At 35.9% G+C, this 72,089-nt stretch overlaps 3 protein-coding genes across 4 annotated transcripts in view; all 3 read left to right on the forward strand.

The window, feature by feature from the left end:
- Window positions 1-31,985: 31,985 nt before the first annotated feature.
- On the forward strand, window positions 31,986-52,030 carry LOC110091967 (glucose-1-phosphate adenylyltransferase small subunit, chloroplastic/amyloplastic). Its single transcript, XM_020816291.2, has 10 exons — window positions 31,986-32,333; window positions 41,589-41,885; window positions 46,634-46,903; window positions 47,326-47,505; window positions 47,877-47,980; window positions 48,145-48,256; window positions 50,251-50,349; window positions 50,440-50,559; window positions 51,302-51,419; window positions 51,725-52,030. The coding sequence occupies exons 1-9, from the start codon at window positions 32,067-32,069 to the stop codon at window positions 51,416-51,418; spliced, it is 1,566 nt and encodes a 521-aa protein (XP_020671950.1). The 5' UTR covers window positions 31,986-32,066; the 3' UTR covers window position 51,419; window positions 51,725-52,030.
- A 2,587-nt stretch (window positions 52,031-54,617) lies between these two features.
- On the forward strand, window positions 54,618-56,500 carry LOC110091960. The gene is made up of 2 exons (XM_020816274.2): window positions 54,618-55,892; window positions 56,351-56,500. Exons 1-2 carry the CDS (start codon window positions 54,618-54,620, stop codon window positions 56,498-56,500), a joined length of 1,425 nt encoding a protein of 474 aa, XP_020671933.2.
- Window positions 56,501-71,117: 14,617 nt separating this feature from the next.
- Window positions 71,118-72,089, forward strand: part of LOC110091966 (serine/threonine-protein kinase TIO) — a 60,446-nt gene continuing 59,474 nt past the window's right edge. Inside the window, exon 1 of one of the 2 annotated variants that reach the window (XM_020816282.2) lies at window positions 71,118-71,251. The gene's annotated coding sequence lies outside the window, so the exon portion shown is untranslated. Of the gene's footprint in view, window positions 71,337-72,089 lie in introns of both variants that reach the window. The other variant, XM_020816287.2, reaches the window with a different exon arrangement.

Consider the following 72,089-nt stretch of genomic DNA (forward strand, 5'->3'; position numbering starts at 1 on the left):
AAATCAAAAGAAATATTGTCGAATAGTAGAGGTCTAGTTATAGAGTAACCCTCAGGTGTATTTAGATTTCAAAATGTATCCATCTATGTTAATCAAAAAGTATTCTAAACTTATGATTTTGAAACAAAGCTCTGGTACCACTTGTTGAAACTCGTTCAATATGAATTAGGTTGTTAAACCTAACTTAATGTCGCACGGCTAACCAAGTGGGGCGTGAATTGGTAATTAAAAAAAAAATTATCCCTCTTTTTGAATTTAGGAAAGTAAAATTTACTTAAGTGAGATTTTCTAGAAAATGTTTTTCAACCACAATATTAAACATTATAAATAAAAGTAAAAATGCAGCAGAATATAAAGACACAAGATTTATAGTAGTTCGGTCAAAACCAGAGCTACATCCACTCCCCGGAGGCACCCACCAAGTATTGAACTAATACCATGGGTGACTCTCCTTTTGCAGTCACAGTAAGGCGGAGAAGCCTTTACACAAACTCTTTCCACCACTAACTGGTGTGGCAGATAACCGTCGTCCTTTCACACTCCCCCGATGTCGGCAGAGAACCATCATCCTTCTACATTATACCCAGTGTTGACATAGCATCGTCCATCCTTTCACACTCCCCCGATGTCGGCAGATAACCGTTGGTATTGGCAGAGAACCGTCCCTCCTTTCATACTCCCCTAGTATAGGAAGAGAACCCTTCGTCTGTTCACACTTTCTAAGTGTCGGCAGAGAATCGGATCTCCTTGAAGATCTTATTCATAAGAAATCTATAAAGAAGAAAGAAAAGAGTGAAGTAATCACAAACCAAAAGTAGAAACTCTTACCCTTGAGTACCAAGTGAAACCTTCACGCTCCAATGGTAAGAAATCTCCTTCAAATGCTCTCTTACACTCTCTCCTTGACTCTCTTCTCAATAGGTATGAAGATCAGTAAGAAAAAGGATTAAGTGTCAGTTTAGAAAGGCCTATATATAGAATAGATAAAAAAATCCGTCCAAAAATGGCAAAATTCAAGTTATCATGCACAGGATTGTCCAGTACGATCGTAGATCATCCCAGAAGATTTTACTTAAAATCCTTGGAAACGATTCCAATGTATATGTGTACAAAATGACTTCGTACACACTAATCATCCCGTACGAACTAAGTTCATCCGGTACAAACGGTTATTACAAGATTGGTTCCCAAAAACTACAGAACGTCACCAGAAACTGCCATAGTTAGTTCACTTCATCTTGGGACGAATTCTGTTCGTCTAGATAATATTTTTCCAGAGAGCAACTCGTCCTGGAAGGAATACACTTCATCCTGAAAGAGATTTCTCCCGAGAGCAATTCATCCTGGGACGAATAAACTTCGTCCTAGACGTTCAGGACTTAGAAAAAAATTTTCTTAAGTTCCTATTCGTTCCATTGTTCTTAAGATGAGATAACTGACCTAATCGTCCCGTACGAACTATGTTCATCCCGTATGATCAGTACAAATTTGTAAGATCTCTTTAAGTGTGTGTGTGTTTTTAAACACTCAATTACAATCACTCCCTCTCAATTCAAAGAACAATTAAGGCTTCAATTTACAAAGAATTTTCATGCAGAATTTGATTTGAAGTCTTCGTAGTCGGGAGTTTGATTATTCCTGAAATGTTAGTACACACAAGAGCAAAAATAATTATTTCAAATAATTTTAGGAGATAACTACACTTAAAATAATAATATTTGGAATCATCAAAACTATACAAGTTACAAGAATGTAAAATATACAAATAACAACTCTCTTAACAATATATATATTGTTAAAAGTATTTATATAACTTTCAAATTATTTAAAATCTTGTCATTGTATTTATCATATGATTTTGAGTCTATTTTGTGGTTTATTCTTCCTTATAGTAGAGAGTGAGTTTTTCTTCTCTAATATCTAGAAGATCTACTCACAATTAAAAGTATTTAAGAGTTTTTGAGAAAGGGATCTAACTTGAAAAAAAAAAAAATTTGCCAATGACGCCAAAAACAAAAGATGCGCAATGATCGCCAAAAATTGAAATATACGCAAAGTGTATCAAAAATCAAAAGATGCACAAAGTGTGCCATTCAAATTGACAAGAGGCATAAAATGTGCCCACGAAAGACAAGCTTACTTCTCTTTCAAAACTTTTAAAACTTAGAAGAAATTCATGTGTTACTTGATATTTTCAAAGGCTTGATTTCAAATTTCATGATTGTGACAAATTACTTTGGTATATTATTCTATAAGATATTTTTCTTTGGGGCAAAGCTTTTAATAAAACTTTTTTCTTATCCAATTAAATTATTTTGAGTTAGGTCTTTTATTTTCAAAAGATGATTTTACCCTTAAAGAAGTTCGAGCTAGAGTTAACAAGATTGGATATTCTACCAATTTCAGATTTTGACATTGTTAACTCATTGATCTTACAAATCTTTTAAAAATCAGTGTTAACTCATTGGATCTTACAAATATTATAATTACTTGAAGTATTTATAATATTCATACCTTGCTAAAACACACACAAAAAAATTTGTCTCTCCTTTTTCTATTTTTTGTACTCTCTTATTTTTTATGTGTTGTTAAGTTTTTAGGTATTCTCTGATCATCTCCATCTATCCTCTAATTCTCAACTTTTTCTTCACATCGTCCTGGACAATACTCTCATTGGCCTGGACCATTTGATCATTTTTACTCTTTGTACTATACACAAATGACTAATTTAATTTTTTGCTTCTGATTGTCCTGACGATCCGTTATCATCCTAGATGATCTGATCGTCCTCTACTTCAATTATTTTTATCGACCTAACCGATTCTTTTTTCGTCCTAGCCAATGTTATTCTCTCATTGCTCAATTTATGGAAAATTGTCTTAACCGATCCACCTATTCGTCCTGGATGATACACGTGGCATATGATTTAAACATTTTAAATTCAGACGGTATGAACCATTATTGGTTATCATTCTGGACGATCCACCTCATCGTCCAGGACAATCTGCTTTTTCAACGGTCATCCAGCTTGACCCCTCGGGACGATTGCTTGTGTCTAATCCTCCCAAACAAAAATTGATCGGCCTGGACGATAAGACCACTTTTTTGAGAAATCAGCCTGTACGCAATTATTGAACCAAATATTCTTGGACGATCTTACGATTAGCCTAGACTCTCTAGTCGATTGTTTATAAACCGATCCCTTTAGCCATTTTTATCACCACCATCTCCTTCTACTAGCTCCATACTTCTCTTTTATTGCTATTTCGTAATAATGGCCGGAGGAAAGCACGCTCGCCACCCTTCTGGAAGTTCATCGAGGGCCACTATGGACCCTTGATTCATGGAGGCAGAAGATCAAGTCGCCTACTAATGATATAAGATGGCCAAAATCTCTGTCTTCCGGTCCGTCAATGTGAACCATCTATCTTATTCGGTACTTGACTTATTCTCTTACACTTCTTTATGATTCATTCTTACTCTTGTAGTCCCTTTTAATTCTAAACTTCTCCTTGAGTTCTTTGCCAGTCTTCGCGTAAACTCTTCTTTGACTTCACTTGGCTCCTATGTGAAATGACGTCCTGTAGAGATTACATATACCAAGACTATGCTAAGCTTTTAAAACTTTCAACCACAGGGGATTAACTTTGCACCCTAAGTTCTGACCCTTACTATGACTAAGCTACAGCCAATCACTTTCTTAAAAATTCTCATGCTCAATTTCATATTCGCAAGATTAACAGCTTGCTCAAAGATGCTAGAACCGTCCAACATGTTCTTCGCACATCCATAATTGCAAAAGCTGGTGATCGCATTCATATCACCCCACTTCTTTCAATCACCATGTTTTACATTTTGGCCCAACGAGAATTTAATGACACTGAATTTATTTTTCGCTACATCGATCATCTATGCATTATTCATGACCCAGGAAATTGGAGGAAACCAAACTTAGCACTAGGACATATCATTTCTTATGTCTTAGAATCAAAATATAACTTCCAATATCTTGCTCCACCAACCCTTCAACCTACCTTCTACTCCAACATTTCATTTCAAGCTCTTCATAGTACTTGTTTACACCCAGGGGATGGGGAAGCTCAGGCGGAGGAGAAGTCTCCTGCACCTGCTCCTGCACGTATTCCTATATTTACTCCACTCCACCAGCACTCTGAGCTAGATCAGCTAGTGGAGCGATTCGACCAGGGGAGCTTTGCTTTGCGGGATATGTTGTTGCATAGGAGCAGCAACATACTGAGGACATTATTCGCATGTAACACCATCATGACTAGGACATGGCTTAGTTTGGAGAACAGTTCTCCACCATTTCAAATTACTTTCACACTCCACCACCACCACCTCCTTCAGATGATTAGGGGTCATCGTTTTACTTATTTTCTTTTTATGCTATTTTTTAGCTATAATTTATTTCTTTTTTTTTATTTATTTTCTGCTTTGTTCCAGTTATACTTTCCTCCTTTTTGTGATGTCAAAAGGGGGAGTGGTCTACTGTACTATTTGCTTTGTACTTTGATTAAATATATGATCTGTGTCTTTTATTCACACTATCTCTTGAACTATTTAGATTATTCTTTGGTTTGCCATCATCAAAATATGGGATATTGTTGCAAATCTAATTTTATAGATTAAACTTTTGATGATAGCAAATATTCATGATTTTTTACGACTGCCTTTCCAATTAACTTTTTAGGACAACAAGATCGAGTGGAACTTAAGCCAGCTCAAGATTGGGTAGATTAAGTCTGACTCAGTTTATAATTTTTTCTTTCTTTAGTCTATTATAAATAAAGTGGTTCTTGATGCTAAGTAACATTGCACACTCACACATGGGAGAAGATTTATATCTGTTAATTAGAGTTCTCTGTTTTGATCACATTGTCTGGACTGATCCTAAAATTATCCTGGACGATCTTCTAAAATTAGAAACCTTAATTAGGGCATCCTGGTTAAGGTAGCCATCATTATGTCGATTGACCTAGATGATATTAGTATCAGCCAGGATGATAGGCTCAAATAAGAAAGAATTAGCCGCCAGATCTATTTAGGTATTCTTTATTTTTGGACATCATCCAGGACGATATCCTAGCAGCCAGGATAATGAAGCACAATAATGCCTAAATTAATTTTATAATCAAGGAAAGCAATTAAGGGTTGATTGTTCGATCACATCATCCGAGTCGATTGCAGGATCGTCAGGCCGATGGCATGGATAATTGACATCGGCCAACTTCTATTCAGGGCAATGTTCAGGACAATTTTCCTCGGATTTGAACTAATCGTACAGGATGATATCTTATCATCCTAGACGATGTGACCAAAAATTCCCAAATCATCCCAAACCGATCGGGCTGATTGAGTGAAGTTTATGCTAGTCGGCCAGGCCGATATTTATATCGGCCTAGATGATAAAGTCAGTTTGTATAAAATAAGAGCTTTTCCAAATCTTTTCTATTTAAGACTTCTTGTTCTTCCCTAGAGGAAATATTTCGCTGTCGTCTTAACCTGAGAGAGCCTAGAAGAGAGGGAGAGAGAGAGGAACTTGTAAGGGGGTGTTTATGAGAGCGTTTACAAAGGTTTCTCCAAGCAAGGTTCCTAGTTGTCTTCTCCGATCATCGTCCCTTGTCCATGGAGGGTTGAGATATGTCTACTACAGCAATCAATCAAGGTTCTCTACCTTCTTCAGGAGGAAGCAAAAGGAGTTGGGTTCTCTGCCTCACCGATGTCAGTGGAAAGGAGGTTTGTAAAGGTTCTCTACCTCTAGGGAGTGGACGTAGGTCGAGTTAACCGAACCACTATAAATCTCTATGTTTTTTTACTACTATTTTTTCCGCATTAATTTCTTCACCTTTTGTTTCTAGTGAATTGTGGTTTGAGTTTTGTGTTTTGATTGAAAGACATTTTAAAATACCAATTCACCTACCCTCTTGGTTAGCTTTGGGCTAGTTCATAAGGGCCTAATATCCCTAATGAACTTTCAGATGGGTTTCTCTTCAAGGGTTTAATGGTTAATTTAAGCTTTAAATATTTTGGATTTTGGAATTTCTTAAAATTTTTGTTGGTATTTGAGTGGCATTAAACTTTTAGAATTAACTCCTCTAGTTAAGATCTATATATTAATTTACTAATTATTAAATTACTAATTATTTAAAATAAGTTATATGCACTTTGAATATGCTGCGAAAATGTTGCCTTTGCCTACATAAGACTTGGTGTATTTGACTGTAGTTGGATCATTGTTGAATACAAGGGTGCTATAAGAGCTTATAAGTTTCTTGCATACATATATTGGGTGTATACTGCCTTTGACTATAAAATACATGTTGTGTGTACATCTGTATCATGATGTTGATTACATGATATTGTGTTTGTTGAATTCTTATTTTGGCTTATATATGGCATATAGTGTATGTGTTTGGTCTCTTACAGTGGCTCATGGGAGCATGTATTTATTGTATATCGTCGTTGCCTGATTGTAATGGATTAATGTATTTACTGGCTACTAAATGGTAGTTGGTTGTAGGGGTGTCGTAACATGCATAATATATTTACCATCACCTATATTTACATACTATACATACTACTGTGCATATGATGTAAATTTTATCATCATCAGTATATATAAGAATTTATCATATGTTGCACTATACAAGTCTGTAAAAGGTAATGAAGCTTTCAAGCAAGCTGATTCATCAATGTGCTGATGTAGGTTGTCAGATAAGTTGCATTCATCATTAACTGCTCTCTATATATGTTGACTATTATCGTTCATAGGGAACTGTTGTGTTTATTACATATTTTTTGTATCTCATTGAATGCATCAAATCATTATGTTTATGTTACATTAATCTCCTCCGCTTGCAGGGGATCGATGCACTTACGTAGATGTCATCTTGCAGTGATGTTAGGAGGATCACACTACAACTTGCACCTGACATCTCTTTGATGGCTTAATGCATTCATTGTAAGCTACTATTGCTCACAAAGTTAAACATGATTATATTTACTTGTTTGTGAATTTCTTGAAATTTTGTTCAACAAAAGTTTCCCATTTGCTAATTAATTTTCATCAATTGAAAGGGTTAATTACATGTCAATTATTTCTGAAAATTCTTCCAGCGCGAGTCCTCTATTTGATTATTTATGTTCATCTAGATGAGCCATATTCATCATTTAGTGTTTGTTTATTTGTGAAGATGTTGCATTTAATGATTTGATGTTCATTTATTATTCAAATTTTAGTTTTGTTCATTGCTTTCCAAATCAACTTCATGTTCTTTGCATTCAATTCAGTCGAAGTCCCATGTAGTTCACTTAAGTTTACAAATTTAATTCATTGTCACTTTTGTTAAAGTTCAATTTATTATTCACTTAAGTCCCCTCCATTCAATCAAAATCAAATCAAGTTCATTATTCTATCCAAAATTTGCCTTCCTCTTATGAAAGTTTAATAAGGATGTTAAGCCTAAGTGAACTTAATACTCGAAAAATCGAGGGGGGGGGGGGGGAATTGGTGAATTTAAAAACTAATTGGTTAGTTTAAAACAAATATAAAATTTTCAAATTTTCAAATATTTAGGAAAAATAAGTAGCAATTATCACTTTATACATAAGCGAACAAATTTACTAAAACATCTAAGAAATTATGATAATATTCTAATCAGTAGAACAAAGCATTGAGTACTATTTTCACCAAGTAGTTATAATAAAAATAAATACAAAAGAGTAAAAAGGAGGGAATAAAAATCAGAACAAGTACATCAAAGATTTATAGTGGCTCGGTCAAATAATGACCTACATCCACTCCTTATAGTCCTCTCCGAGTATTGCATTATCACTATAGTGTCTTTTCATTTGCCCTCATAGCAAGGCAAAGAAACCCATACACCAATCACTTCCAAAAAACCTGGTGTGGTGGAGACCTAGAAGATTTCTCAACCCTTGTTACAATAGTGGACCTTTAAACATTTTATCCCTCTTACAGAAGGAACAAAACTTCAAACTCCTTCTTCTCCATCCTGGAGAAGGAAGAGAACAAATACCTCCTTTCCCACCCTCCTAGTGATGGTAGAGTACCATGTCCTTGAGTAGGAAAATTTCTCCCCAAGGCCACCCAAGAAACATAAACAGACAATTGGAGAAACAAGGAAATACACTTGTTCGGAGAAACCACGTGAACCACTCACACTACTTCTCCCTTACACACAAACTACTCACCCCTTTAACATCACAAAAGGAGGAAATAATGAAAATAAAAGATGCCAAAATAAAAAAATAATAATAATAAACATCATAAAGAAAAAACATAAAAAAATAATACAAATACCAGTACTAACTTAGAACAAACTAAAATTAAGAAGATTCCTTATCAGGTGGCGGTGGTGGTTGCGGTTGTTGGAATAATTAGTAAATGGAAGCAAACTGGTCTCAAAGATAAACCATTTTATTATCGTGCTATTGTGCTATATAGTTATCAAAGCGAGTCATGTCATTATCATGATGTTATTGCTTCTCTGCTAGGTAACTCTCAAAATGAGCCTCGCACTGGTCAAACCTTTGAACAAACACATCATATTGATACTACTGCTGGATAGGTGAGGGTAGTGGAACTGGTGCTAGACCTCCCTCATCTTCCTATGGCTCGATGTCCACATAGTGAACATTAATGTGGTGAGTACTGTGACGGACGTGGAAGGAGTTGTTGGATTAGAAAATTTGATGGTCACATGCTGGTGTAGGGTATTCAAAGATGTATTTAGATTCAAGGTCGAAAGCAATTATGCGACCTATGCTATTCATGGATAAAAGAGGTTTGATGTTAATTCTATCCCCAGCATTTTGAATTATTGAGTTGCAAAGGATATGCTGGATGATTCTAGCATTTTGCACTAAGGTTTTTATATGGGTGATGTAGTATATAATATTTGATTCCCCAAGGGTAGAATTTGCAAGGGTCCAATCATAATTAGTGTTTGGAGTTACACGATGTACTTTTTTTTCTGGTGTAGAAAGATGGAGGAATTCATAAAATTCTTGATAGCTATTTCAGCAAACCTCGTATTGACGTAAGATTGGAGGGTGGTACCCTAACTGTTATTTCGAAGACTAGCAAAACATTTGAAAAGAAGTTCAACATTAAATGGGTAGGAAAATTTGAGAATGAATTGAATGGTGGTGTGAGTGAAGAGATAGAGTACATGGAAGTTTAACACTTCCTAATTGATGATTTTGTATGGGGTAATTCACATAATTTTGTATAGACTATAAGCCTGCTCATCAATGGCTTCAACAAACCAAGGTTCCACAGGTCATCGAGTGGAACTTCAAACTAGAGCTCGTGATGAGTGAAATGGATTAAGTGAATAAAAGCCTTGATTTTTCTCCCTTTAAATAGAAGTCAGCCATATCATAGAGTACAATATAACACAATTAATTTCATTCAGTCTAATCAGACAAAAAACTTATATTATTGTACAATATGATCAAAATCATACTAGAAAATTAGTTAGAAGATGTGTATACTGAGGCATCTTCCTAGATGATTATTGACTGATCATATCATCCTTTACGAATAATTTTTCATACATTTGTTGACCTCATTTTTGTATGACTTATTAGGATCCATCAAAACCGTAGGGTCAATCCAGATCGTAGACCAATCTAAGCCTTATATTGTCCATCCATCTACAATTATATAATTTATTGTAGGTGATGTGGATAAATTAAATTCAATAAATCAAATCCAAAATGAGACTTAAATCTATATTTCCAAACCAAAATCAAAGGGTAAAAAGCCTTATCTTGAAAGCATTTTCTAGTAATTTTTCAAACATTTTAAACCCTAGTTAAATGAACTTGGATTCATGATCTATTAATTTCATATTTATTAGGCATGTTACTAGGGCCTACCCTTCTAATTTAAACTCTATCTGAGCTCTCTAACCCTAGAAACTCAATTGAAACCCAAAGGCTATAAAACTTTTAAATATTTACAACCTATCCTACTAGACCTGCTACCCAATGGATTTTGATCTTGGAGTCTTCTCCAAACCCTTTGATCACATCTGGACACTTGATTATCATATTTTGAGCATTAAACTACTTTTTGGTGGACCCACTTTGACCCCCAGTTAACCAGATGTCCAAATGACCAAAATGCCCCTAAAGGGAAATTTTATAGTTTTCTTAAAACTCCAACATAGAATTTTTAAATTAAACCTAAAAACTCTCCTAATGCATCCTAATCTTTATTAGGAATGCATAGGATTCAAGTTTAGCCCCTGATTAAGCATGATTGACCAGGTCAACCCACATTTACCATAATATCCCTTAGGGTTGTGAAAAGTCATTTTGTATCAAATGACCCTATCTTTGGATGAAACCACTTCCATTCAACTCAAAATACTCAAAAAACATGTTGGACTCAATTCAAGCCCCTGGGTTAACTTGGTTGACTATGCTAGCCAAGGTTGACCCAAATACCTTTTAAGGGTTCAAATTGGGATCAACTCCAACAGACTCAAAATATCAAACCAAACTCATTAAGTTCAAACCCATGCATAGGTTAACCTAGTTGACAAACTCAACCTAGTTTGACTAAATAAACCTTTAAGGGTTAATGGGTCAATCCCATATATATATAACAAAATCAAACCATTTAAAACCTCAAATTCATTTCAAAACATATCCAAATCATGATTCAAACCTTTCATAATTTTATTTTGATTAAACCCTACCTAGCTTTACTAAGTCACCATGTTAAACTTGTCCAAATTTAGTCAAACCTCTTTCCATACATACATATGCATTCAAATCTTGAATCATTAATCTCAAACCATATTTAAGTTAATCAAATCAGGTCAACAAATCTTCCCTCATGTCACATCATCCCATTGACTAGTTTGACTAGTCAAAAAGTCAAATAGTTAAAACTAAGGAGTGCATTGACATCAACCGTATAAGTTACAATCATCTAGCAAAAAGTGGCTTCAAAAACGTTAAATATCCTTAGTGGATTTAAGTGACTTCTTCTCTACTGCACATAAATGCATTTCTTACAACGTTTTTCAAAGAAAGATTACAATTTGATCTTCATCAGGCCTCAACTCAGTTAATATTATACATGTGTCACTATACGACTAACATAGCAGTGCTTTGGCTCCTTGAATCATGGATATCTAATGTTGACACACTTGCGTATGAATGCATATTACCTTAGCAAAATACCACTAGACATCAACGATCATCGGTCCTTTATTTGATATTTGTCAGTGGTTATTTACTTCACCCATCATTGGATTATCACTCAATTGCTACTTGCAGCGAACCCTCGAACTTTCTCCTTCAGCTCTCCACTTGACCGTTGACTGGTAACGAACTTCAACTCGATCGTCAATCGCCGATGAACTTCTTCTTAAACATTGTCAAAATTCTCCCCATCTACTCATCACTTCGGGTTCTCCTACCATATACTATTACTGTTGGATCTTCTCAGCTCACCCTCGCATACAAGCAGCAATTGATCTTCTTCTATCAAGGGTTGTTTATTAAGAAGATGGCCTCTCATCACAACTTCTTCTACACAAGAGAGGGGTACTGAAGCTTCATAGGGGAATGCCACCTATCTCCAGCAGTAGAATGCCTCCAATGTAAGAAGAAGAATACTAGAGTAGAATAAGGAGGAAAAAATCTCCTTCTACACAAGAGATGCACACTAAAACTTGATAGGAGAATACCACATATCCCCGATAGTGGAATGTCTCAAATGTAAGAAGAAAACCAGAGAAAAAGAAAGTTTGAATGATGCCAAAATTCTAACTTCTACATAAAGAGGGAAACTGATTTTGTGTAGCGAAAGTCACCTACAAAAAATAGTGGCATGCCTCAACTACAAAAAAGTTAGAACGAGGGAGGAGAAAGAAAATAAACGATTCCGAAAATTCCAACTTCTATGCAAGGAGAGGGGCACTGATTTTGAGTAGGAAAAGTCACCTACAAAAAATAGGGGAATGCCTCAACAATAAGAAAGTTAGAGGAAGAAAGAATAAGGAAAAAATGTGCAATTTTTTTCCTTGCCTGAAGGGCCTATATATAGGTTGAAAAGAGGGGGAAATGATTAAAAATTTAAAGGGAAATTTGCCTACGAATTATTCAAGAAGTTTCTAGAAGCTTTTTCAAATTTATTGGGCCCACATCTGAGATTTTCAAAATTTTTTTAAAAAAGGGAATTTATGCGGGGCCCACCAAAAAAATTGAATAAGGCACTGTTCCAAAACATTTTAGCGATACTATAGCACGATACTGTAGCAATCATAAAAATTATTTTTAAAAAAATTTTAGAAGTTTAAACGGCACTGGCTACCTAATGAAACCATGCATCAGTTAAGCCCGCACTAACGTACGGGCATTTGCCAGCGGCGGCTCCCACCGGTGGCCATCCGGCCGCTATGCTTATTTGGCCGCCAAAATGGTTTCGGGTCCGTTTTATCTTCCATATAGTTCAAATCAAACATTTTTTGCATTACTAGACACATTTTTTGATGTTTCAGACTCAATTTTAACACTTTCAAAGCTCAACGGGGACTCTACAATCAAGTTTGAGCAAATTTATATTTTTTAGAACGTAATTTTTTGAGATTCCGCCAAAGTAAATATCGAAAAAAAATATTTTTAGAATTTTGGAGCTTCATCATCCGAAAATAGGGGGGCAACTAATATATCATCAAAGAATTATCTTGATTGGGCATGAATCTTGAGGAAAAAATCAAGTTGGAAACTTTAAAAATTAAATTTGGGATCATCTGAACTCTTATTTTAAAAAGCTTATAGTTGAACTGATCGTCTCGGAATTACGAACCCAACGACACCCATTTCAGCTTAATCTGAGCACATTTGGAAGGTTCAATCAATAATTTGGATTACCAAACATTTTCCAAATATGACATGCTCATAGTCGAATCGAGCAGCTCGATGAAACAAATCAATTGAGCCCAAGATAGCCATATTTTGATATCATTAAAACCTTCAAATGTCTAAAAAATGATCAATAATCAAGGGATTCAATATCGGCCATCCATCCATACCACTCCACCTTTACCCTTAATCCTCCTCCTATTTACGGGTCATGCCATTCTAAAAAAAGTTATAAATAGCCCCTCATTTCTTTTAAGAGGGGACCCAAACAAGGAGAAGAAGAGAAGATTAGAGGGAAGAAACTCCTCGCCAACTGTCGGGATACTGGCCAACTTCCAAGTGCCACTGGAATTCCGCCCGACTTTCAAGTGACGCCAAAATTCTATCTGACTTCCAAGTGATGCCGGAACTCCACCCGATATCCAAGTGACGTCAAAATTCCACCTGACTTCCAAGTGACGGCAAAATATTGCTTGACTTTTCAGTGATGCTGAAACTCTACCAGATCTAGAGTTTTGCCCGAATACCATCTAACGGCGGAGTTCTCCCCGGCCGCAGACTGAGATTTGACTTCTACCCAACGACGGACCTCTACTCATCATCAGATTTCTACCTGACATCGGACTTCTACCCGTTGTTAGATTTTCGCTGGATAAATATTCAATGTTGGATTTCTATCCATAGCTTGATTTCTACCTGATGTCGTCCTTCTGATCTCCATCGTTAGGTCTTCTGACCTCTTTGCCTGTTGACTACGGTCCTTTTGACTTACGTCACAAACTGACTACGGTCCTTTCGACCTCCGTTGTCAGATAATGGTCCTTCCAACATCTGTCTCCCACCGAGTATAATCCTCTCGACCGTCGTTGCCCACCAATTACGATCCTTTCGACTTACGTCCCCCACCGACTACAGTCCTTCCGACCAAATAAACATATCAATAGTGATTCTTCGTATTCCTACAATGTAATGTACTCTATAAGATGTACATTAAGCTAAGGCCGTCCCCCAAAGAAGAGTCTCATTTGTAATAAACTGTAAATACTAGTGGATTCATTCAAACTGGGCTAGGGCCCATGGTTTTTCCCCCTTTTTTCAAGGGTTTTCCACGTAAAAATCTTGGTTTCAAATATAAATGATATATCCTCTTTCTTATTTGATTGCATGCCGAATTTTTGCACAAAGTTAAGACGTTAATTTTATATTTCTCTACCGTCGTGAATACTCTAGGATGCAACAATAAATATTATGGAAAGTTGTTTAAAAAAAGTTTTTTTTTTTCATCTTTTTATTCGATCTTAAAGCTTCTTGTAAGATTTGGAAGTTATTAGCACTTTTTTTTTTAGCTCTTCATGATTGCAAATAGATAAAAAAAATGCTTTTATTTTTGAAACTAGCTTATGTTCAGTTATGAAAGAAAGGGTCCACAAATTTTCATCAACTTTTTGGTTGAATAAATTTAAAAATTTATCACATATTATTTTATTGGTATTTATTATACTGATTATATATAAATATTTTTATTTCAACCATAAATATTCATGGTGGTAGAGAAATATCAATTTTAACATATTAGCTTTCTACGAAGATCCAGCATATAATCAGATAAAAGAGAATGTATAGCATTCATAAGATACATCAAGACTTTTATGTGGAAAGCCCTTGAATGGGAAAAAATCATGAGACCTAGCCCAATTTTGTTAAGATAGTTGCTATTTGCATGTTTTACATTTTTGCAACTTTTATAGTTTTGATGTTTCCAAATATTATTGTTCAAATGTATAGTTATCTCCTAACAATTTTAGAAGATTTGTATTTGCTCTTGTGTGTACTAACATTTCAGGAAAATCGAACTCCAAACTACGAAGACTTCAAATCAAATTCAGCATGAGATACTTTATGAATTTGAAGCTTGTACTTTTCTTTGAAATAAACTTGAAAGGGAGTGATTGTAATTGAGTGAATAAAAACATACACATAGACATAAGGAGATCATATAATATTTATACTGATCGTACGGGATGATATCAGTTTGTACGGGACGATCAGACAGTTATCTCCTATTAAGATCACATGGAACGAATAGGAACTGGCTAGAAAAATTTTCTAAGTCCTATTCATCTAGGACGAAATTAAAAATCATCCAGAACGGTTTGTTCTCTGTAAGATTTTCGTCCAGACGAAATTAAATTATCGTACATGACGAGTTGCTCTATATAAAATTTTCATCTAGACAAAATTAAATATTGTCCAGGATGATCTGGTCTCTGTAAGATTTTCATCCAGACGAAATTAAATTATCGTACATGATGAGTTGCTCTCTGTAAAATTTTCATCCAGACGAAATTAAATATCGTCTAGGACGATCTGGTCTCTGTAAGAATTTTATCCAGACGAACCAATATTCGTCCAGACGATATAACCTACTTAGAACAGTTTTCTACAGTTTTTGGAACCGACCTTGTAATAATCATTCGTCCGGACGAACTTGGTTCGTACGGGACGATGAGCTTGTACGAAAATATTTCATACACATATACAAAGAGGTTCGTTTCAAGGCTTTTAAGTAATATCGTGCAGGACGATCCACGATCGTACGGGATGATCCACTACGTACAGAATTGAAAACTTGCAGTTTTTGGGCGGTTTTTCTTGTCTTTTGTAGATATTGTCCAAATTAGTCTGCCACCCAATCTTTTTGTCATTTGATCTTCGTGCCTATTGAGAAAAGAGTCAAGGAGAGAGTGTAAGAGTGCATTCAAAGCCGGAAACTTAACAGTTTTCTGCTGGAAAACCCGTCAGTAATGCATGATTTTCTTGTAGTGTAGATTTCAATAATGGAGTTCACATATATTAAAAGTTTCTAAACAAGCATCAACAAACACTATACAATGCTCTTTACGACAATAAGTGCATGTCTTTTTCTAACTTCCAGTAGGTTAGGTATTAGAACATAACCATTAAATAAACATTGTATTATTTACATTTACTTACGTGGCTTTATCCTATTGGTTAAGTCTTTACCTTTACAGCTTTACATGTACTATAAATAGTAATACCATCATATGAATAAGACAAGGTTTTCATTTCTTTCTTTTATTGTTCGTCTCTTTTCTCCCGTTCTTGATCAATGAGTTTCTACATTGTATCAAGAGCTTGGCACAATCTTCTTCTTCCTCCCTCCCCATGAGCTCCGCAACCTCTCATCCCGGCGATCAAGAGGACATGGACGAGATCAACGATCCTTCCATTCCGTCTTCTCTCAAACTCGTCGTCTCCAATCTGAAAACCATTGTTCCGGTGCAACTCGACGCCGACAATTACCCCGTCTGGAAAGCCCAGATCGCCAAATTGCTTCGCGACAATCGGTTTGAGAAATTTCTTGATCTCAATCACTCATCTCCCGCTCCGCTTCTCTATAATCCTGATGGCTCATCTGCGCCAAATCCACTGCATCAACAGTGGCTGCTTAACGACCAAAACCTTGCCGCTGCCATTTGCTTGACGATTTCCCCTTCCATTCTTCCATAAGTCGTCAATCTGGACTCCACCACGGAGATTTGGTCCACATTAGAAACTCGATTCCAATCTACCAACCAATCGAAGGTTATACAGCTCAAGAACTCCCTTCACAATATTTCTCTCAAGAACCAAACGATCACGCAATACCTCTCAGCCATCAAGACAATCGTCGATCAAATCTCAGCCTCAGGTTCGGTGGTTGACAACGAAGATGTAATCCTTTACATCCTCAACGGTCTACCTTCCTCCTACCATTCATTCAAAATCGCAATCAAGACCATGTTACATCCGTTCTCCCTCGATCAACTCTACCCGCTTTTACTCAGCGAGGAGATCAATATCGCTTCAGACTCTGCTCGCGCTTCTTCCGACCCAGATCCCACAGCCGCTCTCTTCACCTATCAAGGTCGTGGAAGAAGATCTCGCGGCCGCAACTCAAATCTTTCCAACGCCAATAGCAATGTGATCTGCCAAATCTACTCCAAGAAAGGTCATACCGCATCAAACTGCTGGCATCGCATGGACTCTGCCTATACAGATCCGGCTCCGTCTACTCAGAACAAAGCTCTCGCCGCCAATGTCGATACCAACTACGCCAATTGGTTTCTTGACTCCGGCACCACCAATCATCTCACAAACTCGCTAGACAACATGTCAATTTCAAACCCATATCATGGCTCTGACACCGTCTGTCACGACCCAACCCGACCGGGACGGATCCCGCTCGCATCGGGCCGCGACGAAGCCAACAAATCCAGGATCTGCCTTTGGAATTTGCTTCAGAACTTTCTTCCAAATATAACACAGACAGAAAAATACAGATCTAATATAAACATCCAAACACAGCGCAGTTCATCTATCTTTTCTTTCATCAAAATAATTATATACAGATACAGTGCATGGCTTCAGACAGAAATAATAGAACAGAACAGAAAAGTCATGACTGTACAAAAATCAAAAGTATCAAGTACCTAATCACATATTAGACTCAGAACGTCTAGTCCAAGACCTCCTTCCCTTTCCCAGAACCTGAGAACCACGCAGAAAATAAGGATGAGCTAACAGCTCAGCAAGACATCAATCACCAATCAAAATCATCAGAAACTCACATCAAAAAATGTATCAGAAAAGTATCCGTACATAATTCGAACAATCGTACAGAAATTGTATAACATACAGAACAGATAATAGCTCAATCAAAAATCAGACATCGAATACGGAAACTGAAATCATATCAAATCGGATATCATAAAGCTTTCATGTCACAGAGCAGACAGAATCATACGGAATAATCAGAGTCGTACAGAAATCAGAAATCAGATAAAATCACATTACAGCTTTACAGAATAGATAATGTCAGAACAGAACTTCCTTCCAGATGTCGAAACTTCCCCTCTTCCCCTTATGGCTCCCTTTTGTGCATATAGCACCAGAACAGAACATATATACAAAATTTCATATTTCAAAACTACCCTTTATGTCTCCCTTCCCGGACCCAGACAATGGAATCACAAAGGATTCCGGCCCCTTATAACTCTCTTCTGATAGCATACAAATGATCAATTCATTCAAATCATCTCATTTCAGAATTTCAGAAATCGTACGAAAATTCAGCGGCATAACGACAGTATACAGAATTTACACAAAATTCACAGATACAGAAATTTACCAAATTACCACAGAACATTCACAACAACATTATAAGACTTTCATTGTACTGACAAAACATTTTTCAACATCCTGATAGTTTGCAGTTCAATCAAAACACCGCAGAATCTAAAATGTTCGATACAAATCTTCCATAAAATACTCAAAACGTGCATAATTATCATTTCAGAGACATACCAAAAGTTACGCGGTAAAACCTTTGTCAGGAGAAAATAATACAAGAAATTCGCTAACGGAAACAAAATCCGGAACAGAAAATGCGTCAAAAATCTCATTTTTGAAAATTGAGAAAGGAGGAATGTGTCTTACCTCGAGTCGGTCAACTTCTCTAACTACCACAACCGACAAAAATAGACCAGAGTCGCCCAAAAATCCTCTTTTACTTCATTTTCTCTCTCCTCGACGTCCTTTTCTTTCAAAAATATCTCATTCTTTTTATATCAAGACTGATCGTCCCGGACGATCGCAACTTCGTCCCGGGACGATTTGGCTCTGGACGTATTTCGTCCAGACGAAATTAATTATCGTCACGGACGACTTGGGCTCTGGACAGATTTCTTCCAGACGAAATTAATTATCGTCCCGTACGACTTGCTCTCGGTAAGAATTTCATCCATACGATCCCATTTTCGTCCAGACAAACCATACAGCCAGAACTGTTTTCCTGCACAACCTGTACCGATCGTCCCGTACGATCGAACTTCGTCTGGACGAACCTGGGGGCAAAATGGTCTTTACAATCTCCCCAACTTTAGAAAAATGTCGTCCTCGACATTGCCAATCCAAAACTCAGTCAGAAAAGATACGGATATGCTTGCCTCATGTCCGCTCCTTCTCCCAAGTCGCTTCTCGTGCTGTTCGGTGCTTCCACTGAACTTTAACCATAGGAATTTGTTTACTTCTTAACTTACGTACATCATATGCCAAAATCAACTCAGGTTCTTCTGAATCTCCACTTCATCAGTAGACAATTTCTTTCCAAAATCAGATATCCACTTTCTCAAAGTAGATACGTGAAAAACATTATGAACATCAGACATCTGATCAGATAGTAACAGTCTGTAAGCAGACTTACCAATCCTTTCAAGGATTTAAAACGGTCCAACATACCTTGGACTGAGCTTACTCACTCTTCCAAATCTGCTGACTCCTTTCATCGGACTGACTTTGACATACACAAAGACCAACTTGAAATTCCATAAATCGGTGCTTCTGATTGTAATACTTCTGTTATCAATCTTGTGCAGCTTTCAATCTTTCTTTAATCAGATTGATTTTCTTAACAGTTTCATCCACAAATGTAGCACCCATTTCTTGTTTATCTCCTATCTCAGTCAGAGTCAAGGAGTTCTACACTTTCGGCCATACAAAGCTTTATAAGATGACATATCAATGCTTGACTGAAAACTGTTATTATAAGCAAATTCGATCAAAGGAATATGATCTTCCCAGCTTCCTCCAAAATCCAAAACACATAATCTCAGAAGATCTTCCAGTGCCTGGATAGTCCTTTCAGACTGTCCGTCAGTCTGTGGATGAAAAGCCGTACTGAAATGTAACCTCGTACCCAATCCTTGCTGAATACTCTTCCAAAGTCTGGAAGTAAACCGTCTGTCTCAATCATATACAATCACCTTAGGCACACCGTGCAATCTGACGATTTCTTTCACATATACCTGTGCCAACTTATCCACCAGATCTGTCTGCCTGATCGAAAGAAAATGTGCAGACTTCGTCAATCGATCCACAATCACCCAAATGGCATCGTGCCCTTGCCTTGATCGAGGAAAACCCATAACAAAATCCATCGTTCCCTCCTCCCATTTCCACTCAGGAATAGACAACGACTGCAAAAGAACTCCTGGTCACTGATGCTCTGCCTTCACTAACTGACAGGCTTCATATTTCGAAACAAAATCCGCTACATCCTTTTTCATTCATGGCCACCAGAACAAATTCCTCATGTCTCCATACATCTTGCCACTTCCCAGATGAATCGTATAGACTGAATGATGTGATTCGTATAGAATTTCTTTCCTCAAATCTCCAAACACAGGAATCCACATTCTATTCTTGCATAAAATAACACCAGAATCAGAAACTCGAAGTTCAGGCTTCTTACCAGATTCAATCTGAGTAATCAACGTCAAGTAATCAGAATCCGACTTCTAAGCTTCCTGAATCGTTTTTTTCTAGGGAAGACTGGATGTTCATCTGAGTCAAAACACCAGAATCCGCACTAGTAGAGAAAATCATCTCTAACTGTAATATTTTCATATCTCGTATCAGATACTCATCATAAGGGAGCTGAATACCTGATAATTCAGAAGACTTCCTGCTCAAAGCATCTGCTACCACATTAGCCTTGCCAGGCTGATACTGAATCGTCAGATCATAATCCTTGATCAACTCAAGCCACCTTCTTTGCCTCAAATTCAGATCCTTATGAGTGAATATGTACTTCAAGCTCTTGTGATCCGTAAATATCTCACATCTGACGCCATACAAGTAGTGACGCCAAATCTTCAAAGCAAACACAACTGCAGCCAACTCCAAATCATGCGTCGCGTAATTCTTTTCATGTGGTTTCAACTGTCTCGAAGCATAAGCAATTACCCTACCATGCTGCATCAGAATACAACCCAAAGCTTTCAGTGAAGCATCACTAAACACCTGAAATCCTTCCGTACCTGACGGAAGTGCTAACATTAGAGCTGAAGCCAAACAATCCTTTAACTTCTGAAAACTAGGCTCACATTCCAATGTCCAAACAAAAGCTACTGACTTCTGAGTCAGTCTCGTCAGAGGCGTAGAAATATGAGAAAATTCCTTCATAAATTTTCTATAATATCTGGCCATGTCTAAGAAACTACGTACCTCAAATACCGTAGTAGGCCTTGGCCAATCAGCAATAGCTTGAATCTTCTGGGGATCAAAAGAAATACCTTCACCGCTCACCACATGCCCCAGAAAGAAAATGCTCTTCAGCCAAAATTCACACTTGGTAAACTTAGCATATAGCTGATGCTGCCTCAAAGTCTCCAACACAATGTTCAAATGTCTGGCATGATCATCCTCAAAAGCAGAATACACCAGAATATCATCGATGAAGACGATTATAAACTGATCCAGATACTCGTTGAACACTCTGTTCATCAGATCCATGAAAATAGCTAGTGCATTGGTTACCCCAAAAGGCATAACCAAAAACTCGTAGTGCCCGAACCGAATACTGAAAGCTGTCTTCAACACATCAGCTTCCTTCACCTTTACCTGATAATATCCAGATCTCAAATCAATCTTCGAAAATACATAAGAGCCAAAAAGTTGATCAAACAAGTCATCAATCCGTAGTAATGGATACTTATTCTTGATCGTGACTTTATTCAAATCCATGTAATCAATACACATACGGACTGTTCCGTCCTTCTTCTTCACAAATAGTACAGGTGCTCACCAAGGAGAAACACTAGGACGAACAAATCCTCTATCCACCAACTCATGGAGCTGAACTTTCAACTCAGAAAGTTTCTTCGGTGCCATCCTGTACGGAGCTTTCGATATCAGAGCTGTACCCGAAAAAACATCAATAGAGAACTCAACATCTCTATCCGGAGGTAAGCCAACCAACTCCTCAGGAAATACATCAGAAAACTCCTGTACAACCGGGATATCAAAAAGAGAACCCACCTCTAGGTTTATATCTCGTACAGAAGATAAAAATACTGGATAACCCTTCTTCCACAATCTTCTGACTTCCGACACAGAAATCAGACGGGATAAAATACCTCGTAATCCTTGGAATACACATCTTTCTTTATCCATAAGCAAGCTCACTTGCTTCTTCAAACAGTCAATCTGAGCCTCATACAGACTCAGCAAATCCATACCCAAAATAACATCATATGAAGAGACAGGCAACAGAATCAAACTTGACTTCCACTTTTTGCCAGAAATGTCAATCTCACAAAAACAAAACTTCCGGGCGATTAAATTGCTTCCAGTCGGCAAAATAACAGAAAGAGAAACAGGTAACAAAATAAAATCCAGATGCAAAGCATCAAAACAACGCTCAGAAAGAAATGAGTGACTGGCTCCAGAATCAAACAAAACACGACAGGGCTGGTAAGAAATATAAATCGTACCTATCACCACATCCGGAGCGTCTCGAGCTTCCTGCTGACTCAAACTGTATACACGTGGCTGAACAGGAGCTGAAGCTACTGAACTACTAGGCTCCCTTTGACTACCAATAGGTGGTCTCCGTGCCATAGAACTAGATCCACCACCTCTACCAGAGGATCCTTCAGTCATAGTACGTGGAGGTACAGTCCTCGGCCTTCCTACTGAACCAACAGGTCTACTATCAGATCGAAACTCAGATCGTCTATCAAATCCAGCCTGTGGACACTCTGTGATCCGATGTCCTGGCTGACCACATCTGAAGCACTGACCAGTCATCCTGTAGCACTGGCCAAAATGTCATCCACAACTTTGGCACACATGTGTCTCACTGACAGAAACAGAACTGATCGTACTGGTAGTGGTAGTACCAGAAAATCCTGACTGTCCACTCCTCCTGTAGTCTCTGGAAACAAATCTCCTCTTGCCAGAGGAACCACTGCTAGAAGTATCACCCCTGAACCTCTTCCTACTCGCAGTCCACCGCTGTTGAGTAGCCATCAGATCATTCTCTATCAAACGAGCTCTCTCCACAAGCTCAGAGAAATCAGAAATATGAAATGGCACTAGGAGCTGCCTCAGACTATCTCGTAGTCCCCTTTCTGATAGCACTTCTCAGTAGAATTACTCACCAACTGCGGAGCATATCTGGCTAAAGCAGTAAACTCGGCCTCGTACTGCATCACAGTCCTGCTCCCCTGAACAAGTCTTAGAAAAGTCTCCTGCATCTGCTGTCGTGTAGAAGGAGGTACAAACCACGATCAAAATTCCTCATAAAATTCTTCCCAAGTAATCAACGAATATAACTTCCCTTGGAATTTCGCCTCTTGCTAGCCTATCCACCAGTGCTCTGCTTCCCCATCTAACAGAAAAACTGCCAACGGTACTTTCCTGTCCGGCGAACACTGCATGCCGTCAAAAATCTTCTCTAACCTTCTCAACCGTTCTTCAGCTGCTCTGGGCTCAACAGTGCCCTCAAACCTCGGAGGTTTCAATCTCAGAAATAACTGCAGATGTTTATCTATATCCTCAAATCGAACAGTAGAGGCTCTACTCTGAGTCTCACTAATCATTTGAGCAACGAACATAGCAAACTGAGAAAGTGTATTAGAACCAACCACTGGGATAATACTGCCCACTGGAGCTGCCTGACTAGCACTCTGCCCATCTGTCATATCAGGGTCTAACAGATTCGTGATCACACAGAAAACTAGGCACAAAAATAACAAAATAAAAATCCAGAAAAATCAAAACTACCCCAGACAGACTCATAGATCGCTTCCTATAGCTCTGTCTTATAATCCAAATTTCAAAATCATTGCTCTGATACCACTAAAGCTTGTCACGACCCAACTCAACCGGGACAGATCCCGCTCGCATCGGGCCGCGATGGAGCCAACAAATCCAGGATCTGGCTTTGGAATTTACTTCAGAACTTTCTTCCAAATATAACACAGGCAGAAAAACACAGAGCTACTATAAACATCCAAATACAGCGCAGTTCATCTATCTTTTCTTTCATCAAAATAATCATATACAGATACAGTGCATAACTTCAGACAGAAAGAACAGAACAGAATAGAAAAGACATGACTGTACAAAAATTAAAAGTATCGAGTACCTAATCACAGATCAGACTCAGAACGTCTAGTCCAAGACCTCATTCCCTTTTTCATAACCTAAAAACCACACAGAAAATAATGATGAGCTAACAGCTCAGCAAGATATCAATCACCAATCAAAATCATCAGAAACTCACATCAGAAAACGTATCAGAAAAGTATCCGTACAGAATTCAGACAATCGTACAGAAATCGTATAACAGACAGAACAGATAATAGCTCAATCAGAAATCAGACATCGAATACGGAAACTAAAATCATATCAAATCGGATATCATAAAGCTTTCATATCACAGAGCAGATAGAATTATACGGAATAATCAGAGTCGTACAGAAATCAGAAATTAGATAAAATCACATTACAGCTTTACAGAACAGATAATGTCAGAACAGAACTTCCTTCCATATGTCGAAACTTCTCGTCTTCCCCTTATGACTCCCTTTTGTGCATATAGCTCCAGAACTTTCCCTTATAGCTCTCTTTTGTGCTTATAGCACCAAAACAGAACATATATACATAATTTCAGATTTCAGAACTTCCCCTTATGTCTCCCTTCTCAGACCCAGACAACGGAATCACAAAGGATTCCAGCCCCTTCTGATAGCATACAAATGATCAATTCATTCAAATCATCTCATTTCAGAATTTCAGAAATCGTACGAAAATTCATCGGCATAACGGCAGTATACAAAATTTACACAAAATTCACAGATCCAGAAATTTACCAAATTACCACAGAACATTCACAACAATATTATAAGACTTTCATTATACTGATAAAATATTTTTCAACATCCTGATAATTTGCAGTTCAATCAAAACACCGCAGAATCCAAAATGTACGATACAAATCTTCCAGAAAATACTCAAAACGTGCATAATTATCATCTCAGATACATAAAAAAAGCTACGCGGTAAAACCTTTGTCAGGAGAAAATAATACAAGAAATTCGCTAACGGAAACAAAATCCGGAATAGAAAATGTGTCAAAAATCTTGTTTCTGAAAATTAAGAAAGGCAGAATGTGCCTTACCTCGAGTCGGTCAACTTCTTTAACTACCACAACGGACGAAAACAGACCGGAGTCACCCAAAAATCCTCTTTTCCTTCTTTTCCTTAGTTTTTCTCTCTCCTAAACGTCCTTTTCTTTCAAAAATATCTCATTCTTTTATATATCCAGACTGATCGTCCCGGATGATCGCAACTTTGTCCCGGGACGATTTGGCTCTGGACGTATTTCGTCTAGACGAAATTAATTATCGTCACGGACGACTTGGGCTCTGGACAGATTTCGTCCAGACGAAATTAATTATCGTCCTGTACAACTTGCTTTCGGTAAGAATTTCGTCCAGACGATCCCATTTTTGTCCAGACAAACCATACAGTCAGAACTATTTTCCTGCACAACCTGTACCGATCGTCCTGTATGATCGAACTTCGTCCGGACGAACCTGGGGGCAAAATGGTCTTTACACCGTCATTATAGGAGATGGGAGATCGGTTAACATTGCCAACACTGGTACCGGCTTGTTAATGACTCCCCATCGTGAGATTTCTTTATCAAAAATTCTTCATACACCTTTCTTGCATTTCAATTTACTTTCTATCTCAAAACTAACAAAAGACAACAACATTTCAATCACTTTTGATCCTTCCAGATTTTCTATGCAGGACCTGAAGAATCGACAAACTCTGCTCCACGGACCTTGTGAAAATGGACTGTACCCTATGCGGATTCTGAACTCCAGGAAGCAGCGATCAACCTTCGTTTCACACAATAACAAGCCTATATAAAGGCACAACAGGCTTGGACATCCACACCAGCGTGTTCTTTCATCAATTGCCAAAAGCAATCCGTCACTTAGAATAAATGTTGATTGTATTTCTTGTTTTTCTTGTAAACAAGCTAAAGCACACAAACTTGTCTTTGACAGTTCTAACAATCGTAGCAAGTCTATTCTTTCTTTAATTCACTCTGACATTTGGGGACCTGCTCCCGTCATGTCTGTTCAAGGCTATCAATATTATGTTCTTTTCGTAGATGATTATATGAGGTTTTCGTGGATTTACCCCATGAAACAAAAATCTGAAGTATATGACATTTTTGTTCAATTTAAATTGCAGGCCGAGAAACACACATCGCATACCATTAAAACTATCAGAACAGACGGCGGCAAAAAATTCTTAAACCAACCCTTCAAGAAATTCCTTATCACGCACGGCATAGCTCAGCAGATCTCCTGCCCCTACACTCCTAAACAGAATGGTGTTGATGAACGTAAACACCTACACATAATTGAAACTACCAGTACTTTACTCAATTCGGCCTCCATTCCTTACAAACATTGGCCCGACGCCGCTCTTACGACCATTTACCTCATTAATCATCTCCTCTCACCTGTAACAAACCATATGACTCCTTACGAACTTTTACACAATTTAAAATCCACATACAATCACCTACGTGTTTTCGGATGCACTTGTTTTCCACTCTCTCCCCCTCATACCAAACAAAAACTCCAAAATAAATCCGACATGTGCATCTTCCTTGGGTATTCCGAGACCTACAAATGTTTCAAATGCCTCAACCCGTCCACCAATAAAATTATCATCTCACGTCATATATCTTTTGACGAAAATCATTTTCCTTTCAACAAACCCACCATGGACTCAATCTGTCACCACTCCACCAATCATACCATTCCTCCCAAACTTCTAATACCCAGCTCTGCTTCCACATCTCAACAATCCAAACCTTTAGCACCTCTGTCGCATTCTACTACTAACACAGGAATCCACTCTCCCCCTTACCGAACACCACACCGCTCACGTTAACACTCCGCTAGCCTCATCTATAAGGAGTCCTAGAAACTATTACAAGTGTCTTTGGAGTTGTTTTCTCTTGAGAGGGATCATTGAGAGTGAGAGTTTGGGAGAGATTGTAAGAGTGAAGAGTGAGAGATCAAGTGAGGGGTTTGTGAGGGATTCACAAGGTTATTTGAAGAAGAAGATCTCTTTGTTTCTTCACATCTCCTTTGAAGGCTCTCAAGTGAAGTTCAACAACATCGGTCCGGTTCTCTGCCGAAAATTGGAGAGTGTAAAAGGATGATAAAGTATATCTTTGACAGTCATTGTGTCTTCGTTCTTTGGGAGAAAACTAGAAGAGAGAACTTGAAAGGGAGAGATCGAGGAAAGGGTGGAGTTTGAGAGGGAGAAGATCCTTGGAGGGGATTTCAAGGGAGTGTGGAGGGGATATTCACACGGTTGCTCCGGCAAACTTGCACTTTAGTACTATCGGATTCAAGAGTCGTCTTGAGGGAAGTTTTGGCGAGAAGAATATATCTTTGGTGTCAAAGAACTTGGCTAGTCCACTGCATCGGGGAAGGTGAAAGTGATTTTGTACAGGCTTCTCCGCCTTGTTGTGGGGGCAAAAGGAGAGTCACTTTGTGGTATTAGTGCAATACTCGTAGGGTGCCTTCGGGAAGTGGACGTAGGTCAAGGTTTGACCGAACCACTATAAATCTAGTGTGTTCTTTTTTATTTTTCTTATGCATTTAATTTCATTGCAAGTTGTTTACTCTGGTTGAAAAGTTTATTTGAAATTTTAGATTATTAATTTTGGAAATAATACAATTACTCTTAAAAATTATACAAATGTACAAAAATCAAAAGGAATGCGCAAAAGTTCGCAAATGTGAAAAAGAGGCACAAAATAAGCTCAATGTAAAAAGATGCACAAAAATGTGCCATAAATTTGAAAAAGATGCGCAAAGCGCCACATGTGGTAGCTTTCTTCTTTCCAGATAATCTATTTCCGGCAACGACAACGAAGCTATTTCCATGGTAATCTCTAAACTAGCAAACATTTTTCAATGAAACATTTAGGACCGGTACACGATTTTCTTGGCATCCAAATCAAGAAATCAGCTGGCTCCTACTTTCTTTCTCAAAGCAAATACGCTGCCAACATTCTTCAGCAAACTGGTCTTACCGGTTGCAATCCCTTGGCCAACCCGAACTGCACAAAGTTTCCCACCACCTACCAACCCGATCTAGCATTTTCAAATCCAACATTCTATCGTCACATCACGGGATCAATGCAATACTTAACTATTACATGACCCGACATAGCCTACACCGTCAACCAACTATCCCAAATCATGCACGACCCTCAACCTCAACATTTTTACATGATCAAACGACTACTGCGTTACATACAAGGTACCTTAGATTTCGGTTTACCCATCCCTAAATCTAATCTTGTCTGAAAATCCTTTTCAAATGCTGATTGGGCCGGCGACCCAGTCTCTCGCAAATCAACTTCCGGTTACTGCTCATACCTTGGTGACACCCTTTTTACTTGGACAGTCAAAAAACAATCAACGGTCGCACGCTCCTCCACCAAGTCCGAATACCAGGCTTTAGCCACACTCATCGCGGACATCATATGGTTACGGCGACTCCTAGCCTATCCGACTTCAACATCCCTCAACACAGCCCCACGGATATGTTTTGTGACAACCTCTCAGCAATAGCTCTGGCCAACAATCCTATTTTTCACGCCCGCACCAAACACATCGAAATCGATCAAAAATTCATTTGGGATCACCTCCAACAAAACAACATTCAACTCTTACCAATTAGTACTATCGACCAAACGACCGACATTCTCACGAAAGCTATATCCACACCGAGATTCATCACTCTTCGACACAAGCTGACAGTCATTCAAGACCCATCAGCTTGCAGGGGCATATTAGAACATAACCATTAAATTAACATTGTATTATTTACATTTACTTACTTGGCTTTATCCTACTGGTTAAGTCTTTACCTTTACAGCTTTACATGTACTATAAATAGTAATACCATCAGATGAATAAGACAAGGTTTTCATTTCTTGCTTTAACTGTTCGTCTCTTTTCTCCCGTTCTTGATACGTGAGTTTCTACATTAGGTACGGTAGATAGTCATTTTAATTATTTTTAATTAGACCAAAACTTTGATTCAATTTAATTTTAGAGTACAATTATATAATTATGATGGAAATTATAGGTTTATTTCATGATAATAAATATTTATTTGATTCAACTTTAGGAAAGATGATCGATGAGCTATAAATTGTAATTATCTTAATTAACAATAAATTTTTCAATGCTTATGTGTATGCCAGTGATTTATGATTCTTATTTTATAAGCATCCAAGTTGATTGTTTATTTGGTGTATTTTGTTAGGTCTCATTTAAATTTATAATATCACATTAATCTTTTAGAGGTAAGTAATTATTATTTATTCATATATAAACATGTCATTCCTTGTTAGGAGGGTTATCATTTTTATTTGTATTAAACTCTATATATTATAAGTTGACAATCTTCATATATTTTAGTAGAGCTTTTTAATATTGATAATATAAATATCGTACATGGGATGGGTTGATAGTTTGCTTTGATTTATTATTGCAAAAACTCATATATCAAAATAATTATTTGTAATAATAATATTTAATTTGAAGGCATGTTACTTTTTTTTTTTTTTAATTATGTTACTTGTTAAAACATGTTACTTTTGTTGTTGTGGTATGTTTTTTTTTTTTTTTTTTGGAATGTTTGGGGACCGAACAGATTACCTCCCGTATATTTAAATTCACTAAAAACCCATTACAAAAAGAATTATGTCTCCCAAAAAAGGAAGAGGAAGACCCCTCAAAGAAGCCAGAAAAATACCAAAACGAATAGGAAAAAAGGCAAAAAAAAACCGGCACTTCAGGCCTAACTGAACTAACCATACAAAGCAAAAGTGCTTAACAAAAAATCGCATCCATTCTAGAGGCCTCACTCTTCCCTGGTTTGCCCGCAGGGATCAGAGGAAGAAAGCAGCCAAGGCCATCCAGGATAGGGGAGAAACACCCCCATGGTGCTTAGATCAATTAAGACCATCCTGAGCTACACACACACGGCCATCCAAGGGAAGAGAAAACCCCCATGGTTGTTGTTGTTGCTCTGTTGTTGTTGTTGTTGTTATGTGAGAGAGAGAGAGAGAGGAGAGAGAAGAATTAATGAAAAGATAAATGATAGTAGAGTCATATATTAATGTTATATTGAGTATAATTTGATGTAATGATATTCAAATGTTATTATAGAGAGGGTTACGTATTGTTTGGTTATAAAAACAGAGCAAAATGACATTATTGATTTCCTAATAAAAAGTCATCATATAATTGCTAGGACTTTCAATTATATAATATAATATGAATGTAACATGATGACTTAACTGCACTGCTATTACATAATACTCTCATTCTCATTTTTCTTTCTACTCTTGTTCTCGTTATATGTTCGTTTCAATAAATAACTCGTTTACTTGTTGGGCTGAGTCATCAAACCCATTGTAACCTTGTTTTTATCTTTCTTTTTTAACATTGGGCAGAGATTCTCACCACTTGGCGTTACACATCCACAGGTATTCACTTAGACCATATTTGGCTAACTAGTAGTGGAATCTCATTTGGTATCTTAAGTTTAATTGGTAGCTCTTATTTTTTATTCTTATTTTGATTGGTAGTTTTATTTTTTTTAGCCATTTTTCTGCTAGTTTCCTTTTCATTTGTTATTGTTTCTTATTTCATTTTGGTGCTCTCTTTATAAGTTATATTAATGCAATTGAAATATTAGGTTTGCTTTTTCATTCATTAATTTTATATATTTTTTTATATTTATTTATATGAAATTTTTCTTTGAGAGTACAAAAATGCTTTTATATCTCTTTGATTTATTTCTTACACCATTATTTGTGCTTACTTTCTATTTCATTACCTAACGCTTCATAGATAAACTAGTGATAGAAGATATGGTATATCTTAAAATAGATATCTATCTATTCCTAATTTGTGGTAGATGTATTATGAGATTTCGGCTTGTTGGGGTAATTTTTTTACTGCGCTTCTTAAAGTAGCTTTTTATTACAATATATATAGTATATATATATTATATATATATTATATATATATATATATATATATATATATTAAAAAAAATGCTTTAAGAATAAGTAAGAAATATTCTCGAATGAATCTTTAGTTAAATAGCATCGCTAGTTATTCATGTTTGAAATGGCCACATAGGTTATTCTTTATTTTTTTTTAACATTTTATGAAAAAAAAAATTCAAATCTCGCTAGTTTTAAAATTTAATATTTTGTTTCTCATAAAATGATTATATATTCTAATTAACGAAAAATCATAAGATAAACCTATTCTTTATTGATAATATATCTTTTAAATAGTTAAATGAAACAAAAACATTGAAAAATTATATTTTAATGAAACAAATACTCCAAATTTATCTATATTTATATTAAGTTTAATTTAAAGACATAGATATTGAAATTTTCCATCAAATAATTAAATAAAATTAATGATAATCTAATTTAATAATTAATTTTTCAAAAATACATTTTAATCCTCTAAGAATAAATATACCTCATCATATATATTTATTTATTTATTTGACGAGAAAAAGGATCAAATTTATTTATTGACTCTTTATGAAAATCAAGGTAGAACTTGAATGACTAAAATAATTCTTTAATATAGTTGATGATTATTTTGATTTTATTTTTTTAATTTGACACATAAATTTGCATTTCAAGCAAAATAATCAACATTACCTAAACTTCACCATCCATTAATCAAATTAATTTTAAATATATTCATAATTCAGATCAAATGAATTACAGCCGTCGAATATGTCGCCTAAGGTCAGAAGAAAATCGAACCGAATCAACTGGATTGGTCCGGTTCGCGTCACCGAATCTATCCTAACTGGCGCAAGACGTCTACGGTATCTGGCCCTGCCACGCGGCCGGTCGCATTCTCCTAGCCGTCATGTCTTCAGTCACGTGTCCCTACGCTCTAAAGTTAAATCATCCATGGAGATCAGATGTCATAAGCCTAACACAAAGTCTCATTAAAAACGAATCTTAATTTTCCACATCATTAAAATTTTCCAAAAATACGGAATAACAGACGACTTGTTTTTACGGTAATAATAAACCGAGCTGCAGCCGAGAAGCTTTCATCTCTGCTCAGAACTCGCTGCTCTGTCCGAGGTGACGGCGGAAAGCTCGCTGTCTTGCTCCAATGTCGGTGGCGGCGATTGGGGTTTCGAGTTTTCCTTCGGGTCAATGCCTAATTCCTTCGTCGTCTTCGACTCCCTTGCTGCGACATCCAATAGGAAGCATCGCTGCTTCATCTTCGAGCTTCTTTAGCGAGAAGCTTTTACATGCTGGAGCGGTTTGTGGCCGCAGGGGAGCATGTTTATTGCGGAGGAAACGTATCTTGGTATCGCCAAAGGCGGTGTCGGACTCGCGGGACTCTCAGACGTGTCTTGATCCACCCGCTAGCAAAGTATGTTTATGTTTCCTTTGTTGTTCTGCGGTTTTTCTTTGAAATGCGGTGGTCTTGTTGATTAGTCCTTGTTGATTATTTCACATCGTACTTGTTGCATCCAAAGTTTTACATAGAGAGTACCAAGACCTTACCTGGGTCATGGATCTCAGCCAAAGGGAAAACAGAGAAGAGAGAGGGAGATAACTGAAGCATTAGAAGGAAGATCTTTGCTAAGTTTCAGTAGGGCAGCCTTTGGGCCACAAAACTGCATGATTAAATGATTTAATTTTATTTATCGAATTGAACTCCTATTTATAAGTGAGGATCAAGGTTAGAGGCATATGATTGACCCTAAATAATTAAGAAGTAAATTTATCGAGCTCTATCTGGTTGTTTTGTAGTGGATGAGTCTGGCTGGAAATTGTCCATCAGACAGGAATTTTGTGCAAGTTTGAAGTTGAGGGTGAGTACCTTAGGGTGTCTCCAACCGAACTCCAAACGACTATAAGGCGTAGCGGGTTCTCTCCGTTCCAACGGCAAAAAAATTGCTAATCGGTGGAGGGTGAACAGTGCGACGCCAATATTATATTGGTGTCGCACTGTTCACCTACGCGATTTTTTTGTATCAACCGGATTTGCCGAAGAAACGCACGAAAGAGGAGAAGACGATTACCTTTGCAGAAGCACGCAAAATGGAGTTTGATTGGAGATGAATCACGGCGTTTTTGAATTTCACTGCATTTTGGAGGAAAAATGGGATTTTCGGTTGGAGATGCCCTAAGATGAATTATTTAGCCGAGAACCCCTATTTAGCTTAACTAGTACTTTAAATGAGCAGTCAAGATCTGCCGGGCAAATAGCTCTATAAGTAGGCGAGTTCATTTAGATGAGTTCTAAGGATTGGATGGATGTTTTTCTTAGGCGACCTAGCACATCTTGGTTTTATGTTAGTGGAGACTTTGGGTGAATATCAAGTTGGTTTACAACTAGGGGCTTACATGACCTCATTATGGCTTGTATGATGACTTGATTAATCTAACCCAAAAGAATATGCATGCATTACTCAATTCCCATGCCTTTTTTGAGAAGTTGAAAAGAACATCACTATGAATTCTAGAACCCAATTTAATTTGGGTATCCTACATTATTGGATTTCCAAGATGTCTGATCTTTGCAAGTGATTGACTCACCATTGATTGATGCCTATAAATATAAGGCGTAAGCCTCTTTTTCTAAGGTTTTTATTTTAATCTTTGATCCATGTTACTCTAATTACTCGATTGCTTTGATTTACTTGAGTTCTAGCAGGATGGAGATTGTAAACTTTACTTATGATAAAGTTGCTGCTGATTTTTGAAGAATTTCAAAAAGTTGTTGGCAATAAGGCTATCAAAGAATCTTCATCTTCGCTATTGCCTCCATTCAAGAAAGTGAAACTAAATTAGTTGATGGTTAGGACTTAGGAGGCAGTTATGTGTAGAGTCTTTAACCAATATATGAGGTTGTTTGAAGTGCCTCTAGGCCTGGTAAAGTGTTGATCAGAAAAAAGAACTCTAGAGATTATTATGAGTGAACCCTTGAGTACTGTAATAGTGATGGAAACTAGAGTTCGGACTTCCCCAAAGAAGGTGTGGGCTTTTCTCCTAGCTTATGTGGTTATTGAGTTGAATAAGTTTTGGGGTGTTATTTGTAGAATTTGATTGTGTTGATCAATCAGGTTGTTTTGTTGTATTGGACCTCAAGTTTGTTAATGCTTGTTGGAGGGTGTGGGGAGTTTACCCCATGCTTGGGTTTGTTTATTATGCACCTGAATTTTTTTTTTCATATAATGGTTCGGTGTTGTGTACCCGAGCACCCTGGCGTTATGTACTCGAGTGCCCAACGCTTTAGATACGAAACCGCATCCGATCAAGATAGAGGTTTGAGCGACGCAACATCCCAAACTGGCGCCGCAGCGCTGCGAGATAGATTGGACGGTTTTCTTTCTCTCTTTTTTTTTTGAAGATTGCATCCTTTAGGGTTATTAACTTGACTTTTTCATGTATTTTAAGTAGGTTAGATATTGAGAATGATGCATGTGAGAAGAGAAGCAAGGAGAGAGAGACATAAGAGAGATTTTTATTTATTTCTCCCAATTTTCATAGTTGATTTCTTGTTGTCGTGTGGCTCCGTAGTTTTTTTCTATTTTAGATTTTTCTACCTTAAATCCCGGTGTCTTTTTATTTTTTGCTGCTTCTACTTTCTTGCTTGTTTCATCATTGTGGCGTTTACTACTCATCCCAACAACTAATATTAGAGAGAGGTTCTTTAGTTCGAGTGGGAGTAATGGCAGACAAGGAAATGTACAAGATTGAGAAGTTTAACGGTTCGAACTTCGCATTCTGAAGGATGCAAATTGAAGATTTGCTATATCAGAAGAAGTTATATTTACCGTTGGAAGGAATCACCAAGAAGTTGTATTATATAACTATCTAGGAATGGGAAGTGCTTGATCGGACTGCACGAGGTTTGATATGACTTTCATTTTCCTCATATGTTGCATTCAACGTTATAAATGAGAAGACTATTTTCGATCTCATGGCCGTACTGACTAAGATATATGAGAAGCCATCGGCCTCAAATAAAGTGTTCTTGATGAAGAAGGTTATTCTATATGAATATGTTGGATAACAACTCAATGGAGGAACACCTGAATAGCCTGAACACTATAATGAGTCAATTGTATTCAATTGACATTAATTTTGATGAGTTGAGGGCATTGCTATTGTTATCTTCAATTTTTTCAGAAAGCTAGGATAGATTTGTTACTGCTGTGCGTAACTCTTCAGAAAGTTCAAAGATGAACTTTAAGGACATTGTGGGTTTAGTACTTAATGAAGAGGTTCGCAGGAGGGTGAACAGTGAATCTTCAAATTTTGATCTGAATGTTGAAGCAAGAGAAAGATGTTAGAGAGAAATCATAGCAGAGGGAGATCTAAATCGAAGAGAGGAAAATCTACTTCTGATAGAGAAAAAGTTGTATGTTGGAGCTGTGAATAGAAATGTCACTTGAAGAAGGATTGTATAGTTCCAAAGAGGGGCAGTGGTGGAGGGCAAGAAAAAAATCATTCTGCAAATTTATATGTAGAAGTGTGTTAGTCAGATTCTCTTATTTTATCTCTGGTCAATTTTGGATCTTGGGTGATATATTCAGGTGCTTCTTTTCATGTAAGCCCTAACAAGGAGGCATTCAAGAACTATACTAAAGATGATTTAAGTAAAGTGTATCTCGGGTACAACAAGCCCTGCAACATTGTTGGACAGGGAGATATTGATATCATAATGCCATATGGGTAAGTTTGAAAACTCAAGAATGTTATGCACATTCCATGTCTGAAGAGGAGTTTAGTTTTTATGAGTTAGCATGTAAACTCAGGCCATGTGACATCATTCATAGGAGATACATGAAAGATGACAAAAGGGGCTATGATTATAACTCGTGGCAATATTTAAGACACCCTGTATGTTATAAATAAAAGAGCATATTCTATTTGAGTAGCAGATTCAGATGTTGATGGAGGTTTTTGACAGCGAAGACCTGGTCATATGAGTAAGAAAGGTATGCATTCACTTCTTATTAAAGGAAAGGTTCATGATTTAAAATTTATATATGTAAATTTTTGTGAAGATTGTATATGTGGCAAGCAACATAGGGCGAGTTTTTCTAATACTGGTTTAAAGGTCAAGTCAATGAAGTTGGAGTTAATGCATACTGATGTATGGGGGTCTTGCTCCAATTACTTCTATATGAGAATCTTTTTGTATTTTGTTGTATTTATTGATGATTACAGTAGGAAAGTATGGATGTACTTCTTCAAATACAAGTAATATGTTTTTGATATTTTTAAGAAGTGGAAGGCTATGGTTGAGATTGAGGCAGGTTTGAGGCTTAAGTGTCTCATATCAAATAATGGTGGCAAGTATCATGGCAAGAAGTTCGAGTACTACGCTTTGAATGGGATCAAGCATGAGGTCACTCTTCTAAGAACACCATAGCAGAATGTTGTTGCAAAACGCATGAATAGAACTATCATTGAGCATAGCCAGAAGCATGAGGTTACTTGCTAGTCTACCCAAGCGGTTCTGAGCATAAGCAGTGAATACTACAATTTATCTGATCAATCGTGGTCCTTCAGTTCCTTTGAATGAAGGGTTACCTGAGGAAGCCTGGAGTGGAAAGGAGGTTAGTATATCCCGCCTCAAAGTTTTTGGTTGTTCATCCTATGTTCATATTGATGCAGGATGTAGGAGTAAGCTTGACCCAAAATTTATAAAGTGTATATTCATTTGGATATGACTCATATGAATTTGGCTACAAATTTTGGGATTATTAGAATCAAAAGTTTATCAGGAGCAGTGATGTTAAATTCATTGAAAAAAATGCACAATGATAGAAATATGACTGCTGAAGATTATTTTAAATATGTTGAAATTGAGGATGATGATGATCAAGAAAACTAAGTTGATGAAGTTCAAAGAGTACCTTAGACTCTTGTTGTTGAAATTAGGAGATCTAGCAGAATTGCAAGGCCAATACAAAGGTATCCTTCTTTCTTTTATTATCTATTGTTGATAGATAGTGGTGAATCTAAGTGCTATGATGAAGCCTTTCAAGTTGATGATTCAAATAAGTGGGAGCAAGTCATGGATGATAAGATGCATTCACTTGAGTCGAATCAGACTTGGGAATTGACAAAGCTACCAGATGTCAAGAAAGCACTACAAAAAAGTGAGTTTATAGGATGAAATAAGAACTTGATGGTAGCAAGCAGTACAAAGTCAGGCTTGTAGTTAAAGGTTTTCAGCAAAAGGAATGAGTGAACTTCACTAAAATTTTCTTTCCAGTGGTGAAGATGACTACAATTAGAATCGTACTGAGCATGTTAGCAGTGGAGGATTTACATCTAAAGTAGATGGATGTAAAGACTGCTTTTTTTCATGGTGATCTTGATGAAGAGTTGTACAGTTGCAACCTTAGGAACATGTGGTCATATGCAATAAAGATCTGGTGTGTAGACTCAGGAGGAGCTTATATGGGCTGAAGCAGGCATCAAGGCGGTGGTATATGAGATTTGATAGGTTTATGTCAGATAATGGATACACGAAGTGCCAGGCTGATCAGTATTATTTTTTCAAATACTTTGATAATTGTTATATTATTCTGCTTTCATATGTGGATGACATGCTAGTTGCAGGATCAGATGTGGAGAAGATAAAATATCTAAATGAATGATTATTAAAGGATTTGAAATGAAAGATTTGAGTCCAACAAAGAAAATTATGGTCGTGAGAATCAGTAGAGATAGAAGTGCAGGTATACTGAAGTTGTCTCAGGTTGCGTATGTTGAAAATGTGCTTCAGATATTCAACATGAGTGAGGCAAAGCCAATTTCCACTTCCTTGGGTAGTCACTTTCACTTATCCAAGGAACAATCGTCTAAATCTAAATTAGAGGAAGAACATATGAAGAAGACTCTGTATGCTTCAGCAATTGAAAGTTTAATGTATGCTTTGATCTGCACAAGATCTAATGTAGCATATGCAGTGGGAGTAGTCAACAGATTTATGAGTAACCCAGGCAAACTTCATTGGGAAGGCGATTAAGTGGATTCTCAGGTACTTAAGAATATCAGTTGACAATGCTCTTTGCTTTGATGGTGCAGGGATTGATGTACAGTGTTATGTATATTCTGATCTTGTTGGAGATCTTGATGGGAGGAGCACAATAGGTTATATGTTCACTTTAGGAAAGACTGTAGTGATTTTATCTTTCAAGTTATAGAATATTTTTGCGTTCTCAACCACAAAAGCGGAATACATTGCTATCGCTAAGGCTACCAAGGAGATGATTTGGTTGCAAAGTTTCTTGATAGAACTTGGCAAGGGAATAGAAAGCTGTATAGTGACAACATGAGTGCCATAAATCTACCTAAGAATGTTACATTCCATGCAGGACGAAGCACATCCAGCTTTGGCATCATTTCATTAGGTCCCTTCTGGAAAATGGTCAATTATCTTTGGAGAAGATACATACGACAAAGAATCCTGTAGGCATGCTGACGAAGACGGTGACAGTTGATAAACTAAAGCTATGTGTAGCTTCAGTTAGTCTTCATTGAGGATAAGAGTAGGGATGAGTCACACTACAGTTACTATGATTGATGGTGCAAATCGGAAGAAGGATTAATTGCAATCAATTTTCAAGTGAGAGATTGTTATGTTTGGAATTTGACTGTGTTGATCAATCGGATTTTTCTGTTGCCTTAGACGTCAAGTTTGTTATGCTTGCTGAGGGGTGCAAGGGGTTTAAAAATTTTCTTTTCTTGCAACGCCCTGACGCTAAGTACTCGAGCACTCTGGTGCTGTGTACCCGAGCGCCCGACGTTATGTACCCGAGTGCCCCTGCGCTATGTTCCCGAGCACCCGCACCCCAGCGTTAAACAGCAGAGAGCGGAGCTGATGTAGAACTACATATGGATGTAATGCTTTTGGTTAAGATTATGCACAACTCTTGATTAGAGAAATAACAAAGAAAACTATTAACAATTTAAGACAACAGAATAAAACGAAAAAGGGATCAGACCTGCTTAGGCTAAGTCACATAACCGGAGATTTGAAACTTTAAAATAAATTAGAAAACAACATTATGCCAGAGTAGTAGTTTCAATAAAAATTCCTAGTCTAACAGTGAGATTAACAAGCACATTAATACACTAAAAACCCTATGTTGACTAAGCTTAGCAGAAGTAGGCGACAGTCGGCCTTCATGACTATAATCAATACCACGATAAAAGTTAGATTCAAGAAATAAGAGAAAAGCGTAGTAAACCTTCGTCAAGGATCATTGATGATCCTCCACTCAACGATCTACAATTGCTCCTCGATGGCTTCCACCAAGGTGTCCAAGATCCGCTCGATATAGTCTTCCATCGTGTGGTCGACCCTCGGGTTGACGTCAAAGAAGGTTGAATGTAAGATGCACACAAACCCGTGTTCGTCGTAGGTTAGACCGTATTCAGTTTCCGAATCGGCCATTCATGGATGTTAATGGACGAAGTCTTCCCACGGCTTGCTAGGATCTTTGATTATTGTGGATGAGAAAGAAGTTTCTCGAGACGTGTTGGTAGTAGAAGGAGGCCGGCCAAGGGAGAAGGGGTCTTAAAGGTTTTACTTTGGGCTTGAGAGGGAGAGGGAATAAAATCTGAAATAACTTCAGATTTTTGGAGAGGAGGGGAATTGGATGAAATAATTCCAAAAGGGAATGAGAGAGGGGAGGGCAGTGGCAAGAGGGAGGCTAGGAATTTATTTTCCAAATATCAATATCATATTTTGGAAATAAATAAGGAGGTGTGAGGGCCTTGGAAATTTCGGCTAGAGAGGATTGGGGGATTCGAAATTATTTCCTAAGTAAAGAGTGGAGTTTAGGAAATAATTAAAAGGACATTAATGGGATAGGGGGGCCGGCGGCATGCATGGGTTAGGGGTAATTAATGTGGGGAATTAAAGTTCCTTAATTTAGTTTTAAGAATTAGGAAAGTAAATAAACAAATCCAATTTGAATTTAAAATTCAAATTGATTTAAGTTAAATACTTTCCTAAAATATATGAACTAAATTAGGATAGAATTTTGAATTTCATATTCAAATAATTTGAATTTCAAATTGTTTCCAAATCGCGATCACCCAAATTTAGAAACCTAAGGACAAAGGGGAGAGGGCGAGGCCGGCCGGCTATGGGTTAGGGCCGGCGGGTGGGGAAAAAGGATTGGTGTGGCGGAAAATTGCAAGGTGGCAAGATGTGGGAGTTAGGATGGCCGACGGTTTAGGGGGTTGGGGCGGTCAAGGCCTGCGGCTAGGGGAAAATGGGGAAGGGAAAGAAGATAGAGGATTAAAACCACGAACCCGGCCGTCTCCAAGGTTGGTGGGTAATGCGCCAATCTCCCTCTCCAAGGGATCTCTCAAGCTCTCACAGAAACTCATGCAAGGAAGAATTTTCTTTAATCAATCATTCATTACTTGAAAAATAAAACAATGGGCTATAAATAGCCTAGTACATGAGACTCAAGAAATAAAAGACGAAAATGCCCTCGGGGCTTACATACGACATCCCTTTACTAGAAGGGTACAACGAGAAACAAAATAACATAAAATTAAAACAAATACAACGACACATAAATAAAACAATACATAACATAAATCAAAAGTACAATGACTCGATCGTGGCCGTAGATCGTCGGCCATGCTTCTAATAAACCTTCCATGATCTGATGTCCCCATCAGGAGCGCCACAATGGTCTAATACGACGCTGCAGCAGATCAATATAGAGGTTTGAGTGCCGCAGCGTTACGAGACAGACTCAACGGTTTTCTCTCATTTTTCAAATGGGTTGTTTCAGTGAATAAACACCCCAAAATTCCCTTATTATATAAAACAAAACATTTCTTCATCCCTAACTCTGGCTACCAGTCATTCTGCAAGGGTATCTTGGGACTCCAAGCATGCGCCTATTTCCTGTGTAGTTATTGGCTCCCTAAAAAAGTTTTTTGTTGGCCACCTAAATACTTTTCAATGCCCTTTAAAAGACTTCTACCTTTGCCTCAAGAAACCATCTGCTCAAGAGCTTCCACCACTAATGGCCAACAAAACAACATATTAAAAATAAGTAATTTTAGGTGGTGAAATTATTATAAAAAATATTTTATTTTTAACCCTTGCAATTTTGAAATTATTAGTAAATTTAAATCCTACTTTAGTGAGGAAATTAAGACTCCACAAATTGTAAAGTTATGGGGCATGTCTACTATCTCACTAACGATGTGCTTAGATTGATTCGCATGCACAAACTCTAGTCATTTCTAGTTGTTAGAACATGTAGGCAGAGGCAGATCTTGTGAAGAAGAGGGCTCATCGTTCACTCTAAGGAGCCTTTTGTGCTAAAATGTTAGATGCAACTCAGGGTCTAAGGATTTTAGCCATTTCTTATTTTGTGAATTTCTCTGGGTCTAGTTATCATAATATAAGTATTTAAAATCGATTGATTATGTAATATAAGTATTTAAAAATTTTTGGATCTAGTTATCATAATAAAAACTAGAGTATGAATTTCTTTCTTTCTGTTATTTTACTCTTAACTTTCCCACATTCCATATAACTTGATTTGTTTAGTTTATGACAACTTATTTGCTTTTTAAATGTTATTTTGGCATAAATTCTGACTTTTTATACCTTTTGTAGAGTGTTTTGGGCATCATATTGGGCGGTGGCGCTGGAACCAGGTTATACCCTTTAACAAAGAAGAGAGCTAAACCTGCAGTTCCTCTTGGGGCAAACTACAGACTAATTGATATTCCTGTCAGCAATTGTTTGAACAGTGACATATCAAAAATTTATGTTCTGACTCAGTTTAATTCTGCTTCACTGAATCGTCACCTTTCAAGAGCCTATGGGAGTAACATGGGTGGATACAAGAATGAAGGTTTTGTGGAGGTCCTTGCTGCTCAACAAAGTCCAGAAAACCCTAACTGGTTTCAGGTTCTGTTGATGATTTTATTTCTTGTTAGTTTGATCTTGTTGATTTAAATCCTTCTCATCATACGGTTGAAAAAGTTTAATCTTAATCATGTTGCTTCATCCACCTTAGGCTGAATAGGCCGAATATTAGAGTATGGCTTGACAAGTTTTCTTCATATTTTGCCACCTTTGTTAATAATTTGCATTGTTGAGAACAGGATTAAGCATAATTTTTTTAATGTTGGTATTGCCCTTATATTTGGAAGTGGTACACTCTAGCATCCCAACAACATGGGATATAATGAAGATATTTAATCTTTAACATATAAGATAAACCCCAAGATTTAACTTCAAGTGAATCAGTTTTGTATTAAAAAAAAAAATTCATGTATAAAAATATTGAGATAAGGACCATAAAAATATTGAGATAAGGACCAAAATAGTTTCTAACTATATTGAAGGACCATTCTAGTCCCTCAGCTCTTTAAAATGAGATCTTTTTGGTCCTACCGTTAGAATTAACGAAAAAAATAACATTAGGTAGGATGGTTGAGGGATGGTAGAAGGTGATAATCAGAATAACAAAATTAAGTGAAATAAAAAACTAGGAACTATAAACTGAGCTGCCTTGCGTTGAAACCCTAGCAACCATGCCCCCTTCTTTGATCTCTCTAGCCGCTTGAACCCTCAGCTCCGAACATCGGCTTCCAACCTCAGCGTCGAATCCCAACATCGATCCCGCAGCGTAGTCGAATCCTAGCACCGAATCCCATCATCAAATCCCACAACACATTCGAACCGCAACATCGATCTTGCATTGTAGCATGATCCTCAGCACATTTGAAATACCTCTAATTTTAACACCATTAAGTCCAACATTCATTAGATTGGATGATGGAATCAAAGTGATCTCATTTTAAAGAGTTGAGAGACCAAAATGGCTCCTCAATATAGTTTTGGACCATTTTGGTCCTTACTAACGAGTTAATGAATCATTTTGGTCCTTTTCTTAAAACAGATTGAAGCATAAATATGTAATCTTATATTATATGAAATGAAACATTATTAAAGCAATGGAAATACTAAAGTCTATAGTCAAGGAAGTCCAAATGCTTGGCTAATGAAAAAAAAGGGTGACTAGTGCACAACTGAGAGAAACTAAAAAAGTCCATTACAATTTGATACTAAGAAAATGATACTTAAATAATTGATGCTTGAACCTAAAGAATATTTATTGTTAATGAATATACTCCTATGATGACGATCCATCAATTAATCTAGTAGGATCTATAAAGACGTTAATAATGAATATGTTTGCAATGCAAAATCAATAGGTAATATCTATTGTTTAAGGCATATGGCATGTCATACGATTTGCACGATTAACAAGGAATATTATATCATAACAATCATAAAAATTTCATTAAATAGATCACTCTTTTATGGCTTGACTTTCAAAAGAAGCAAGTATTAATTATGATTGTGTTAGGAAATAATTGAATATCTCAAGTAAAGCCTAACAATAGAGACCAAAACTGCGAGAATAATCCAAAAAACAAATGAAAAAATCAGAAAACAATAAATTTTATTGCAATAATCAAATTAACGGGAGAAAAATAGCAAGATACAATTGATCCTCTATTCGTTAGGATGATCTATCTCTCCCAAATCTCTAGATGCCATTAGAGCTGAAAAATCTAAGAGATCTCAAATTTCTGCCAAATTCAAGATGCCCTAACCCTAGAAAAAAAAATTATTAAGGCATATAATCCAAAAGGAAATCTCTAAACATTCCCTACATTCTTTAAACTTTTTCTAAAACCTTCTAAATCTACTTGTTTGAACGGGGCGGTTTGTACGGCTCGTACAAAAGGCGGAAGAATTCCGCTTCTGTTACGCTTTTGAGGCGGTCCTGTATGGCTTGGCTGGACCGATCTAACATCTTGTTGAATAATTGATTTATAAACATTCATATAAAAATTATAGCTTATCATTTATGTATGTATAATATCAAGAAATGGATCATCAAAGTAATTGGTTCCTACTTATGCTATATTGTTGGTCTCTCATAGTAGTAATACCTTGAACAAAATGAAAGATTTCACCAATTTGATGTAGTTCATTAACCCCTTTTGTCACGACCCGGCCCAGGTACTCGATCTAATGAGGCGGGTATGAAAAGTCGGACGATAAAATTCATTAAACATTATACCACTTCTTCATTTGTATTAAAGAGCCACTAAAACACAAAATATAAATTACTTGTTATCATTTGCACGTCGTCTTCTATAGATGAAATCTTCTCTTTCAACCATCTCTTTTCTTTTGGGGACTTACCTGAAATATTTAAATTCGTGGGTTGAGTTTACTAAGTAAACTCAGTGGGTAACTATTAAAATAATCATTATAATTATTCTTTAATAGGCATCATAATATTTCTTAACATTAATTCATTCTTTTCAATAATTTATACATCTCCGGAACATTTTCTTTTAAACCAATTTAAGACATTTTAAAACTTTAATATTTTATTTATATTTTCTTTTCCCATTTGATTTGCACAGGAGCACCGTCTCAAAGTACCCAAAGGTACAACTTTTTCCATTTATTTCCATTTCCATTTCCATTTCCATGACCTTTTCCTTTTCCTTTTTACGTGCACGAGTACTACTTCACCAGCCAGTACCATAAGGGGGTGAACTCCTGTAGTTTTCAATACCTTTTTCTTGTTATATTGTCTGTATTATATCCATGCATATATAACTTTTTGCTTTCCTTTTCTTTTCTATTTTCCCTTTTAAATTCTCATTTTCATCCTTATTATTACCATTGCATATAACATATCTTACATATATCTCTATAATTATTACCTTTATAGCGAATGAATTTGTTCTTAAGATCATAAAATCATAAGATATTTATACCTTCAACATTTTATAATACAAAAATTAATCAATTACTTAGAAGATTGCAACCATGAATAAAATCATAAAATAACATAATTTACCCACTTTGAACTTTTCAGTCCTTCGATGTTTGATATAACCTTGAATCAATTTCCCTCCTTGTTGAATCCTCACGGATCAACTCTTACGACTTGATCTCTCCCTTCCTAAAACCCTAAATTCATACAATAACTTGCATATAAAAATAATATTTTGATTCAATAACAAAATATCAATAAAAACTTTATAAGAAGACATTCTCTTACAATTATGAATGGGAACTTCTCAAACTCTCAAAATCCTTCCTCTCGCAAATTTCTTTTTCTTCGTTTCAATCTCTTCCTTATCCTTCAAGAAACATATCGCTCACTTTAAACCAAGAAAAAGAAGGAAATTTATACAAAAATCTGTAAGAAAAATTCAACAAACCTTTTTCCTTTTCTTTCCTCGGTCTTTTCTCTCGTTCTTGAAATTCCTCCCAATTTAGCACTTCTGTAACGATAAGAATGAAAATGAATGATTAATTCTTATCCTCGAAGGAAATCTTTTGCTAAAATTGGAAAACGGAACTCACCTCGCTCTCGCACGAAGCCCTCGGTCGTCCGCCCGATCCCTTCTTTTGTTTTGTTCGCGAATAGCGACCGCCCTGGGTCGTGACTTCTAATAAGAGACGGGTGGCCGGTTCGGTTGAACCGGCCCCCAACCGGTTCATTACACCTTTAGAAGAGTTTTCATTATAAGTCCTGCCAATTTGGCTGGCTAATATAATACTATAAGGATACTCCTAACAATCATATTCATAAAGCATACAAGCATAGCTTATAAACAAATTTTGTCAAATGCAAAATGTTATAATAAAAAGCCTATGAATGGTAAGAACAAATATTACTTAATTTCATCAGTCTATATTAGCATGAGCATAATTTATTCACGCCAACCAAGGCAATGCACAAGTAGAACAAGTTATGCCATAACATGGTTTATTTCAAGAGTAGTGAATTCATGTAGCAATTATCAAGCTAAATCTAACTAAGCATTTCATGTCATATCACTATAAATATAAAAATATCTTTGACTGTGTAAACATAGTTGGCAATTTAAAATGCACACCTATAAAAGTAAGCTCATAAGAACTATCAAGGACAATGCTTCTAACAAATGAACATTTGTCTTTTAATTAATAAATATTACCTGACCTTTATGTATGGTATGGGCATCCAATTTTCAATTGAGATCTAAAGGAATAGCAGTAGAAGAGGATCGCACACACAACATGAAAATGTTTTTATATGTATTAACTTATGAAAATGTTTTTCATTTGTCATGCTCTGTTAGGCGCTTGGAAGCACACGCACAGTACATGAAAATGTTTTTTATTTGTTATCTTATGATATTGTTTTTCCAATTGTCATTCTCTGTTAGATGCTTGGAATTTCATGGTTACAATTAGTGAAATATCAGACTTGTAGCCATTAAAGTATATTTACTTGATAAGCAGTCAATAGTCCTGTGCCATCAAAACGATGAGTCTCATTCAGTTTTTGTATTCTTTAATGAGATGATCTGGCTTGATCTCTCATTTACACTTTGAATGTTAAAATATGGGCATCTTATATGTCAACTTAACCACCAGCATTTGAAATAATCATTTAAAAAATCTTTTACAGTTTTTTGGCTGCTTAATGTTCTCTAGTGTTATATCATTTTGCCTTAATTCTTTTTGTCCTTTTAATATTTGTTCAATCAAGGTAACAATAATTGAGCATTGTATACTATCTGCTAATAACCCTTACTGATTTAATTTCACTGGATTGAATTTCTCAGGGTACTGCGGATGCTGTACGACAATATTTGTGGCTTTTTGAGGAGCACAATGTCATGGAATTCTTAATTCTTGCTGGTGATCATTTGTACCGCATGGACTATGAGAGGTTTATTCAAGCACATAGGGAGACAGATGCAGATATCACTGTTGCTGCTCTTCCTATGGATGAGGAAAGGGCAACTGCATTTGGTCTAATGAAGATTGATGAGGAAGGGCGTATAGTTGAGTTTGCTGAGAAGCCCAAAGGTGAACAGCTGAAGGCAATGAAGGTATAATTTTTTACTAGGTTCTTGTTATGACTTAATTTAGTTTTAGGTTATGTTATTCATCAGGTTACCACATCTATGTAAATATCTATAAATAGATATTGTATGTGATGTAATATTTGGGGGAAAATTTTGAATAAAACTTAGTTGTATTTCTTCTTTTTTTTTAGCAGCAGATCAGAAAATATTATTGCTTGACCATGCTCTATTACAACCTAAAGCCCCTATTTTATAGACTCAAATAGTAATACCAAAAGCTACACTAATGGCTATACAAGTCATACAAAAAACAACCTAAATCTAGGATCAATATCTAACCGTTCTCTTAATTCTTTAAAAGTATGCTGCTTATTTTTTTTTTTCGTTGTGCATTCTTAAAGGCTTATGAGGTTTTTCATACTGAAGTGTAGTGATCTATCTTTCAGGTTGATACGACAATTTTAGGACTTGATGATGAAAGAGCTAAAGAGATGCCTTTCATTGCAAGTATGGGTATTTATGTGGTCAGTAAAGACATAATGTTGCAATTACTTCGTGAAAAGTTTCCTGCAGCAAACGACTTTGGAAGTGAAGTTATTCCTGGCGCGACAAATATTGGATTGAGGGTATGTCTATTGATGATTAGTAAATCAGTTTGAGGCCCTTATGACTTGTTAACGGCTTATGGTTGGTTATGAGTGTTGTGGAAGATTAAGCTGGCATAACCCCATATATTTGTGCAAACTTGCCAATAAATATAAGAGAATAAGAGCACAATAAGCCCATCATTTCTAGATATTTAAATATCTGATATTTTTATTGTTTTTAAATCATTTCCATGAGTGTGTTATTTGGAATGGAGAATCTAATTTCTATATGCATGTGTCAGGATTTTATGTTTTCTCCTGTACTGTTTTAAGTGTTTTATGCCTATGGTAGCGCATCATTTTGGGGTTTTTTTAGTATTATATTTATATCATGAATTGCTGAAATTCAGGTTCAAGCTTACTTGTTTGATGGCTACTGGGAGGACATTGGCACTATCGAGGCATTTTACAATGCAAATCTTGGAATAACAAAAAAGCCAGTACCAGATTTCAGGTAGATTTTTGTTTCTTCTAATTGAAACTTGTTTTGAAATTTCATTAACTAAATGTTAATATGCATATCAAGAACATAATAAATAATATATTTTGTTTAAATGTCTTGTCCACATGTTACCTTGGTAACGATAATATTTTGTGCTTATTTGACTGTCAATGCAGTTTTTATGATCGTTCAGCTCCAATATACACCCAACCTAGATATTTACCCCCTTCTAAGATGCTTGATGCTGATGTTACAGATAGTGTTATTGGGGAAGGTTGTGTGATCAAAGTAAGTTAATTTATCTGCGTTGAATTGGTTTATTTTCTTCTCTTTCTTTTGGTGGTTTTGCTTTAGATGGTCTCTGTTGGAAGTTTTTCTCATGCACGAGTTTCAAGGACTTTTTAATTAATCCACGATAAGCTCCTCACATCATTTCCAAAACATAGCTCTATTAGGGTTCAAATTGTTACCTGATATTATAAATTTTTACATAATGTTAATAAACAAAATTAGAAAACGAAACGGTGGCTTATGACTTATAGAGAATAACTTTGAAGATAAGAGGCCAAGAGCACATAGTAAACAATGAGGTGTGGTAGGATGCGGGAGGGCTAACTATAAAATAAATGGAGTACTGTGGTAGAGTTATAGAGGTGTTTTGGGATGCAGGAGGGCTAAGTATAAAATAAGTAGAGTATTGTAGTGTTCTTGAGGATTTTGATGATGGCATTGGTTTATGGGATAGTATGGAGTATTCTAGGTTTGCTTTTGTTGTAGTTTGATCGGCCTTGACTTGAAGGGCAAGGGTGGTCAAGAGCTACAAAGTGAGAGAGATGTAGAAAGATAAAAGAGAACACAGAGGGTATTATGATAACCCAAATTCTTACCAAAAAATTTGATGGAATCATAAAAAATTATTGAAGCTCTCACTAAAGAACGTCAATTTAATGAAGAAGGCCAACAAGCTATCTTCTAAGTACTTGAAACCAAGCATATTAATTTTTTTCTATTCAATTGATTTTCAAGGTTGCATAGCACCTATTTATATAAAGCCATTACACTCCTAACCGGGTCATCGGGAAGGCCAATATTTTATGTGACCAAATCATCTCAGATGGCTCGCTCTAATCTTATCTGCAATAATTGGAGCATAAGCAAATAAATTATTACCAAATTCATCTTTCGAAGGAGTTCAAGACAACTTGAAGCTTGATGTTGATGTCTTGCACTCTTCAAAGCTCCGAAGGATGTTGTGGATTTGCTTTGGCTCTAATATTAGATGAATGAGTTTTTATGGTTCGGTTCTTGAAGATTATGGTGATATGGGACTGTGTGGAATATTTTAGAGTTGCCCGAGTTGTAGAGAAACCAACCAAGGGGCTGAGAGCTACGGAGAGGAAGGGGACTGAAAAGATAACAAAAGAACACAACTGATAACTTGATGCCTCATAAAAAAACTTCATGGAATCACAAATATGATTGAAGCTCTTACTAAAGAAATTCAATTGGATGAATGTCTACCAATCTATCTTCTATGTATTTGAAACCATGCACAACCCTTTTTCTTTTATTTTTTTTAAGATTGCATAGGCACTTATTTATATAAACCATTACATAGCATAACATGAAAATAACCTACACGAAGCAAAGGGGGTGGCGGACCAACACTAAAAAGAATGTGTTTGAATCAAATTCATGACTACATTAAATAGGCATTTGTTGAAAATCTCATGAGGATTCGGCCAAGCCTCCTGTAGCAAGAAAGTGACACCACATTTGATTGTGCTTCATTATGAAAGGAGGGCTGGCCATGGTTGAATGGAACTTGATTGAATAGGCCTGTTTTGAAATCTCAGAAGGACCGTTTGGCCAAGCCTCTTTTGACATGGAAGTGACATCACGTTTGATCACATGTGCTTCATGATGAAAGGAGGGCAGGCAATGGTTGAATGGGACTTGATTGAAGACTATTCTGATTGACCTTGATCATTACATGCTTGTCATGAGGGCGGCCACTCGTGGAAGGGTCGAAAATATAGTCCTCCGTTGTGTTCACTTTCTTGTTCCTCATGCAGTTGATCAACATTATTATGCTTGATAATGATTTTCTTATCCCACATCTTTGTATCTCAGTCATAGCAGATTAATATTTTTCATTTATAAACTGCTTTCATTTTTTAGTTCTTTAACTTGAAGTTTTTTAATAAATCTCATTAAGTATCATTCCTTCATGAAGGTCTGTCTCTCTTCCATATTTAATCATGCCAATATAATCTACACAGAACTGCAAGATTCACCATTCTGTTGTTGGCCTTCGATCTTTCATTTCTGAGGGAGCAATCATAGAAGACTCTTTACTCATGGGAGCTGATTATTATGAGGTATTTTTGAGCTTTCCAACATCATATTATAGACTGATGCCGAACAAAGTAATTTCACCGCAATGTGTGTGATTCTTGTGGTTTTGCAAGACCGAAGCGGATAAGAGATTTTTATTCGCAAAAGGCAGTGTACCTATTGGAATTGGGAAGAACTCTCACGTTAAAAGAGCAATTATTGACAAGAACGCCCGGATTGGTGAAAATGTTAAGGTACTTGAAGAAACACATGAATTCATTCACTACAACATCTTCATTGTCTCTAGCCTCCTATGTCTTAGAAATAAAAATCTTCTTCATCTTCCTACATTGTTCTATCTCATAGGCCTATTTTACAAATTGATAAATCCACTTCTTAATTTTCTTAATAAAGAAGTTCATTCTTTTTATAGGATTGGATTTGCTATGTAGTTTATTCATTCTTATATAAAAGAGAGTTTTCTTTTCCTTGTATCTTGAAGATGATCTTATAACTAAGTCTTTAAAGGTTTAGTAAGGAAGCAAATTCCAAAAATGAAAAGAGGCACAAAATGAGTCCAAAATGAAAAGATGTGCAATGTACGTCAAAATTAAAAGATGCACAAAGTACGCCAAAATTAATAAAGAAGCACAAAATAAGCCCAAAATTTAATGCATAAGTTCATTCACTACAAATGTTAAGGTACTTGAAACGCATGACTTCATTGAACTACAACATATTCATTGTCTCTCGCCTCCTATGTCGTTTGTTTCATTTATGCCCCCCAATAAAGCATTTTAGAATCTTTCAGCATCATCTAGCCAAGAACTCTATGCTTGTATGTTATAATGATGTTTCATAAGTCATCGTCATCATCATCATCATCGTCAATATCATCATTATTATCATCATCAATTTTGAAATTTATGCGTTTGTGAGCATAGTTTTATACTATATAAGATTAGCCTGAATTGAATTGAAATTTTGGTATTGCAGATCATCAACAGCAATGGTGTGCAAGAAGCAGCAAGAGAAACAGATGGATATTTCATCAAAAGTGGCATTGTCACTGTAATCAAGGATGCTTTAATTCCCAATGGAACCGTTATATAAGGTCGGTTGTTCAGTCCTGTCTCAATCTTTCCGACTTTCATTAAATTTTGCAGGTTGATATTTCCAATCAGATGGGGTGGTGCTAAGATTGGAACTAAATGGGCTTTAGAATAAGGCTTCGTTTGGAAAAGCTTTTTTGCTGTTTTCTAAAACAACTTTTTAGTACAAATTTTTTGTGAGTTAGACTTTTTGTACTAAAAAATCGTTTTATAAAGAAAAAAAAAAAGTTGTTCCAAACGAAGTCTAGAAGTGAAAATTTCCACTATTTTCTAATGTTTCTGTTGTCTCATTTTTTATACATTTCAGATTTCATAGATCCAAGAACTTTGCTCCTGTCGCATGGTACTTGTAAATTTGTTGTCAGGTAATAAGCTGATTGTCACCTTACATGCCCACCTGGCACTAGTTGAGAACTATATGAGATTAATGAAGTGGAGTGTTAGCTTTACACTTTAGATGGCTAATTTTATATATGACTAGCATTGGAAATGATGTATGTTTTGAAAAGTATTCATTTTATGGAGAGAAGTGATGTTGAATGCAGCTTTGTGAAGATAATAAGAGATTCAATAATGTGTAATAAGAAGAGCTTATGATTGTTTATTTGATAAATTCTTGTTTTTCAAAAGCTTCTTGTCAAAATATATATTTTGGTTCTGTTCATTTAAAAATTGAAGTCCCTCTTTTTTTCTAATCCATTGCATTTTGTGGAGGGAATTACATATATGACATCTAAATTATATTTATTTACAAAATTAACATTTCTGTATTCTTTTTAAAATTATTGAAATCATGCATTTTTTGAATGGCAAGATTAAATTATTTGATAAAAGTGAAAAATTTTAGTTGAGAATTTGGTTTGAATTTTAATATTTGAACAATTTAAAAAAATGAAGGTATGGGTGTTAATTTTGTAAATAATCAAAGATTTAAGTATCATATATATAACTGGCCAATTTTTAAATGTTTTTAATTTTAATGTTCTTGTTTGTGCACCTAGTAATTTGTTATAATCATTAAAATTCTGCATTTAATTGAGAAATTTAGGCTTCGTTTGGGATGATTTTTTTATTACTTTTTAAAGTTATTTTTAATAAAAAAATTAATTGTTATACTAAAAAGTTATTTTAAAAAATAGTAAGAAAATTATTCCAATAGAAGTCTTATTCATTCTTAGAGGAGGGATAATGTTCCTATTGGCAAATTTTTTTGGTTCAGACATCGGATGTGCTCGGAGCCCAGGTACAGAGCAGTACAGAGCTCAGTACTGCTCAGTACTTAGTACTTCACAGTACCGAGCTCAGCACTGCTTGGTACTGTGAATATCGAACGGAAGCTGTGTTCGGTGTCCGAACCCAATAATCTCTCCCTTGGGAGTGGGGTGAAAAATATATAAGGAAATTCTCAAGTGGCCAACACTTGCTCGCATCACAAATATGTGTTCTAATCAAATCAACTTTTGGATGATAGTTACTTAATATTGAACATGAAATGGCCTTGCCAAATCTTGCTATCTTGAGTCTCGATCTCAAGCCTAGGCCTTGCTACAACTTGCTACAACTTGCTATCTTGAATATGATTTTATTCTTCCCTCTTAATCAAAACTATAGCTAAACATGGAATGGTTTGTGACAAAATTTGCTCGGATGCCAAATTTAAACAAGAACCAATCATGCAGTGTTGTATCAATAATTATGGCAACTTTTTGTTGAATCTATTACTCATTGGGCACAAATTGATGAGCTAAATTACTTTCAATAGGCTAAATCAATTGTAATATTCATAAGTGGAAAATGCAAGGATCATTATTTCATGGGTGTAGCTCTAAGCTATTTCTCTTTAAAAGAAAGATCCTAAACTCAAATCATGGCTATTTGAAACATAGTTATATATTATATCATTTACATTATTAAAATGAAATTATTAAAAATTTCATATTTTATCGCACGACGAAATAAATATGGGACGCAATGCCTGAATAAAGAAATTTAATGTGTCCTCTATAATCTTTGATAAAGTGATCTACTCGTCACTCAATTTAGATTGGGAGTGTTGTGGGGATGAAACCAAGTATTGAAAATGTTATAGCTCTCATTTGCATTAGATTCATGGCTTCTAAATGATCCATATTAAAATTCTTGTATGCATGAAAATTTGAGGAGTGCAGCGCTGTGCTGGTGAGTGCAATGCTGAGCTGACAAGTGCAATGATGTTGGCCTCTTTGTGTGGGGTGTATAGGTTAAGTGAGCGTAGGGATGTTGTCTCATCTATTCTACAATGCTTTGGGAGAGAGCTACGCCATTGATGTCATGAGCGCTACAGCCTTGGGTCAAAAAAATAAATATATATAAATCTACTTTCCAATTTTAAGTGCACTCTAGCCTTTCCCTCCTCATTTCTTCATTTGCTTGGCCGACAAGAAGAGATGAGAGAAGAAAAAGAGGAAGAGAGAGAAAAGAGATAGAAAGCTGATCATGGGTCATTTCTAACTATCACTCCAATTACAAAAGTTTTTCTGATCATGGTAGATAACTCAAATCCTATTTTTATTTTCAATAATTTTGAATTTGAGCTTTCATTTATCTCTAATATGGTTTAAATATATTATCTCATGATTTAGTGAACTTTCATTGCCTTTTGATATGAGATTGGCATCATCATTCTGAGCATTTTGATATGATCACATTAAAATTGCACCAAGTAATTTTGCATGTCTAGTATTTAACAGAATTGTTAAGAATAAAAGCATGCAAGTAGATGAATTAGATCTTGAGGTATAACACAAATTGTGTTAGTGCATTAATTTTGGAAGAATTGAATTGTGACCAAAGCTGTAGGAATTTAGCTAAGATGGGTAGAAATTGGATAGTTCTAAGATGCATTTTTTTGCGTTCATGATATGTATTTGTGTGATTAAATTGTAATATGTTATGCCAAAAGAAATGTATACAAGTGCACGAATGGATCCAAATGATTAAGATGTGCTGAATGAATAAAGTGTGTAGCTCCATTTACATCAGATACATGATGTAGTTTGCCAATGTAATAACGCAATTGATGAGTAACACACGATTAATGTTTCTCTCGGAGAAAGATTTTTTCGAGGCCCTGGAAAATATCTGAGCTCTAGGGTTTTCCTCGGAAACGTTCGGCGCCGTCCAGGCTTCCTTCATCCGAGAGAGGTTGATTCCTCTCCCAGATGGAGATCGGTGATTTCCCTCCGCTTCGGAATACCTCGATTCTGGGGCCTATTCTGGCTTCTTCTCCAGCTTCTCCTGATACTTCCTTTGCTAAGAATCTGGCCAATCCCTCCATGGCGAAAGAAGATTTTCCTGTATCCTTTGTTCGCCCTAGTGAAAAGCTTACTTTTAAAGAAGACGATCTTTCTGAAGGTGTTTCAGTCTGGTCTTTCTCTTTAGTCGGTTATTCTTTGGGGCCAAGGCCCTATTATGAAAGGTTACTTGCTGCTATGAAAAAGGTTTGGATCTTGAAAGGTTCGTTCTCTCTTCTTTCCTTGACAGATGGATTTTTCCTAATTAAGTTTACTAACCAAGAAGATTTTGACTTGGTTTGGTCCGGAGGGCCCTGGTTCTTGTTAGGAAAACCGTTTATTTTGCAAAAATGGTCCCCTAAGTTTCAACCTAAGAGGGATGAACTATCTTCTATACCTATTTGGATAAAAATCGTTGATCTTCCTCTGGCCCTTTGGACCCCGAAAGGTATTTCGACTATAGCTAGCTATATTGGTATACCTTTATCTGTGGACAATCTTACTGCTAAAAGAGCTAGATTAACTTTTGCTAGGGTGTGTGTTTCTGTCTCGAAAGATTCGACTTTACCGGATGAAATTCCGATTAATATTGAAGGGGTGGATATCCAACTTAAGGTGATTTATGATTGGAAACCTAGCCACTGTGAAGGCTGTGGATCCATGGTTCATACCTATTCCTCTTGCAATTCCAACCCTAATCCCAAACCGGTTGTCTTTCCTCCGCCTAAACCCAGGAATAAAGGAAGGAGTACTAGCAGAAACCCTAGATCCAGAGCTCCGGCGCCGCCCGAAATTCCCTCCTCTCCTCCTAGGGTAATTTTGGAAAGTAAAAATACTACCGTTGAAACCTTTCCTAATTTAGCCTCCTCGGTTGAAAAGGAAACTGCTTCTCTGATCCCTAACAATTGCACTCCTAATAAGGCTAATATTCCTAATCTAAACATTCCCATTGAGGAAGCTTCTTCGTCGAGCCATGTCTCTCCCCCGCTGGCTAATCCCCCAATTAATTTCAGGCTGTCCAATAAATTTGCGGCTCTTCATTCTGAAGATTCCCAAAATCAAGAATCTGATGACAACGGTTACAATCCTATTCCGAATGACATTGATAAAAAACCGGATACTCCTTCTTCCCTTAATTCCTCTGTTAACAAATCCCATTCTTCTCCCGTCTCGGTGCAAACTAGAGCCAAATCTGTCAGGAAGGCAAAAAATTCAAAAAATTAATGTTTTTCCAAATATTGCTTGCTGGAATGTTAGGGGTTTCAATCACCCTAACAAAGTTAAAGCTTGTAGAGAGCTTGTCAAGTCTTATGATCTTAGTATGATTTGTATTTTAGAAGCTAAGTTCAATAATGAGGCCCTCTCGGACCCTTGGTATGTTAATTCTCACATGGTTTTTAGCAATGAGAATAGTAGTAATAATTTTAGTAGTTCTAATCCTGTTGAGTTTGTTTCCATCATCTTTCTATAAAGTTTTACCTGCGAACTGCTCAGATCATTTTCCTTTAATTCTGTTTACCTCTACTAGGGATAAGAGGTCCTCTAGATTCTTGTTTAAAATTTACTGGATTCACATGGATGGTTTTTGGGAGGATGTTATCAAAGCTTTTGATAGGCCTATTAATTCTAGTCCTATTGCTGCTTTTTATAATTCTTTACAGTTTTTGAAGAAAACCATAAAGGATAGGAATTGGTCCTCCTCGTGCTATATTTTAAATTCTTTACATGATTTCAATATCAAGCAGAATCATTACTTGGCTGAGCTTCAGTATGATCCGTTAAATAGCAATTTAAACTTTCTCTACAAGTAGGCTAGAGATAATTATAACATTATGAATAAAGTCTGGTCCTCTTGGGTTTTTCAAAGAGCCAAGACCAAATGGCTGAGAAATGGGGAGAATGACTTGGGCTTTTTATATGCTCAAATTAGATCTAGGAATAACATAAATGTTATCAAAGAAATTTCCACTTCAGCTGGTAATTTTAATAATTATCTGGAGATGGCTGAAGTAGTTATTAAGCATTTTACTGAGGCTTTTAACTCTCCCAAGCCTATTAATGAGGACAACTTCAATATTCCCGTTGGTAACAAAATTCCTTCTCATTTATTTAGCTCTTTAACTATTCCTTTTACTGAGGCTGAGATTAAAAAAGTGATTTTCGATGGCTCTTCCTCTTCGGCCCCGAGTCCGGATGGGTACACTTTTGACTTCTATAAGAAAACTTGGCATGTCATTGGTTTTTATCTTTGTAATGCAGTTAAAAGTTTCTTCACTTCTGGCCAACTCCCTAAAGGGGTTAAAGCTACGACCATTACGCTTATTCCCAAAAGACCACATGCTACCAATAATAATGACTTCAGGCCTATTTCTTTATGCAATGTTTTTTATAAAATAATTGCCAAGCTTCTTGCTAATAGGCTTAATTCTATTTTACCCTTTATTATTCATGAGAGCCAGGCTGGTTTTATTAAGAACAGAAGCACCACTGACAATATTTTACTTGCTTCTGAAGTGCTTAGTGATTTTAATTTTTCTAGCAATATGTTTTGTGCTAAGTTGGATATTAGGAAGGCTTTTGATACTGTTTCCCAAGGTTTCCTTTTGAACAAAATGAAACAAAAGGGGTTCTATGAGCTGTTTATTAAATGGGTTCAAGGTTGTATGTCTGATGTTTATTTTTCTATCTGCTTAAACGGCTCTCTGGAAGGCTTCTTTAAATCTTCCTCAGGCTTAAGACAAGGTTGTCCTTTATCTCCTTCTCTCTTTTGTTTAGTATTGGATGCATTATCCTGTAGTCTTTCTTCTGATATTTTGATAAGTAACTCGGCTGGGTTTAATTATAAAGGTAACTACTTTAACCACCTCTTGTATGTTGATGATTTATTAATCTTTGGCAATGCTAACATTCAAACTGCTACTAGTTTAAATAAAATTCTTAATTATTTTGCTGAGGCCTCAGGTTTGTTCATTAATTACGACAAATGCTCTATTATTTTCTCTAAAAATTCGGTTAATGTTGCTCAATTTTGTAACAATTTAGGTATTTCTCATATGAGTAATTCCTTTATTTATTTGGGCATTCCCATATCCTCCGAGAGACTGAATTCTTCTCATTTTCAGAAGCTTTTAAGCAATATTATTTCTCTGCTTGATGGATGGAAGGTCCGTTTCCTTTCTCTTGCTGGTAGAGTTCAGTTTTTAAAATTTACCATTTCTAACACTTTAACCTATTGGATCAGAGGTTCCATTATACCAAAAGCCATCTGTAAAACTATTTCTAAGCTTTGTTCTAAATTTCTGTTTCACGGCAATATTAATGGGAAAAAGGTGCACATGATTTCCTGGGATAAAACTGTCATTCCTAAACAGAAGGGTGGTTTAGGGATTGCTTCTATAGAGTCCCTTTACTACAGCGCTCACTGTTCTTTTATTTGGCGTCTTCTCACCCAAGAGTCCTTAATTTCTACTTGGTTTAAAGTCAATTATTGCTCTCCCTGGAAACCTCCTTCGGTTAAAGCTTCTAAATTTTGGAAGAGTATTTGTAGAACTGCGCACTGCATGCTAAATCATTTAACTTTTCAAATCTCTTCTAACTCTAACTTATCTTTTTATTGGGACCCTTGGTTAAATGGGAAGGCTTTGAGTGACTTAATTCCTGCTGGTAATCAATTAACCAGACTTTTGGTTAAAGATTGCATTAGAGATAATGAGTGGATCCTTCGAGACTCTCTGCCTGAAGTGGTTGTTCTCAAGATTAATAATATTAACATTAAAGAGCAACCGGCTGTAGCTTGGGATGGCTCTTCTAGTCCTAAGTTCAAAGATTTCTATAAATCCTATTATTCTCATCTGAATGAGGCTTCGTGGAATAAATATATCTGGCACAATCATTATTCACTCAGATATTCTACTTATACCTGGATGGCTGTTTTGCAGAAATTAAGAACCGCAGATTTGTTGTTTAGGAGAGGTGTTCAGATCAATCCTGCTTGCTTCCTCTGTCATAAGGCTCCCGAAGACCATAATCATCTTTTCTTTTTCTGTGATGTTTCATTCTATATTATTACTAACCTGATTCCTGAGTTAAATGCATTTTTATTTAGACCAAATTTGCTACAGATTTTGGACTACTTGGAGAACTATAATATGCTATCCAGTGGCGAAAAATCCTTCTGTTTTCTGACGGTATGCTGCACAGTGTATCAAATATGGAGAGAAAGGCATAATAGAAGTTTTGCTAGCAAGTGGAATAGCCCGGATTCTGTGATCAACAATATTAAGAATGCTACACACGTCAAAGCCTGTTCCTGGAAGGATTACAATCTGATCAAAGGAAATTTCCCGAGATAATTGTCTGAGGATTTCTTTATATTTCTGATTCTCTATTATTCTGAACTTTTTCTATTCCATTCTCTGTTAAGTCCTTGTTAGCTGGATTTGTTCCAGTTTTTGGTATTAGGTTTCTTTTCCTGTTTCATTAAGTTCCGTTATGTTTTTTCCTATCATTTAACTTTATGTTGTATTTGTCTTTTGTCTTAATAAAATGGGCTATGCCCCTATTTACCCAAAAAAAAAAAAAGAGTAACACACAAAGCAATCAGGTTGGGAGCAAAGAGAATGAGGAAGATAAGCATTTATAGATGTTCCATAAGTTGAAGCCCCCACTATTTAAGAATTTTGTCGAGCCACAGACAGTAGAAGATTGACTATTAAGGATTGAAAGATATTTGATAGTATGAAATTCCCAAAGAACTGGAAAGTGCCACTTGTAGTGTTCTTATTTAAGGGAGAAGCTAAAAGGTGATAGATTCAACAACAAAGAGAAAAAATTCAAGGTAAACTCCACATATTACATGAGAAGAATTTTTAAGCGCTTTCAGGGATTGATTCGTACCTCCATTAGCCCAACTACAAATACAAAAGTCATTCATCAGACTGGAGCAAGGAAATAGGATTGAGATGCAGTATGAAGCTGTGTTCATTACAATGGCCATATATGCTCCTCAATTGATTAGTATTGTAGAGGAGAAATATTACAAATATTTTAAGATGGGTTGAGGCACCCGCTTGTGCCTTTAAGGATTAGATAAATTTCAAAACTAGTAGAAAGAGCAAGATTGTTCGAAAATAATCTAGCAATTCCTCAATTTAGACAAGATATAAGTAGGAAGAGAGCATGTGAAGAAATGAGTAGAGGAAGTTTCAATGAAAATATGTTCAAGTTTAGTAATTATAAGATAGGGTTTATGGTATTTGTTAAAAGCAACCTGAAGAGTGTTTATTGTGAGAAAAGACATCCATGCCAATGTTTTATGCTTACAAGTCAATGTTTCTGATGTGGGCAACATGGACATAAGATAATAGATTATCCTTCTAGAAGAGTTGGAGGAAAACAAAGATCTAGAGAAAAGCATTTAAGGCAAGTATACAAGTTGAATACAAGTCAAGGACTGCAGGTTCTAGGATGTCTGTTGAAGATTATGTGAATAGGAGTAATGTAAGAACTGTTGAAATAAGCATGATTATGGATTTATCTTCATTGATAATAGCACCAGTTCAGCTAAATATGAATAGTTCGAGTCAGCAAGAAGTTAGAGAAGTGTTTGAGATCCATTGGTATAGCTCTCTGATCTAAATTATATGTGAAATTTATGCTTTCAATTTAATATGCCTTGCATAGAATTTTGTATGATTGATTGTTCTGCATACATATGTGAATGAATACATGATTTGATTGACGTGATTGCTATGATTAGTGATCAACAATATGTTCTGTCTATTAGTGGTTCGTAGTGGAAATTATCGAAGATGATATTTTTTAAGGTGGGTAGATTGTAGTATCTCTCATGTGCAATAGATTAATGACATGTAAATAACCCATATTGAAATTTTTGTCTACATGAAAAATCTAAATACAAGTGTTGCAGTGCTGTGTTGGAGAGCACAATAACGTTGGCCTCTTTGTGTGGAAAGTTTAGGTTGAACGAACATAGCAGCACTTGATAGCTACATTATGGCGATGTCACCTTTATTCTACAATGATTTGGGAGAGCACTATGGCACAAACATCTTGAGTGTTGCATCACTAGATAAAAAAAATTATATTTTAAATATTTAAATCCACTATCCTAATTTAAGATCATGCAAGCCATCCCTCCCCCTTTCTTTGTTTGCTTGGCCAGGAAGAAGAGAGGAGAGAAGGGAGAGAGGAAGTGGAGAAAAGAGAGAAAACTCATTCTCGGTCATTTCTATTTATCACTCTAACTATGAAAATTACTCTGAACATGATAGGTAACCTGAATCCTATTTATGCTCTCAATGATTTTAAATTACAGCTTTTATCTCTCTCCAATATGATTAAAATGCATTATCTCTTGATTTAGTGAACCTTCACCGCATAACTTTTGATACATGATATATATTATTATTATGAGCATTTTTATATAATTATATTAAAATTTTATTTAGTAATTTTGCATGTGATGTATTTTAAATGAACTGATAAGAATAAAGGCACGCATGTAAATAAATTAAATTTTGGGCATGACAAAAAAATTATAAAGAAGGGCAAAATTGCTAAATTTATTCTTAAACTAAATAATATTTTTTGTGGAGTCTTAGAAGTGGTATTTGGAACAAAAAACTCAAGTCCATTAAGAAAGGATTTTTTGAAGTCCCAAGAGAGAAAAGTCAATAAAATCATGATGAGAGATCAATAAATATATACAACCAAAGAAAAATTTTCAATGAAGAAAAGGTTCTAATGTTACCACTACCTAAAATTCAGACACACAATATTAAAGAACCTGTTGGAAATTGTAAGGGAAATCTGATAATTATAAATTAAAGAAGCAAGGTCAGGGGAATCTAATGAACATGTTTAAACTTTACCTCCTAAATGGCCAAGAAAATTTTATGCTAGAAATCAATATTGCTCAGTATGTATCTTGTCTTATAATGAGTGTAATTATATTATGGCACATCTATCTTGATCATCCAAGTTTTACATATCTTTAAAATTTATTTTTGTTTTATTTTAATAATCAAATACTTGAATTCTTTTTTTTTTTGGTGTGGAACTTATCAAATATTAAAACGAACTACGAATATTTATCCTATCCATCCCTAAAAAGAGCATCTCAGTATTTCTCTATCATTTATCATCCATGAAGCTATCATAATCTTCATCTTAAATAACTTTAACAACTCCCTATACTCTCAAATCAATGTTCATTGCATCATTTGTAAGTGCTATATTGACTAGCATTACATCCTCCTTTTCCAGACAAATTATTCTGTGCGGAGTCCGGACGTCGTGTAGAGCCCAATAAAAATGCGCCACGTCAGCCCAATAGTGTATCGTGCTCGGTATCGAGCACCGGTACTACTTGGTACCAAGCGGTACGGGATGGTTCTCCCGTTCGATATCCTCACAGAATAATGTTTCCCTTTCCCAACACTTGTTCAATCCATGTAAGATTACTTTGGTTGTGGATACAATTTTAAATTGAAATATTTATTGGCATAGTAGATAGAAAAATGGGATAATGATGTTGAATACATATCAAAATCTTATGATTGAGAATGCAAAATCATACCATGATACTATTTATTTATTTATTTTTGGTGGAATTGATATGATGGATTGCGGTAGACCCGAATAATATTACACCTCCAACTAAGAAGTAAATTTGCTCTTAGTCTGTCTCTATAACTGTGTGTGAAAGACTTCTAAGTTGTTCGGGAATAATTTATCGTTTATCTTTTCATTCTTCACCATAGAACATATATGTGAGATCCCTTCACTTGAGGAAGAATCACTTCCTCATGGATCTTGAAAGAGGAGGAGGAGGGAGAGAGAGGAGAGGGAGGAGACGTGAGCCAAACTATGCAATTCTTTATTTCTTGGCTTTTTCCTAATACAAGCTAAAAGGCCTATTAATAAGCACCTAAGGCTATACAAATAGCCACACACAAGCTATACAAAAACAAACCTAAAAAATCTGGAATAAAACCTAACAATCACCCCCTTAGTCCAGATTTAACAAAACACAAGATAACCACTGTTCATAAAGAACAGCCAAAGAATGATCCTATTAGTCTCCTCCGCCGAAAGCGTCCACCGACATTCTATCTCCACCTCCCGACATATCTTCTGTCGCACTGCGTCCAACGCAGTCAATCCCCGAGCACCCCTAGCCCGGCTTCCGTGCCCTGTGCCTCCACCTGCACCCTGCGCCTCAGTGCCCTCGCCCTGTGCCTCCAACCCGCGTCCAAACGCCATAAGCCCGCGCCTTGCACCCATGTGGTCTGTCACTGACCACATCCTGCACGTATCCACCCGTGCAGCGAGCCATGCGCCCTCACCAGCGCTCCGCTCATCACAAGACCACGCTCCGCACTGCCGCATCCGGCCAGTACCCTGCGTGTCTTTCCCCAGTTCCCCGCGCTCCTATGTGGACTCCTCGTGCACCACACGACCACGTATCTCCAAGCGCCCCAAACTCTCAACCCTGCTCTCCAAGAGCAGCCGACACTACCTCAGTGCCACCCGGACTTCACCGGAAATCCAAAACTCCACCATAAAGAAGATCTTGAACCAATCTTCAATTCAAAAAACAATGATCTTGAATCTGCCGTGATGCCTCTCATATGTGGACAATCTACCTTGCAATTTCCACCTTCTGTCAATATCCCGCAAGCACTACCTTTACATGTACCCGAACTCCTCCCGAACTGTACTTGGAATAAATTCCCTTCTTGAAGATATGAGATCTTCAAGAAACGGATCGCACCAGTCCACCTGTGCGGAAGTCTTCGTCTGAGCCTGCCAAGCCCCACGGACAAAGCCTTCTGTCCGATCAGCCTTCACACCCTCAAAGAAGGGATGCTGCTTGATCTCAGTTACACCCCTCTTCACACCGAGCCGATCCTGTGGCTCCTTCACCATGCAACAACCAAAACCAGATCCACGTCCTCAATGCCTTGCTTCCTCATGGCTTCCTGAGCAACATGGATTTCCCATTCAGCTTCAAGATCCGGCGAATAGAGATGACGACCAAGAATTGCCTCGTTGTTTAAAACATGAAATCTCTCTAATTCCACGCGTCCAGTTGCTCGGCCGGTTCACAAGACGCCAGCCCAGCGCTCCGCCTTCTTGCGGCAAGAGTCACTATACAAATAGCCACACACAAGCTATACAAAAACAAACCAAAAAAATCTGAAATAAAACCTAACAATATCTCTTGCACATCTCTTCGGGCATGATTCGAAAAAGGTCCGAATCTTCATTAACATGTTGAGAAGTTTACTCAAATCAAAATCACATAAGATTTGATCAACAATCGAATTAGGTTCAATTGATAATAATAAAATAGTTTTAAATAAGGTTTGAACTCGTCGAACAATGTTCAAATTGGATTCAAATATTTTTTAGCAATGTTTAAAGCGTTGAATATTTTTCTATTATTAATAGAATTTTGCTTTGCTTGAACATGTTTCTTTGAACTCCCTGTCTAGCTCCATATTTAGATTACATCAAAATAAAAATAATTTTCACACATTCTCTTCATCACAATAAATATAAATTATTAAAAATTATTTTAATAATATACTATAATATTATTAAATATTAAAATTATTTATCTTCTGATATTTGATCAAATGACTTTGTCATATTCAATTACAAAGTCTCTTATCTTGTTATAAGAAAAAAAATTCAAATGAAAGAGAGAAGAAATCTATAGTAGTTATAGGTGGATATGTAATAAGGTATAAATAAGTCGAGTCAAATCGAGTAGTGGCCTTATCGAATTCGGCTCACCAGTCTGAATTTTGGCTCAAACTCAAGAGCTTAAAATGATGCTATTCGTGAACGTAAATGAGCAAACACATTAGTGTTCAAGCTTATTTATTTAATGATCGAGTATTACAAATATTGTTCAAATTTATTTGTTTAGTTAGAAAAACGACCACAAATGAGGTTTAATCGAACCAAGCAACAAGTACCTCGTCAAAACGTTTGGTTCGCTTATAGCTCTACTCGAACTTGACTCATGAGCCTGATAAGGACAGTTCACGAGTCCTTAAACGAGCCGAGTTTGAGTCGGCTTAGCTCACTTAGGCCCCTAATATGTAAGGATGTTTGTGAAGGAATAGAAACAGTGTTTCTCAAGGGATACCCTTATTTTTAAGGGTACTTTTATCATAAATAGATATTAGAAAACATTTGAACAAAATAAAAATATATGAGAAATATTTATAAATATTTATGTTAATAATAATAATAAAAAAAAAGACGGGCGGGAAGATTATTAGAAATGAGAAATTTGAAGTCAGATCTACGCCAAAAAAAATCGTGCGCAACAACCCTAGTTTGCTCGGGTCCAGGGCCGGCTCTCTGCTGCTGGCGTTGGTACTCCACTGACCATTCTCCTTTCCCATTACGCGTCCCAGCTATGGAGATCATGAGAGCGATATAATGTGAGTGAGTGAGAGTCAGAGAAGGAGGGGACAAGTGAGTTTAAGAGAGTGCAGAATCAAGAAGGTTTTGGCTCAATCGAAGAAGGTACGGTGTGTAGTTCCTCTTTTATTTTCATTATTTTCTTCAACTACAGCTGATGGTGCATGTTATCCCGTGAGGATTCTCTTGGGAGAGATAAAGAGCTTGTCTCAATTTAGGTTTCTTTTTTCTTCTCCAGGCATTGGGAATTGAAGCGTATAGCTAAGAAGAACGTTCATCTGTTTTGTAGTTACAGTACAATTTGAGGTAGATATTACTTACAGATAGTTGATGGTGGACTTGGTAATCATGCATAAGTTGGGGATTCCATGTTTGAGCATTAGCTTACATGTTTTGGTTTAAATTCATGGAGTGCGTGTAAGTTTGGATAAACCCTAGTTATTTTAAAATTTGAATGCCATAAAATGGTTAAATTAAAAATAGTCGACTTTGGATTCATACAATTGATTTTAATATTGGATTTAGTGATAAGTAATGACTTAAGGGGCCATCTAGTTGGAAGTATTTAAAATTCAAGAGAGTTTTTTGAATTTTAAATGCATTGTGAAGTAAATACATTGTATTTGAAATTCGCGCGATCATTTTGTTGTTTGGTTAGAGCTAATAAAAATATTCTGAAAATAAAAAAATACTAAGAAAATAATTTAGGACATGAGAGTGATGGTAAGGAGGCAAAGGTAGTGGGCCTTACGAGCTATGATCGATGGATTTAAGCGGAGAAGAATGCATAGTTGCGTGTGCTCGGGGTCGTACGAGGTTGGCATCACCATTCACGTTTGTGTTGTAGGTGCGAGGTCACATGCTGTTGTTATTGCGGGTAAAAGTTGGTGTTTGAAGTGGCAAATCGTTGTCTTTGTGGTTTGAGATCCTCAATGTTCCGCAAGGTAGTTAGGGTCATAGTCACCAAGGTTGTCATTATCAAGAAAGGTGCCGAGGGTTTTGCAGTTATGGGATTCGTGTAATCTATTCCAAAATTGTGTGATTTTGATGAATTCAAAATTCTTTGAATTTGAACTAAGTCATGTATCCTAGGGGTGTAAATGAGTCGAGCCGAGCTCGAGTTAGGGGGTGTTCGAGCTCGACTGTAACTCGAGCTCAACTGTAACTCGAGCTCGACTCGCGAGTCAAATACCAATGTGCATTTATTCACCCCTTTTTGGAATTAATTATATTGTATTCAATAGGAAACATATAAGTATTTCAACATTACCTTGCATTCATCATATCCTTTTGCATTATTTATAGTCATGTACACAATTTGCATGAGAATATTCATATAAAACTTACTGTTAATTATGACAATAATGAGTAATGTAGATGTGGACTTAAGACGTAATTTTTTTTTTAAATTTTTTACATTGTTATTGAAAATATCATATAAGCGTGAACTTTATGCTAACCATATGCTAATGGTTTGTTAGAATGCTAATGGTAAATAGATGAATGGTTGGAATTTGCAAGGTTGTGAAAACCGGACCGGACATCGAACCGGTAGAGAGAACGGTTCGACCGGTTCAACCGGTCAAACCGGGGTTGAACCGGATGACGTAATAAATACAATTTAGATGATATAAAAATCATATAAGATTAACTTACATATTACTAATATCTTATTAATATCTTATATAATTTTAAATTTAAGCATATTCAATCTTTAAATTTAACAAAAAAATAACTTACAAATGAATTAATAAGTTTAGGTTTTTAAAGCATTGGGAATTTGAATATCCTAAACCTAAAAAAATCATTTGTTAGTCTAATGTTAATGTATTTGAGTTGATTTTATATCATGAACCACAACCATTTTCTTTGGATTTTTCTATCTGTCCACCATCTTTGAGATTTACATCCAACACATTATTTGCACATTGCTCATATGGTCATGCCAGCCTTGTTCTTTATGATATTAATGGAGATGCAATTGTGCATTAGGTATTGGATATGAAAGATTTATTGAGTGATGATTTTTCTACTTTATTGGTGATTTGGTCATTAATTAGGGATTCATGATGTCTTCTGACTATGGGATCTTGTAAATCCTTTTCTTATATTTTATTTTGTTGAATGGGTCCTTCATTTTTATTCTTTTATTCTTTTATCTTTCTCTAATATGCTCTGCATTATCTCTTTCTTTCAGAAAATGTTCTTTTGTTGATTCTGTCTTATGTTATCAATATTTGATTAAGAAAAATTGTAATGATTTTGTGATTAAAAATAGAGATCTAAGGCATACGAAAATTCAAGTAGGGATTGAATAAAATTTCCTTTTAGATGTGTAATTTCTTGATGGCTTAAACTCCAAAAATAGTCACTCAATTGTTTGTGCGTTCAATTTAGTTATAGAGTATCACGTTTCTCTAATTAGTCATTGATTATTCAAAATTGATCGAAAACATCTCTTAGGGACTAAATTGGGATCAACTATGTATGACAATTTCTTTGTAGGGGTTCATTTTAAATCAACTTTGTATAGTCGAAGGATTAAATTGGAGAAATGTTGTACTCTTGGTGTAAATTGGCCACAGATGAATAATTTGGGGACTATTTTTGGGATTTAATATATTCCTTGGTTAATTGAGAAACTTGAAGAATTTTGTGCGATCCTGTCCTCTAGTACAAAGTATGATCCTTATTTTTTGGTGAATTCTTTCTCTTATTTTGCTTTATTCAATTTGATTTTTTTTTGGCTTGACAGAGTGATTGAATTTCAAAATGTTTTCATGTTTTTTTGTTCTCTTGAATTTCTAGTAAAATATGGTTAATTTTTCTTATGAATTAATTTCCCTGATGTTTTGTTCAAACGCAGCAGCTAATTGCTTAAGATTAATTGTTTGGTGCGCCCAATTAATTTTGTGTTCTTATTGAATGATTTTTCATATCCCATATTATATATGTTGGAAGCCCTAGACTCTACGATGTCCTACATCATCCTTGATTTAGGATTTTCTTAGACCAAATTTCTTTTGAATAATTAACATAAATTTAGAAAAACTAGTGCTCCGGTTTTTGTTCCTAGTTTCTCTCTATTCATATATTTTTAGCTATTCCTACAAAAGTTAATAAAAATGTTAATTTGATTAATGCATTTTTTATGGCATGGCTGATTTTGACCTTTTTATTAAGGTATACAAGTTACTCCCTACTGTGTACTGACCTAGTAGTTTTGGAGGAGTGTTGAATGCTATATACACCTCAAGGTAAAGGACTCTTAACTTCTTAGGTACATATCTTTGGCATTTGTTATATTATTTATGCTATATTGGTATACTACTTAGCTGTTACCATCTTTTCCATGACTAAAAATAAGTGTTTTGAGCATTTTGTTTGTTCTACAAATGAATTCAGATTAAACATTTTTACTTGGCCATATAATCTATACCATTGCTCAGTCATGTTGATAAATGATACTTGTTGGTGTTGGGTATTCAGTGGTTATATTCGCTTTTTACAAATTGGATAAAACATCTTTCATGTAAATATATCTACATGAATCTGTGTCATTGTCTTGATTTTGATAGTGCCCTTTTGATTGTTGTGTGTCTAGCTAACTTGATTGTTGTTTTGCTATTCCAAATGAGTTTGGCAAACTCCATCTTGTTGATAGCATTTCTTAAGATTTATGATCCTAAGAGGTTTGCATGTTTAGCTATACTATATTATTAATTGATGAGTATGTCTTGTCAGTTTATTATATGTAGCAATACTGTGATTGCTTTGTGTTGGCTTATATATATATTAGTTTGTGTGGAATTTGATTGTGTCGATCGATTGGATTGTATTGTTGCCACGGACATCAACTCAGTTTGTCATGCTTGTTGGGGTGTGAAGGTCCTCCCCTAGCTTAAGTTCCAGTTCAAAGTGAGATAAATTTTTTTTTTCTATACAATGCATGGTGTTGTGTACCTGAGAGCCTTGACATTACATAGTCACTTAGAGAAAAGATAGATAGCATATCGTTGCAGCGCTCAAGATCTGGCGTTGCAATGCTGTCAGGCAAACTAGAGATAGAGTATTGAATGCCATTGCACTCCAAATTGGTACCGCAGCGCGGTTGACTGGACAATTTTTCTTTTCATTTTTCTTAAGGATGGCGTCCCTTGATGGTATGTATTGTATCTTTTTGTTTGTTCTTGTGTAAGAATTATGTAAGAAGAAAAGCAAGTAGAGAGCAAGAGAGAAGAGAGATCTGTACAAATTTCTCTTAATTTTCATAGTGGATTTCTTGGCGTGATGTGGCTCCATGATTTTTTCCTAGTTTTGAATTTTTTCATATTAAATCCTAGTGTTCTTTACTTTTTCTCTGCATTTATATTTTCTTATTTGTTTTGTTGCATGGTTTACCTCCAACTCCAACAATATATTCATTTACCATTGTAAGCTATCCATAAATTGTTGCAATGTATCTACTTCTAGTTTTGGGGTTTGTTTGAGTGCAATTTTATTGAGTGTATTGCATTTTTCTCACACGTAGGTCCTGTTTGTCAATAAGCATGATTTAATATAGGATTTAGTAAATCCTTTAAATCGTGGATTTAGTAAATCTTGAAGCTGTTAAATCTTGAAAAATTATTTGGCAAGTTAAGTTATAAATCCTGTTAAATCCTATGGAGTTGTTTGATAATATACTTCAGAATTTAAGGTTGCTAGTTCATTTAAAAGTTAAATTGATTATGGTTTTAATTTAATTTATGTATTAAGTAAGAGTTATTTATTAATTTTAATTACTATCAATAAGTTATAATACTAAATAATTTAACTAGAAATTAGTTTGATTATCAAATAATTTAACCAATAATTTAATTGCTAATTATAGTACTAAGTATCAAATTACTCATTTAGTTGTTAATTTAATAAGTATTTGATATCTAATTATTTAGTTAATTATTTATTGAAATAGCTAATTATTTAATTAATACTTATGTTAAAAGTTTCATTAATTATTTAAGTGTTATTTAATTAGTTTTGATGATATATTAATTAAGTTAATTATATTAAATGTTAATTACTAATATACAACTAATTATTTAATTAAGCTAGTTTAAATTATTTATTTATAATTAAAATTTTTACCCTTTGAGATAGGATACGAAATGAGAATATATGTGTAAATGTTGGAGTAGCTCCAATGGAAAAGAGAGTCCGCCTTAGATGGTTTGGTCATATAAAATGGCGGCTTTTCGATGACTTGGCTAGGAAAGTAAATGTATTATATTTGACTTATGTTAAGAAATGTAGAGGTATACTTAAAAATAATTGGTTAGAAAATATTAGAAATGATATTTCTTTATTAGATTTAAATGAGAAGTTGACCTTTAATAAGACAGAATGTAGAAAAAAGATTCATGTAGTCGACCTTGCGTAGTGGGACAAATGTTTCATGTTGTTGTTTTTGTTGTACTAATTATTTAATTAATCTAAATTATAATTAATATTTTAAATTAAATTAATTAAGCTAAATTAGATTATTTCTAATTTGGATGGTAGGACATTTATGGTTAAGTTTTAAGCTTAATTTATATTTTAAGTATAAGTTATCTATTAATCTTAATTTTAATTATCATCAATGATTTATAATTAAAAATATAATATAATTAAAAATATTTAATTATGAAATTACTTATTAATTTTAATTTAATTATTTATAAGTTAATTATTAATTATTAATTTTAATTATTATTAAAAATAATCCTTATAAATAATATAATTAAATTTAAATTAATTATCAACTAATCTGAATAATTATTTAATTATGAAGTACAATATATTTTTAAGTAGTTTTAATAAAATATGTTGAATCAAATTAATTAATTCTTATCCTACTCTGACAATGCAATGGCCGCCAATTTCAAAAATTTATCTTCACTGTTTTGCTGTAGCCGTAGGCCTAGGGTTTGCATTTCCTCTCCAGCTGTTCGTACCTGTTCGACTTCGCCTACTTATCGCGTGAATCCCTCTTGTCGGGCCGGAAGTCACGAGAGCTCGCCGTTCTTGGGTCGGAAGCGACGTCGACAACGTGAGGGAGCTCGCTGGTTGCGAAGGTAACCATTTTCTCCCTCCCATTCGCGCGCTTCTTCGGCCAAATCTCGTAAATCCTCCGAACTCCCGGATTTAGTCCGCAAAAAGGTGGGAACGGCGGATTTATTCCGCCCTGAGATTTATGCCCTGTCAAAATCCTGTTTGGCAGTATTTAAGCTAAATCCTGCTCAAATCCTGCGTAAATCCAGTTGCTAAACAGCCCCACAAGGCCACATTGTTATTTAATCTGAGATTACACTAAGGGAAGGCTTTCTGACTATTAGGTCTGACATAATCATCTCATTGTTAGAACTATCCTGTTAACTTAAGCCCATGTAAATTAGTGTAACTGTTGATTTGCATTTGGAAACTAGATATTGAGCTCATTTTTACATAAAATCAGGCACATGTTCAATTACAGTTTTGAGCAGTAATTAGTCTTGATGATGGTTCATGTATTTCCACTACGTGGGAATACACTATGATACTCAACGGATCATAGAAAAAAAGGCTATGCAAGTGAAGGGAGGTCAAAACTTATGTTAATTTCACTTATTTGATAGTCGAAATAGAAGGTCTTTTGGTCTAATCGTTCCCTCACAAAGTCACAATCGAGCATTTTTTGATCTTATCCAATTAAGGTCATGTGATTAATTTGCCTAACAGAAGGTCTTACTGGAATTAAATTGACCTGTCTGAGGGTTATTAGCATATATTCCAACATATCTCATAATGGTTTCAATGACCTCTTAAGAGTTAATGGTTCATCTCAATTAAACTTAGTGATAAGACCTTTGAATGCAATCTTTATTGTGCCTCCTCAAATATGGCTTTGCTAGAATATTATGAGTTTTCCAAACT

The sequence above is a fragment of the Dendrobium catenatum genome, unplaced genomic scaffold (genome assembly GCF_001605985.2).
Source record: "Dendrobium catenatum unplaced genomic scaffold, ASM160598v2 fragScaff_scaffold_743, whole genome shotgun sequence".
Lineage (NCBI taxonomy): Eukaryota > Viridiplantae > Streptophyta > Magnoliopsida > Asparagales > Orchidaceae > Dendrobium > Dendrobium catenatum.

What these genes read in the sequence shown, in the direction of transcription:
- LOC110091967 (XM_020816291.2), top strand. Translation starts at nt 32,067, where the DNA reads ATGTCGGTGGCGGCGATTGGGGTTTCGAGTTTTCCTTCGGGTCAATGC. An exon ending in AAAACCCTAACTGGTTTCAG is followed by an intron (nt 41,886 to 46,633) that starts GTTCTGTTGATG and finishes TGAATTTCTCAG; the next exon opens with GGTACTGCGGATGCTGTACG. An exon ending in TGGGAGCTGATTATTATGAG is followed by an intron (nt 50,350 to 50,439) that starts GTATTTTTGAGC and finishes TGGTTTTGCAAG; the next exon opens with ACCGAAGCGGATAAGAGATT.
- LOC110091960 (XM_020816274.2), top strand. Translation starts at nt 54,618, where the DNA reads ATGGAGATCGGTGATTTCCCTCCGCTTCGGAATACCTCGATTCTGGGG. An exon ending in GAGCCAAATCTGTCAGGAAG is followed by an intron (nt 55,893 to 56,350) that starts GCAAAAAATTCA and finishes AATTCTTTACAG; the next exon opens with TTTTTGAAGAAAACCATAAA.